This window comes from Oncorhynchus nerka, linkage group LG28 (assembly GCF_034236695.1).
Source record: "Oncorhynchus nerka isolate Pitt River linkage group LG28, Oner_Uvic_2.0, whole genome shotgun sequence".
Taxonomy (NCBI): Eukaryota; Metazoa; Chordata; class Actinopteri; order Salmoniformes; family Salmonidae; genus Oncorhynchus; species Oncorhynchus nerka.
Window position 1 is genome coordinate 67,237,435 of NC_088423.1, and position 72,089 is coordinate 67,309,523.

Below are 72,089 nucleotides of genomic sequence, written 5' to 3' on the forward strand. Positions count from 1 at the left end.
GAGAGGTCTGACATCTGCTGCCCACTCACTACACTACCCTCTCTGACAGACTGCCTACTCCCACCCACACACCCTGTGTTATCTCTGGACACGTACACTTACGCACCAATCTTCATCCAAACACAGCCACCCAGAAACACATACATTGCATGAATTCAAGCAAAACACACAAAATGCCGCCAACTACAACACATAAATAAACACAATGGATGCCGTATGGTAAAACACATGGCCCAACTCTACGTTCACACAGTGACAAACACGCGGGCTTTTACAGTGTAACACCTCTCCTGCTCACTGAGTCCTGTTTGTATTCTATGGGATCACAGCCCCAGGGCCAGGCATTCTGTCTGTCTGTCTGTCTGTCTGTCTGTCTGTCTGTCTGTCTGTCTGTCTGTCTGTCTGTCTGTCTGTCTGTCTGTCTGTCTGTCTGTCTGTCTGTCTGTCTGTCTGTCTGTCTGTCTGTCTGTCTGTCTGTCTGTCTCCTCTGGTTTCTACAGCATCATCCAACACAGAGCCAAGGACAATATGGTTTAATGCTCAAAAGGCTGCGGCTGCGTGATACAATAACGAATTAACATGCGTGGCCTTGGATGTTATGAAGGACACAATGAATATGGACGGCATTGGTTTTAACACTGCAAGATAATTAGAGGGCATTGATTCATTTTGGCTGATCTATCGCATCAATATGCATTCTGGTCTTTAGTTCACTGTTGGCTTGTTTAATTGCATATTCAAGTGAGATATTCAGGAGACACGCTTCATTGATAAAGCCACGATCATGGAGGGAAGTGGTTTTCTATTCCTACTGCAGCAAATTTGGAAACTTATTGCCAATTACTTTCAACATTGATTGGCAACTTGAAATACTTGGACAGATTGTTTTCCCTACATCTGCTCACTCCGTTGCCTTGAATCTGTTTTGGAAGAAAATTGCTCCCTGGTCTCACACATCTTTCTCTTGGAAGTGGAAACAAAGGGATGTGTAAAGGAGGCTTTGCACAACCAAAATAACCTTTGAGAATCATCCATGTTTTACAAACATGCTAGTTGTCAGAGCAATGCTTCATTCTCACATACTGTATGGGTGAAATCACAGTTTCTCATTTTAATATGCAATGGGAAAATACCCCTGTCCAAATTCTGGACATCCAGACAGTGTCCATCTCTCAGATGTGTACAGTACTATGCCAGATCACTGTATAAAACACCATTTTTCAGTTGATGTATTCATTGTGTCATTGACATCCTCTCCTTGCTGTGAGTGACAGTTCTCTGGGTGTGTCCTCATGTAGCAACCCAGGCAGGAGCCAGAGGTTTGGACACACATAAACAGATGATAGTGGCGGGCAGGGCGGGTAGCAGTGGGCGCGTCCTCGTTAGCACCAGAAGTGTAGGGCTAAATTGGGCCCCGTTGTCTCCCCTGATCTGCTCTGCCGTCACACCTGCTCTCCAACCCTGCAGCTGTCAGTCAGCCCTGTCAACACACACACGCTGCCCCCGCCAGGCAAGGGAGAACAATGGAGCCCCGATACAGAGGATCAAATCCATATCTCTCTCTCTCTGCCTCAGTCTTTCTCTCGCCCTCTCTCTTTCTGTCAGTCTTCTCTCCATCTGTTGTTAAGAAGAGTACCGATGACCTGCTTTACAGTTACCAGGGCTGCTTCCTCCTCCAGCACACACACGGTTAATCCTCTCATTACTGGGCTTCACAGGCTGAGTGGGGACTAGGGGGAGGTGAGGAGGAGGTGAGGAGGAGGGGATTGACAGATGGCATATGGAGCATGTTCTGTCAGGGAGACAGGGGTGCTTTTAAATAGACCATACCCCTGGCTGGGCAGGGCCTGGGCAGTCTGACTGGGATTACATTAACCAGATGAATACCTCAGCAGCGATGGTCCACCTCATAGTTCCTATGACTCCCCCCTCCAGCTCCGACTGCCACAGTCCCCCTCACACCATGTCACTCTACTGTTACGGGTCAGAATACGGCACACTAACAGTACATACTGTACTATACAACCACATACTGTACAGACACTGGCTGTTGAAAATGTGCCACACTATCTGATGACGTTTTGTTAGTGTGGCAATGTGTTGATATCTGTCCCTATTCAAATAAACCATAAATAAATACAATTGTGGAGATATTGCCAAATACCATACATTAATATATTACAACTTCTAACATTTGCATTTGATCTTTGTGTGGTGCACATGAAAAGGCAGCAGTAATCTATACTGATCGAAAAACAGATCGCAACCCCTTTCAACTCATTAATCATGGTGTTCAAGTCTCTACATTGGGTTTTTGTATATCTCCCAGTGAGCACTGGTAAGAATGAAAAGACAGACCAGGCATAAAAGAGAGTGAGGTCAAAGGGTCAGTGGGGTCATGACCTTATCTGCCAGTTAGCATGTACCTGCCCTGTCTAGGCACCATCTCTGGTCAACTCCTCTCAGACCATCTGTCTGGTCTGACCACACACAGCTGACCTCCGACCTCTCAGCCCCACCAGGCCATACATTTACATTTGATATTTTCATCATTTAGAAGAGACAGTAGGGTTAAGTACCTTGCTCAAGTACACAGACACATTTTTCACCTAGTTGGCTCAGGAATTTGAACCAGTGACCTTTCGTTTACTGGCCCAACACTCTTAACCACTAGACTACCAGCCGCCCACCCCCATCGCCCAGCACTCCCCATCTCCCCCTGCTTCCATCCCTGACCGTCTGCCTGTCTAGTTCAGTCTCACGTCCTCTCTCTCTATCCCTGCTCTCTATCCCCCTCCTTCTATCTGAAACAGCGTGACCTCCCACCAGCACACTCACACACTGGCTCCCTCAACAATATTGCTTTTGAACAAGCTCCAATAAATAAACAATTACCAGAGAGGATGACTTATAAGGCTGAATTGCTTCACGATGGCGATGCGTTTCATTTCAGATTTCACAGTCCCCCGGAACAGAAGACAGGAGGCCAAACCAAACATGCTCCCTCTTTCCCAGGCTCTGAGCCTGTTGTGTGTGAGAACGAACACACACACACACACACACGCACGCACGCAAGTATGCACGTACAGCCAGCCAGGCAGGCAGGCACGCATGTACACACCCACTCACCAACTTCCGCACCATGGCTGTTTTGGATGGTCTTTAATTGACTCATAGACTAATGTTCCATTTTCATGTTAATGTATGGAAGTAACACATAATGACTAGAAGAGACATTCATCTCTATCTGGGGTTTACATGATCCCATAACTGCCTTGCAAATTAAATTGTTCAATCTACAGCCATATATAATCATTAGGGGCAAGTGACCACAGTTTCAGTACACATCTAAAGTAATGGATTGATAAAGTTGTTATTGCAGTGCCCCTTGTAAGTAAGTAGTCCTTCACAAGCCTGCCTGACCGCAACTCGCCATAACGACTAACATAAAAAATACACCTAGATCAATACATAGCGAGATAAAACAATTTGAGGGGGGTGTAAGTGCTGGCCTCAGGGAGAAGAGTCCTAACAAAGTGCTCATGTTCACCACTCCACCATGGGGATAACACTTCAGAAAGCTAGGGTCGCATTGTCCTATACTGTAGATGGGGTCAAATGAAACCGCAGAAAAAAAAGAGAAAAATTGGGAACTTAACAGGTGCAGGACAGAGGAACGTATCAAAGAAAAAAAGAAATGGCCACAACTCTGGCATGGTGATTTAATCAGACGCACAAAAAAGACCACGATCCGAGTTGGATCTTCGTCATACACCATTGTGAAACACGCCTACTTAAATAACCTCTAGCGGAGACAAGAGTCCTTTGGGATACATTCCCTCAACACTGTTTCCAAGAGGAACTAGATATAAAACCTTTTCTATAAAATGTGTTCTACTCACAGGGTTCATGGCTATATAAGACACAGCTTATGTCAATTTGACGTCTAAGGTAGATTTTGGGGACGTTTTAGCTAACCCTAAACTTAACCCAAATATCCTAGCCTGCTACGTTAATTCTCCTAACCTGCTTCGTAAGTTCTCCTAACCTGCTATGAAAAGTCAAATCTGACATAAGCTGTATCCCTTCTAGTCAAAACCGCTCACAGGGTTTCCATTTTCCCTATATAAACACGGTATACAAAATGATTGACACATTTGTCTCACCTGTTTTTAGTCTATTGCACACCTGTATTACTTGACATGGATATACCAACCAACATGTATTCATGTTTTTCCCGTATATGTCTACTGTGTAAAATGCATTGTTACGTTAATGTACTATATGTATTCAAATGACTGGATGTGCATGCCTCTAGAGGTTATTTAAGTAGGTTTGTTTTACAGTGGCATATGACCTGACGAAGATCCAACTCGGATCAAAACGTTGACTTTTTTGGGCATCTGTTACAGTCACCATGGGAGCATACCAAAGTTGCATTCTTTTTCTTTTTCGTGAAATGAATCAGAACATGTTTCCTCCATAGTCTGTGATTACAGTATAGAACTAGGGCACGACTTTCCCCCTTGAGCCAGACAGGTACATCAACTCAGAATACCAGTATCTCAGATATTGCTGCAGGGAGGTGTCCAGACAAAACTCTCTCTTTTAATTTTGTTAGTCGATTTCCGTTTTCAGGCCATGACTGGAGATAAGCCAGTCGTGAAAAACTAGAAATGCCATTTCATATTTAATTCTTGTATCGTTTCCTCTGCTCCTGTCATCTCTGCTCTCTGCAGTAACCCTCCATTGTTCTCCTGCTGGTATTGTTCTGTGGGCTTTGCATCTACGAGCCATGAGCCATTGTTCAGCGCAATGCCACACAAACAGAGCTCAATTAGGCAGACGTCCTTTCTGTAGCAACGAGATAGTTTTGGGCAGATCTCCATCGAAGCACCTGTCTCACACATGTTCAGCCCACTGATGGGTCCATAACTTCCCTCTCAAATGATTACGATATAAATAGCACACGCTGCACATGTCTAGTTCCTAGAAAAAATGACTCATCTCATGAATACTTAAAATGAATAGTTAGATCGAAAAATGGAAATGGCACCCTCTCTTTTGTTGTGTTTGACATTCTATATCCTAAATGAGGATCTTTAATGAGAGAGGGCACGACTGGAGCATCATGCCTTACACCCCAAGTTTGTATCCCAGAAAAGAGCATTGTTGTTCAGGCTGTGGCCGGTCCATCTCTGGGTCCAACGGGTGTCCTGTGGCTGGAAGTGGAAGTCCCCAACGGCTAGTTAGTCAGTCTGTGGGTTGGATGCAGGAAGTACAGAGCGGTGATTGCATAATGAAAGCCAGGCAGTGGGCTGGATCCAATCTTCTTAAAGAGGAACCATGTGGTAGTACCTTCCTCAAACACAAATCCACTAAGGGAAAAGCACACATGCATTTATACAATAACACACACACACACACACACACACACACACACACACACACACACACAGATTGATTGATTACAAACTCACAGAAACGGTCATATGCACTCACACACAATAGTACATTATACATGCTACACTGTTGAATTGCAATGTCATTATGTACCTCTATATGGGAACCTATGAGCTCTCCTTGCCTGTTAATCACTGCTGGAACCCTTTCCTCACCAGTAGGACTGAATCTATGACCCCTGATCCCTCAGTTGCTGCTACATGTCACGGTGCTGTGACCAGGCCGTTACCATGGGACCCTGTTGCCTGTAGGGTGGTGAGATGAAACCAATGACCTCATTAACCCAGCCCATCAAATATCCATTAATGGCCAATTCATTAGGCCCTTTCAAGCATCTCACCACCACAAATGTCTTAAAAGGGATATTTCAGGATTTTGGCAATGAAGCCCTTTATCTACTTCCCCAGAGTCAGATGAACTTGTGGTCGTGGATACCATTTTTATGTCTGAGTGCCTTTTGAAGGAAGTTGCTAACTAGCGTTAGCGTGATTGCTAACTAGCATTAGCACAGTGACTGGAAGTATATGGTAACTGCTAGCATGCTAGTAGATACTATAGACTTCGTCATTGCGCTAACGCTCGTTAGCAATGGCTCGCTAAACTACCTCTAACTTCCTTCATACTGGATGCAGAGACATAAAAATGGTATCCATGCGTTTATCTGACGTTGAGAAAGTAGATAAAAGGGATACTTTGGAATGTTGGCCCTTTAACAAAACCAGACAGATAGCAAATAGAGGGGAAGACATGCCTAAGAATGTCATGTTAATTCATAGGAGCATATTTCTCTCTGTGTGTGTGTGTTTTTGTTTGTTTGTGAGTGTGCGTGCGTGCGTGCGTGTGTGAGTGCATGCGATGTAACAACGTGTGGCTAACACACAAGCATGTCACATGAAAAGCGAAGGGTTTTCTTGTTGTTTGCCATCACAGTACTTTTAGAGACTATAAATAAATAACTGAACCAGGGTTAGACAGTTTTAAGAGATATCCATATCCATCCAACTGTTGTCACATCATAAGGTTAATTCATATGTAATAAGATCGGCCATCACCAAAGGATTTATTGTACCTACTCTTGGAAAAAAAGGTGCCATTTGGAACCTAAAAGGGTTCTTCAGCTGTCCCCATAGAAGAACCCTTTGAAGAACCCTTTTTGGTTCCAGCTAGAACCCTTTTTTAGTTCCAGCTAGAACCTTTTTTGGTTCCAGCTGGAACCCTTTCCACAGAGGGTTCTACCTGGAACCCAAAAGTGTTCTCCTATGGGGACAGCTGAAGAACCCCTATGGAGCCCTTTTTCCTAAATGTATGTGGGGAGGACGCAACAACAACGGATCATATGGTAAAAGCCTCATTGTTATTATTTACAGTACAGTTTGGGAGCATGCTGCATATCAGCATTAGAGGATCATTCACCTGACAACACAACAGTCTCCACCTCTTTAGAATGACATACCTTTCAGTTAAGTTTGTGATGGCATATCCTAGGGACACATAATAAGGTATGCTTGTCACAGACAGTTACTTAAGCAATGTGTGCTCAGCTTTCTGTTAATACTCAATCTGTGACGACTTCATGCAGTTTTACAGTACATTACAAATGACACAAACAGACAAAAGCAAACATGAGTGTATTAGAAATCTCACTAATGTGTCTGTGTACGCATAATTCTGTTGAAAACAATTTGTTTTTACCTATTATCTGAAGAGACTTTTAAAAAAGACGTGAAATAAGAAAATATATAATTCATACCGTTTATATTATCATCTGTTTTGATCAACACAACTACTGCTATCTAATTCAACAGGGTCGGCTCTGATGCAATATGTTATCTTGTCACTGAAATAGATACTCTTAATCTGTTCACAAACTTCATGGCTTAAGAACTACAGCTAATTAACCAGACGTGAAAACAGGAATACATTTTAATATTGATTTTCACCGCCCCCTTTCTCCCCAGTGCATTGTGTGTGTGTGTGTGTGTGTGTGTGTGTGTGCGCACGAGTATGATTATGAATATTTTAAGAGCACATTTAACACGGTGAAGCCATACTGCCTGAGAGAGGGATTTGCACCCACTCTTCAGCTAATGACCCTGGGCGCTTCCAGCAAGCTTCCTCATATTTTAAAGAAAGTCGATAGCGCACCAGCCCAGTCAGCAGCATTAAGATTCATACAGACGCCACGGGACTTGAAAAAATTAATAACACACGTGCCTAACAATCCTTCCTGCGATTTAGTGGAGCACTGAACCCCTCTGCTTGAAATGCAAAGTGGTAATGAATACACAGACAAGATGAATTCTGAACACGCATCCCCCTCAACACACACACACTCACATCCTCTACCTACACACCCTCCTTCTCCACCACTACCACCACTCAAAGTACACAGAGGGAGAAAAAAAGTTCAGAGCCTCTTTAAGACTTGAGATATGGCGCCTCTGAACAAAAGATTTTCACATTTCACATCACTGCCTGTGATGAATTTTTGAAGACTTCATATTTGCAGCTGTGGGGAGGCATTGACAGGTCCACTCGCTACAAGGTCGACTATTTTCAAGAATCAATCCCAACAGCTCTCTGGTTGTTTACGACAGGCGTGAAGTGTTCACTAGTATGGAGGGCTTTCTGAGGCTCCCTTGTTGAAAAATGGGACAGGTCTGTCAGGAGCTGGCAGCTCACAGAATGAAGACAATAACAGCTGAGGGTGCAGTCACAGTGCACAGCTACACAGAGGAGTCTGTGTGAGGACACAAAACTAGAGGACAATGATGAAGATCCACTGTGGGATTAGAGAGAGGCTCTGTAGATACGGTGTGTGATGTTTCTGGATGGCGGGACAAGTTAAATATGTCTGACTGATTATATCAGATCATTACCAAGAAATCCTGGATATTGATAAGACTATTCCCCTAACAAATATACCCTTGGGTTAACACTACACAGTAAAAAGTTATAATGCTTGATTCCTTGTTAAGCATGCATGAGCCCCAGCCCCAGCCACAGCCACAGCCCCAGCCCCAGCCACAGCCCCAGCCACAGCCCCAGCCCCAGCTCCAGCCCCAGCCCTAGCTCCAGCCCCAGCCACAGCCCCAGCCCCAGCTCCAGCCCCAGCCCTAGCTCCAGCCCCGGCCACAGCCCCAGCTCCAGCTCCAGCTCCAGCCACTTCCCCAGCCCCAGCCCTAGCTCCAGCCCCAGCCACAGCCCCAGCCACAGCCCCAGCCCCAGCTCCAGCCACAGCCCCAGCCCTAGCTCCAGCCCCAGCCACAGCCCCAGCCACAGCCACAGCCCCAGCTCCAGCCCCAGCCCCAGCCCCAGCCCCAGCCCCAGCTCCAGCCACAGCCACAGCCCCAGCCCCAGCCACAGCCCCAGCCCCAGCTCCATCCCCAGCCCCAGCCCCAGCCACAGCCCCAGCTCCAGCCACAGCCACAGCCCCAGTTCCAGCCCCAGCCCCAGCCCCAGCTCCAGCCACAGCCCCAGCCACAGCCCCAGCCACAGCCACAGCCCCAGCCCCAGCCACAGCACTGCAGCAGAGCTGGTACTGTTACATTCTCCCTGGGAGGCTAGACAGCATATGGCACTGTCTCTCTGTGAACACACCACCCAAGCAGAGTGCCAGTCTCAGATAGAGGGGGAGAGAGAGAGGGGAGGAGGTGGGTAATGTAATGAGAGAAGAGTGAAGAGGAAGACAGACGGATGTCAAGCTTTGTGCAGAGAAATAGGATAGGGGAAATAAAAACAGTGCTCCGTGTTAAAAGAGGGAGATGTATGTTTCAGGTGATTTATTTCTCTCATGTCCACATAAACCATAAACGTCATGTATTGCAAACACATGCAATGCCTTAGACATAATAAACACAATCCCTCCATTTGAATTTAGGAAGGAATTTGGCATTTTTCCTTAAATTAGGAACACATTGTGAAAGAGGACGTATATGGATTAGATTAAAGAATCAAAGTTGACATCTGGATGTAATATAACGTTTCCAAGTGCAAACCCCAAACACAGCAGGATATTTTGTGTGGTGGCTTGCGGTGATGCCTCAACTCTAAAAGCATCTGCTAAACGACATATATCTCTGAAAGTTAGAGTTAGTCTGGGAGTACATTTAGGAAAAGTCCTGATTGTCGGTCCTGCTCCATTGTTTCCATTTCCTTGGAAGGATGTTGAAAGGGAAAGAAGGGAATCTATAAGTCATTAGTGGGAAACCATCAGCCGGTCCATTGCTCTATGAAGTTTATAATAAAGCCAGTGGAGCAAGCCCCTCAGTGACTGATTGGTTGAGGATACCTGCTGGAGGAACCTTCACCAGTTATCACACTCCTATTCATCAGACTTCTTACTGTTTCTACCTGGTGAACTAACTGTACAGTCAACATACTGTCACTGTGTGACCTGGAGGAAGCAGCTCCCACCTGCCACAAGGCCATCATCTCAGCCCTGGCCTGTCCAAGCTCATATACAGTAAGTAGGTAGTAGGCTACAGAGCCATTAACCCCCCATGCAGACGGAGAAGCTCTCCAAGGCCATCAGCAGCTCACATCAGCAGCTCATCACCAGCCTGGTGCTCCATATGTGCCTCACACACCAAGGTCCCCAGTGGGCCTCAGCCCTGTGCAATGATACTGTCTGCATGCCTGTCTGCCAACAAAGGGCATTTTTAAAGTCTCTGCCCTGGCTAGTGAGCTGCATGGCTTGTCTGCCAACCCCATGGTTGTTTGTTGGCCAGGTCAGTACTGGAGGGTGGGGAGACGGGGGTGTCAGAGGTCAGGCACTGAGCAGCTGGGCCAATGACAATGCACACATTATAGCCGATCCTAGATTGGCAAAACATCACACACACATAAACATACAAACACATACAGTGCAAACAAAGATAAAGAGAGAGACATATACACCCCCACCACACGCCCCCCATAACCTAATTTTAGCAGTTGCCACACAAAGGAATACCCCTCAGAAGCAGGAGGGTTTTTCCAAATCCATCTCCAGAATGAGTGGGATTCTTGGGGGCCAGCATTGATGACATATGCTGTGGGAAGATGGGCAGACAGGAGATGGGTCCAGTGTCATATCTGCAGTGTGTGTTTCAGAGTCCCGAGTGGTGATGTTTGCTTATCCCCCACCACAGCACACATGTTTGGGATACGGAACAGTTGGACGTGGCCGAGGGCTAAACTGGGTCAGAGCGACACAGATGGAGCCAAACTCCCAGTGGGTCACTATCAGCAGAACACGAAAAATAACGTCCTTTGAATCTTGACAGAAATGATCTATTTGCCTACAAAGTATTATTCGCTGTATAAAAAACCCCATCCAGAACGAAACAAGCACTTGAAATCCAAATTAGGTCACGTAGCTTGCTAGGGGTGAACCCCCAGGCTCCAAAGTCCTCTGGATGTCTGGATCGCTTAAATATAATAGAAGATGTGTTTTTGTCAAAATTCTCTCCCTGATGTCAGGAATCACATATGTGGTTAATGCACAAAAAAAAAAGTTGTTTTACACTTCAATCGAGACTCGAGAGGTTTCTTTTCATGTTACTTTGAAAGAACATGACAGAGTTATCCTGAGAAGAGACACTGTATATCCCTTACAACTGGTGTGAGGACTCTGTAAACACCGAAGGAGATGGAGCTGCTGACGTTTGGAAAAGGGTACAGTAGTAAAGCTCAGGGAATTGCCCCAGAAAGCTAGCATGTGGGCCTTTCATAGTAGATATTTTAATTAACGGTTCAGCATAAACCAAACATGTTTTTGCACAGATGGGGAGCATTAGGCTTCAGTGAGGTCCCATTCTAGTCCCAAAGAGTGTATGGAGCACAGCGATCCAGTCATAGCAAAGCATGTGATACAATTCCTCTCCAGACAGCTCTGTAAGAAGATAAACACTGTGTTAACCAAGGAGAGTGTCTCTTGTTCTGTTATTTATTTCCTCTGAGTTGAAAATATTTCTAAGAGCTTTTCTAACAAATGACCTCGGTGCCGCCGCATCGATTATTTTGAAAAGACTCAAAAGAGAGTGGAAAGGTCATCCATTCAATCGTAATCATTCCTTAGCAAAAGATTGAATGCATTTTTGTCGCTTTGTACAGCAAAATCCTCAGCTGGCTTTTGAAAGCATCAACAACTTTTCCCAACAAGAAAAAAAGCAGTATCTCTGTCTTTCGCCGAGAATAAACCATCGCCCAAGGAGATGTATCCCAGTAAGCTTGGGCACAGCCAAAACGCAGTGGTCCCGGCCAGGGTGGTTAGTATGTGGGTGGTGTGAGATAGTCAGATGTTTACAGTGCTGCATCTCTTGGATGGAAGTCAAGTTTGCAGCTGCAGCTCAGAATAATTCATCGCCCCCTCTACGCCCGGGAGGATCCACAGGTAGTTGATGAAGTGGCAGTGCCAAGCGTCCCAACTGGCGAAGACAAAGCGCAGCTGCTGAGAGTCAACGCGGCCAGATGCCGCTGCCGACGTACCATGTGTTCCAAGTGGGGCAAGAGGGGGAGAGTAGAGGCGCTTGCCAAGATCATTCTCACATGGTGCCAACCTGACACATGTTCTGGCACTCCCGACGGTTTCTTCTCCCAGCTCGCGCCTCTCCTTCCCTCAGATATGAGGGGGTCCTCTCTCACTCTCACACACTCTCTTCTGTCTGAAGTCTTGTGCCAGTCCTGTGCCAACCGAAAGGGGAGTTGGCGCCCGCTGCCGGCCAAGTTGCACGCCCGCTCCGGAGCTCCGTCAAAACGGCAGGCGCTGGCTGGCATCCTGAGAGGAGAGCGGAGTGCCAAGCGTCTGTTCGCCAGGTCACCATGCCCCCCATTGTGTCCATCCCAGTGTGTCTCTCCAGAGCAGCTCCATGTGTAGTGCTGAGTGGCTGGAATTCCAGATCTGCCTTATGGTATGTGTCAGCAACATGGCTGACCTCGACAGTCGCAAATAAGCCGTTTTATTCCAAACAAACATGGTATTTGTGACCAAAGCACAAACGTAGAAAACAAAAATATGTATCCACATTCGACAGGTTATGTTGTATCAGTATAGCGGTGTCAATTACTGAGCCAATATTCTGATAAAGGGATGCTCTATGAAGATGATATAGCTGCTGGTGGCATCTTCTCGACTGGCGTTTCCTCTGTGAATGGAATGGCTCTCCCTTTGACGATACTACTTCTGAAACTGGAGGGGAGTTTTTCTGAGACAAAGCCTCCAGTTTCATAGGAACATGCCATCCTCGTTTGCAATGTAGGGGTTCAGGGAAGTGAAAACTTTTTGAATGAGTGCCATGTCTGAACAATTCTTATCTGAGGCCCGCGACTGCCAGCTGGTGGCTGAATGTGCCCGGCTCTGTGAGATGATGCCAAGCTAGTTGGCACACTGGAGAACTGGCATAGAGTGATCTAATGCCAAAACAACTCTGTGTGGTGCATATCCCACTTTCTCTCCTCTTCCATCTCCCTCATGGCCCATGTCTCAGTTTGAATTGACACGTGTTCACAACAGAAGTCTTAGTGAGATTCTCAACAACAGATGCCACCAGGTTGAGGCAAGAGGAGGTGGAAAGAGATTCAAGTTTGCAAACTCCAAACATTGAGATTTTACATAGTTTACATTAATGAATGGGTTACCAATAGTTATAGAGGTTATTTTAAGAGGTCAGTGAAGTCTTCTACCACTTGATTCCTCACCACTCTTGATCCAGGAAAACAAATCCCCCCCCCCCCCAAAAAAAAATAGAATGACCAAATTGCATAAACATAACTCAATTAAATGTACAACAAGGTTATTGGCTCTTTTGTGTTAAAGTGGAGTAGCATCTCCTCCAACTCCACACCTTTTCCTGGACAGTGTAGCCTAACATCATAATAAAGCACAGATACATCTGTGTTTTAAAGTAGTCAAGCATTGCAGAATGAAAAGGACTTGTTTGTACTATTGTTTATATATCCTGCAAATTGAACAAAACCTGGATTTTCAGTCTCAGATTGCTTTGATTCCGTGTTTCACAACCAGAACCCCAAAATCTAGCTCCAGTTTCCATTCGGAGTTTTATTGTGACGCACCGTCACAAGAATAACCGATGTTTGGGTAAGGTGAATATTTACATTAGCAGTAGGTTTGAATTACCAGGTTAGCCAACATTGCGCTCTTTGAGAAAATGGATATCGTTTAAACACACTAACATCGCATGTTAGAATGTAAAACACAGTCGGGTTTTCTCGCTAAAAATCACAGTCTTCACCAGCATGTTCTAGCTAGCTAAGCTAGCTGCTATTTATGAGCATATTCATTGAGTGGTGTTACGATAGCTAGCCAGTTAGCTGCACCATTAATCCCATGTCCAAAGATCAAGTCAGAGTTACGTCACTGTATCTGTAAAAGCTAAACTGTATACCGAAGTGATTGAAGCAAAAACCAACAGTGTGCTCACACCACAAACGGATTATTATTCTGTGCCACTGCCTGTCCCTGAAGGATTTGTCCTTTCAAAATAAACAGCTTGGCATAGCAAGATATTTGCCAGCAGTCTAGCCTGCACAGTATTCATAGAGGTGTCACTGTGGATAAAGGCTAACTGCAAGCCTGTCAGAAATACAGTCTTATCACTATAGCAGGGATAGCGTCTATTCTTATGAAAACAATTTCACTTAGCCTATGTTAATTATGAATCTCTCTCAAAATGAACAGGTATTCCAATGTGACCATTGTGTGGCTTGACATCATGAGGATGGACTTTTTATGAGGATAACATTGGTAGCTTTGAGCAGCATAGTGTCCCATCATGTTGCCAGGGGCAGTACGTCACTCAGTCCCTCTGTGGCGCTCTGCTTTGGCCTGCTTGCAGTGTGAGGCAGGGCCAGGGAGATGGCTGCTGAGACAGGTCCTGAGGAGAGCCTACACCTCCACAAGAGCAAGGCAGGCTGCAGCAGGGGACAGTGCCCCTGTGTTTTCCAGAGCCCAAGTGTACAGGGACAAGCTGGCCATAGTGGACGACAGTGGGAGCCACAGCTACAGGGACTTGTACGGCAGTAGTAGGGGCCTGGCTGGGCGTATCAAGGCAGCTCTGGACTGTCCCTCTGGGGACCTGCAGGGGAAGCGCATCTCCTTCCTGTGCGCCAACGATGCCTCGTACACTGTAGCCCAGTGGGCATCCTGGATGTGTGGCGGAACGGCCGTGCCTCTCTACAGGGAGCACCCTCCGTCTGAGCTGGAGTACATCATCTCTGACTCCCAGAGCTCCCTGCTGGTGGCTGGGCAGCCGTACGCAGACACCATGGAGCCCCTCGCCCACAGACTGGGACTGCCCTACCTGCAGCTGCCCCCCACCTCCAGCCTCAGCTCCCTGCTGGAAGCCCCAGAGACCCAGCCTGAGCCTGGCATCACAGACTGGGCCCAGCGTCCTGCCATGATCATCTACACCAGCGGCACCACAGGCAGGCCCAAAGGGGTTCTCCACACTCACAGCAACATTCAGGCCATGGTAAATTGATTATTCAGTTGTTATATGCATGAATTGTGAGCATAAGATGAATACTATTGTTATTCTGTACACTGCTTTTTATCATAATGATGTACTGAGGCATGTTGAATATTTGATCAGTCTGAAGGTTGGACTGAATTTTGAAAGTTAAACTTCAGCTTTTTTTCCCCATTACTGATACTAACCAGGTTTCAATCCAACCTTTTCAGGGCTCCTGAGTGGTGCAGCAGTCTAAGTCACTGAATCTCAGTGCTTGAGGCGTCACTACAGACACCCTGGTTCGAATCCAGGCTGTATTACAACCGGCCGTGATTGGGAGTCCCATAGGGCGGCGCACATTTGGCCCAGCGTCGTATGGGTTTGGCCGGTGTAGGCCGTCATTGTAAATAAGAATTTGTTCTTAAATGACTTGCTTAGTTAAATAAAATAACAATTTAGAGTAAAGTACGTATCGGATAAAAGAATGTCATGACAGTCCTGATGGAAACATAATATTTTTCGGGAAACCTTCCAAACATCGACAAAACAAAATACGCTAGACAAGGTTTCGGTAAAATGAATAATGCAACAAATGTAGGTGGAAACGCTGATTAAATATTGATATAATAATCATCATATCAAAGTAAACTTAGAGTCACGTGAGGACATGTTGTGTGGTCATCCCACTACAACTCGTTGGGAAACCATGCAGTTTATAAAGCTTCAGGTGAAATAAGTTATGATTAACTTCACAGGGTGGTGAAAGTGCAAGGTGATGAGCTTGATGCTGCTTTCAATGCTAAATATCTAGGGTCTTATTCTTCTGACATGATCACCGGAGCTTGGCTGCCGTTTGACAAATCAAAATAAATATCGCTATTTTTTCCATAATCTCATCGTGTAGGCTATAACGCAAAATGTTTTGAGACAACTGTCAGTAGAGTTGAAAATGCAATGGTAACCCATTTAACTTTATTTTTATTTGGTACATGGAAATTTAACCGCAAAAAAACATGTTTATATGTACTTCGCACAGCCTGTTATCTGCAACAGGTCAATTAGATGGAAACACAACTCATATTGTTTTTGTATTTTAGTCTTTTTTAATATATTCGCATGAACACCTGTCGCCAATTGGATGGAAACGTAGTTAATGTTAGTATTTTTTAAATGTTTTATTTCCTGGTGTCGGTACTGCGAACTTCAGAGAAGTCTTTTTTTCTCGAAGTATTAATAGGGTTTCTGCTGAGACATTTTTCTGTAGCCCTTTGGTAGTACGTAAGGGTGGGTTGTCGGGGGTTACACATACGATGGACACAGTGTCGTTTTGCTTTTGTTCCACATGAGCTTTCTGAATAATCGGCCAAATTATTTCATTACATGGGGCACTTCAGGCTGTGGAGGATTTATTTTGGTACATTTTCAACCAAAATTGACCTGCATGTCCAATAGAGTGGAAAATTAGATCACCCTCAATTAAGGAGCTTCATTTGGAAATGACAAGCCCAGGGAGGGAGCTCGGTGAGGGAACACGGAAGAGATGGTTCCTGGAAGGTTGAGCGCTTAGGGACACTATCCATTCCCTCTGCTCCTTCCAGCTATCTGGCCCTGCTGACTAAAGACAGGGGTTTACTCTCTTCTTGCACGGTGGTTACATTCATAATTGTATTTGATAAGGAGTGAAAGAAACCTTCAGGCAGGACCACCATGAAAGCTTTTGAGTGAGCTACCCATCATTATATAGAAAGGAAATGTCCAAAGAACTGTAAGGAAAACATTGTATGACCTAATAGCTCAGTAGATCTCTCATGTCTCCCTCTCTCCCAGGTTCAGGGTCTGGTGTCAGAGTGGGGCTGGTCCAGAGATGATGTCATCCTTCACACCTTGCCCCTGCACCACGTCCATGGCATCGTCAACAAGCTGCTCTGCCCTCTCTGGGTGGGTGCCACCACCGTCATGCTGCCTACCTTCCAGCCTCAGAAGGTACATTGCAACTATAGTACACTACTACTGGTACTACTACTTCTAACATGTTGTTTCAGTTGACTCCAACCTCATGTCCTGTCTGTGTGCTGTCAGGTATTCTACTGCAGTCTGCCTTGTGTGTGTTAGTAGTAAGTAGTGCTCTGTAAGGGACTTGCGGGGATCCAATCCACAGACCTGAACAATGGAGACACACCGGGGCGGGAGGCTGGTGGGGAGTAGACAGGGGCTGCTGTTCAACCTTATCGGCTAGTTGTCAGCAATTGGCGCTAATTGTAGCAGGGTTGCTGTGCTGAAAGCACCGGGCCGGTAGTGTCAATAACAGAGCCTGGAGCTGAGCTGACATGGACAGGTCCATGATGCCCCCTCTGCCTCACCCCGCCGGGCCGCTGGGGGTCAGGAGTAGAGGCAGCCAGGCAGGCAGGCAGTGCTCCCCCCCCCAGACTGTCACACTAAGCGTTTGGGGCTGGGTGATGGATTGCCCTGTGTGGCTTTGTATCTGACCACGCCAACTCACAGCACAGGCTTTAGAGCCAGATCAATCGATGAGGTGACATTGAAGGATGATAGTGCTTGTTTGGAGGGGTGGTGGTGGAGTAGGTAAGGGGGGTGGTGTCAGAGGGGTTTTAAGGTCTAGGAGAACTTAATGGGAGTCAAGGGTATGATTGACAGGTAAGGGCTGTAGAGGACAACCAATAAAGAAGAGGTTTACTGTAGTATCAGAGCATTTCACTTTCTTTGTACCTCACCTGACCTTGTGTACAAAATAGACAGCATACGCTTTGCTCTCATCCCTAAGGACGCCTTGTAGATTTTTCTTTCATTTTCTTGAAGTCATGATGAGATACAAATCAATATACTGTAATATATTAATGTAGCTCCAGGCTTTTTCTGAGTGACTGTCTAATAGACCGGTTTGACATTTTACTGAGAGTACACTATATTTACAAACCTTGTCGACACCCCTTCAAATGAGTGGATTTGGCTATTTCACCCGCACCCGTTGCTGAAAAGTGTATAAAATCGGGCACACAGCCATAGACAAACATTGGCAGTGGAATGGCCTTACTAAAGAGCTCAGTGTCTTTCAACCTGGCACCATCGTAGGATGCCACCTTTCCAACAAGTCAGTTCGTCAAATTTCTGCCATGCTAGAGCTGTCCCAGTCAACTGTAAGTGCTGTTATTGTGAAGTGGATACATCTAAGAGCAACAACGGCTCAGCCACAAAGTGGTAGGCCACACAAGCTCACAGAACAGGACCGCTGAAACATGTACTGTAGCGTGTAAAAATTGTCTGTCCTTTGTTGCAACACGCACTACAGAGTTCCACACTGCCTCTGGAAGCAACATCAGCACAAGAAATGTTAGTATGGACTTTCATGAAATGGGTTTCCATGGTCGAGCAGCTGTACGTACACAAGCCTAAGATCACCATGCGCAATGCGAAGAGTCGGCTGGAAAGGTGTAAAGCTCGCCGCCATTGGACTCTTGAGCAGTGGAAGCGCATTCTCTGGAGTGATGAATCACACTTCACAATCTGGCAGTCCGACAGACGAATCTGGGTTTGGCGGATACCAGGAGAACACTTCCTGCCCAATGCATAGTGCCAAATGTAAAGTTTGATGACATTCCAGATGGTTCTGTGCTTCCAACTTTGTGGCAACAGTTTGGGGAAGGCTCTTTCCTGTTTCAGCATGACTATGCGCCCGAGGTCCATACAGAAATGGTTTCTCGAGATCTGTGTGGAAGAACTTGACTGGCCTGCACAGAGCCCTGATCTTAACCCCATCGAACACCTTTGGGATGAATTGGAATGCTGATTGCGAGCCAAGCCTAATCGCCCAATATCAGTGCCTGACCTCGCTAATGGTCTTCCCAGAAGAGTGGAGGCTGTTATAGCAGCAAAGGGGAACCCAACTCCATATTAATGCCCATGATTTTGGAATGAGATGTTCGACGAGCAGGTGTCCACAGACTTTTGGTCATGTAGTGTATGATAATTGTGAAAAATACATGCATTATTGCCTCTAATGGACATACCTGTGGTTGGAACTAGATGAAGAATAACCAGTACAGACCAGGAGACAGAGAAGGGAGGCTAGACATGGACATTGAGTGCTGACTGACTGAGGTAGTGTGTGTTTGTGTGTGCAGGGCTTTTTCTGGATCATAATGGGGCATAGCTGGTGGGTGTGGTCGCTATCCGGAAATTTTAGAGGCCCTCTTGTAGGCCGCAGTGACAAAATGTATCTGTTTGAAGCTCATTTCTGGATATTCTACACATTTTGCCATGAGGCTGAGAATTAAAGCACATTTCCAGCAATTCTACACATCTTACCTTTGGGCTGAGAGAACATTTGAGGTTTTAAAGTTAATTTCCTGCAATTCTACACATTTCACCATGGCTAATGCTATCTGAGTGACTCAAACATTATAACAAAATCAATGGGGGCCCCATGCCATGAAAAAAACACTCCTGAATGCATCATTGCATAACATCTTTGATTCTCCCTGACTGTCTAGCTTTTATTTTGGTGATTGTTAGTTCTCAAAGATGATTTTATTTAAAAATATATAGGTCTGTCTTTTCTACATTCTTTATATCTGGTTTTAGTTGTTTAAGTTTACTCTGAAAACATTTCCCCATCCCGAATATATATATATATATATATATATATATATATATATATTTTTTTTTTATTGGAGCTGGTGGGAGGAGCTATTGAAGGATGCGCTCATTGAAATGGAATGGTGTCAAACATGTGGAAACCACATTTATTCCATTCCAGCCATTACAATAATATATAAATAGTTGAAGTCGGACGTTTACATACACTTAGGTTGGAGTCATTAAAACTAGTTTTTCATCCACTCCACAAATTTCTTGTTAGCAAACTAGTTTTAGCAAGTCGGTTAGGACATCAACTTTGTGCATACAGACAGATTATTTCACTTATAATTCACTGTATCACAATTCCAGTGGGTCAGAAGTTTACATCCAAAATTATGTCATGGCTTTAGAAGCTTCTGATAGGCTAATTGACATAATTTGAGTCAATTGGAGGTGTACCTGTGGATGTATTTCAAGACCTACCTTCAAACTCAGTGCCTCTTTGCTTGACATCATGAGAAAATCAAAGAAATCTCCCAAGACCTCAGAAAAATAATTGTAGACCTCCACAAGTCTGGTTCATCCTTGGTAGCAATTTCCAAATGCCTGAAGGTACCACGTTCATCTGTACAAAAAATAGTACACAAGTATAAATACCATGGGACCACGCAGCCGTCATACCACTCAGGAAGGAGATGCATTCTGTCTCCTAGAGATCAACGTGCTTTGGTGTGAAAAGTGCACATCAATCCCAGAACAACAGCAAAGGACCGTGTGAAGATGCTGGAGGAAAAAGGTACAAAAGTATCTACAGTGGGGCAAAAAAGTATTTAGTCAGCCACCAATTGTGCAAGTTCTCCCACTTAAAAAGATGAGAGGACTGTAATTTTCATCATAGGTACACTTCAACTATGACAGATAAAATGAGGGAAAAAAATCCAGAAAATCACATTGTAGGATTTTTAATGAATTTATTTGCAAATTATGGTGGAAACTAATTATTTGGTCAATAACAATATTCCTTAACAGGCGTGCCTGTTAATTTCTTTCCCTCTTAATGCGTTTGAGTCAATCAGTTGTGTTGTGACAAGGTGGGGGGGTATACAGCCCTATTTGGTAAAAGACCAAGTCCATATTATGGCAAGAACAGCTCAAATAAGCAAAGAGAAACGACAGTCCATCATTACTTTAAGACATGAAGGTCAGTCAATACGGAACATTTGAAGGTACTTTGAAAGTTTCAAGTGCAGTCGCAAAAACCTTCAACCTCCACATGAATGGAAGACCCAGAGTTACCTCTCCTGTTGAGGATAAGTTCATTAGTTTTACCAGCCTCAGAAATCGGCCAAATAAATGCTTCACAGAGTTCAAGTAACAGACATATCTCGACAGCAACTGTTCAGAGGAGACTGTGAATCAAACCTTCATGGTCGAATTGCTGCAAAGAACCCACTACTAAAGGACACCACTAATAATAAGAGAATTGCTTGGGCCAAAAAACACAAGCAATGAACATTAGACCGGTGGAAATGTTTATTTTGGAAACATGTCTTTGAGACGAGGTGTGGGTGAACGGATGATTTCCGCATGTTTCCCACTGTAAAGCATGGAGGAGGAGGTGTTATGATGTGGGGGTGATTTGCTGGTGACACTGTCTGTGATTTATTTAGAATTCAAGGGGAACTTAACCAGCATGGCTACCATAGCATTCTGCAGCGATACACCATCCCATCTGGTTTGGGCTTAGTGGGACTATCATTTGTTTTTCAACAGGACAATGACGCAACACACCTCCAGGCTGTGTAAGGGTTATTTTACCAAGAAGGAGAGGGATGGAGTGCTGTATCAGATGACCTGGCCTCCACAATCCACCTGACCTCAACCAAATTGAGATGGTTAGGGAGGAGCAGAGTGAAGGAAAAGCAGCCAGCATATGTGGGAACTCGTTCAAGACTGTTGGAAGCTGCTTGAGAGAGTGCCAAGAGTGTGAAAAGCTGTCATCAAGGCAAAGGGTGGCTATTTAAAGAATCTCAAATATAATATAAAATCTATTTTGATTTGTTTCACACTTTTTTGGTCACTACATGATTCCATATGTGTTATTTCATAGTTTTGATGTCTTCACTATTATTCTACAATGTAGAAAATAGTAAAAAATTAAGAAAAACCCTTGAATGAGTAGGTGTTCTAAAACGTTTGACCGGAAGTGTGAGTGTTACCCTTCAAAAGGTTTTATTGAAACAATAATTGTGTCCTTCAAACTTTGCTTTCATCAAAGAATCCTCCATTTGCAGCAATTACAGCCTTGCAGACCTTTGGCATTCTAGTTGTCAATTTGTTGAGGTAATCTGAAGAGATTTCACCCCATGCTTCCTGAAGCACCTACCACAAGTTGGATTGGCTTGATGGCCACTTCATACGGTCAAGCTGCTCCCACAACAGCTCAATAGGTTTGAGATCCAGTGACTGTGCTGACCACTCCATTATTTACATTTACATTTAAGTCATTTAGCAGACGCTCTTATCCAGAGCGACTTACAAATTATAGACAGAATACCAGCTGACTGCTTCTTCCCTAAATAGTTATTGCATAGTTTGGAGCTGTGCTTTGGGTCATTGTCCTGTTGTAGGAGGAAAATCCCTTTTACCATGTACAAATCTCCCACTTTACCACCACCAAAGCACCCCCAGACTATCACATTGCCTCCACCATGCTTGACAGATGGCGCCAAGCACTCCTCCAGCATCTTTTCACGAATGTTCTTTGTGATCCAAACACCTCAAACTTACATTAGTCTGTCCATAACATTTTTTTCCAATCTTCCTCTGTCCAGAGGCTGTGTTCTTTTGCCCATCTTAATTTTTTATTTTTATTGGCCAGTCTGAGATATGGCTTTTCTTTGCAACTCTGCCTAGAAGGCCAGCATCCTGGAGTCGCCTCTTCACTGTTGACATTGAGACGGGTGTTTTGCGGGTACTATTTAATGAAGCTGCCAGTTGAGGACTTGTGAGGCTTCTGTTTCTCAAACTAGACACTCTAATGAGCCTGTAATCGAACCCACAAATGCTGATGCTCCAGATACTCAACACGTCTAAAGAAGGCCAGTTGTATTGCTTCTTTAATCAGCACAACAGTTTTCAGCTGGGCTAACATATTGCAAAAGGGTTTTCTAATGATCAATTAGCCTTTTAAAATGATAATCTTGGATGAGTTAACACAATGTGCCATTGAAACACAGGAGTGATGGTACGCCTATGTAGAAATTCCATAAAAAATCTGCCGTTTCCTGCTACAATAGTTATTTACAACATTAACAATGTCTACACTGTATTTCTGATCAATTTGATGTTATTTTAATGGACAGAAAATGTGCTTTTCTTTCAAAAACAAGGACATTATTAAGTGACCCCAAACTTTTAAATGGTAGTGTGTATGTACAGTGCCTTGCGAAAGTATTCGGCCCCCTTGAACTTTGCGACCTTTTGCCACATTTCAGGCTTCAAACATAAATATATAAAACTGTATTTTTTTGTGAAGAATCAACAACAAGTGGGACACAATCATGAAGTGGAACGACATTTATTGGATATTTCAAACTTTTTTAACAAATCAAAAACTGAAAAATTGGGCGTGCAAAATTATTCAGCCCCCTTAAGTTAATACTTTGTAGCGCCACCTTTTGCTGCGATTACAGCTGTAAGTCGCTTGGGGTATGTCTATCAGTTTTGCACATCGAGAGACAACATTTTTTCCCATTCCTCCTTGCAAAACAGCTCGAGCTCAGTGAGGTTGGATGGAGAGCATTTGTGAACAGCAGTTTTCAGTTCTTTCCACAGATTCTCGATTGGATTCAGGTCTAGACTTTGACTTGGCCATTCTAACACCTGGATATGTTTATTTTTGAACCATTCCATTGTAGATTTTGCTTTATGTTTTGGATCATTGTCTTGTTGGAAGACAAATCTCCGTCCCAGTCTCAGGTCTTTTGCAGACTCCATCAGGTTTTCTTCCAGAATGGTCCTGTATTTGGCTCCATCCATCTTCCCATCAATTTTAACCATCTTCCCTGTCCCTGCTGAAGAAGAGCAGGCCCAAACCATGATGCTGCCAACACCATGTTTGACAGTGGGGATGGTGTGTTCAGGGTGATGAGCTGTGTTGCTTTTACGCCAAACATAGCGTTTTGCATTGTTGCCAAAAAGTTCAATTTTGGTTTCATCTGACCAGAGCACCTTCTTCCACATGTTTGGTGTGTCTCCCAGGTGGCTTGTGGAAAACTTTAAACAACACTTTTTATGGATATCTTTAAGAAATGGCTTTCTTCTTGCCACTCTTCCATAAAGGCCAGATTTGTGCAATATACGACTGATTGTTGTCCTATGGACAGAGTCTCCCACCTCAGCTGTAGATCTCTGCAGTTCATCCAGAGTGATCATGGGCCTCTTGGCTGCATCTCTGATCAGTCTTCTCCTTGTATGAGCTGAAAGTTTAGAGGGACGGCCAGGTCTTGGTAGATTTGCAGTGGTCTGATACTCCTTCCATTTCAATATTATCCCTTGCACAGTGCTCCTTGGGATGTTTAAAGCTTGGGAAATCTTTTTGTATCCAAATCCGGCTTTAAACTTCTTCACAACAGTATCTCGGACCTGCCTGGTGTGTTCCTTGTTCTTCATGATGCTCTCTTTTAACGGACCTCTGAGACTATCACAGTGCAGGTGCATTTATACGGAGACTTGATTACACACAGGTGGATTGTATTTATCATCATTAGTCATTTAGTTCAACATTGGATCATTCAGAGATCCTCACTGAACTTCTGGAGAGAGTTTGCTGCACTGAAAGTAAAGGGGCTGAATAATTTTGCACGTCCAATTTTTCAGTGTTTGATTTGTTAAAAAAGTTTGAAATATCCAATAAATGTCGTTCCACTTCATGATTGTGTCCCACTTGTTGTTGATTCTTCACAAAAAAATACAGTTTTATATCTTTGTTTGAAGCCTGAAATGTGGCAAAAGGTCGCAAAGTTCAAGGGGGCCGAATACTTTCGCAAGGCACTGTATGTGTAAAAATGAAAGGGAACACTAAAATAACACATCCTAGATCTGAATGAATGAAATATTCTTATTAAATACTTTTTTTCTTTACATAGTTGAATGTGCTGACAACAAAATCACACACAAATTATCAATGGAAATTTGGATTTGAAGTCACACTCAAAATTAAAGTGGAAAACCACACTACAGGCTGATCCAACTTTGATGTAATGTCCTTAAAACAAGTCAAAATGAGGGTCAGTAGTGTGTGTGGCCTCCACGTGCCTGTATGACCTCCCTACAACGCCTGGGCATGCTCCTGATGAGGTGGAGGATGGTCTTCTGAGGGGTCTCCTCCCAGACTAAAGCATCCGCCAACTCCTGGACAGTCTGTGGTGCAACGTGCCGTTGGTGGATGGAGCGAGACATGATGTCCCAGATGTGCTCAATTGGATTCAGGTCTGGGGAACGGTCGGGCCAGTCCATAGCATCAATGCCTTCCTCTTGCAGGAACTGCTGACACACTCCAGCCACATGAGGTCTAGCATTGTCTTGCATTAGGAGGAACCCAGGGCCAACCGCACCAGCATATGGTCTCACAAGGGGTCTGAGGATCTCATCTCGGTACCTAATGACAGTCAGGCTACCTCTGGCGAGCACATGGAGGGCTGTGCGGCCCCCCAAAGAAATGCCACCCCACACCATGACTGACCCACCGCCAAACCGGTCATGCTGGAGGATGTTTCAGGCAGCAGAATGTTCTCCACGGCGTCTCCAGACTCTGTCACGTCTGTCACATCTGCTCAGTGTGAACCTGCTTTCATCTGTGAAGAGCACAGGGCGCCAGTGGCGAATTTGCCAATCTTGGTGTTCTCTGGCAAATGCCAAACGTCCTGCACAGTGTTGGGTTGTCAGCACAACCCCCACCTGTAGACGTCGGGCCCTCATACCAACCTCATGGAGTCTGTTTCTGACCGTTTCAGCAGACACATGCACATTTGTGGCCTGCTGGAGGTCATTTTGCAGGGCTCTGATAGTGCTCCTCCTGCTTCTCCTTGCACAAAGGCAGCGGTAGCGGTCCTGCTGCTGGGTTGTTGCCCTCCTACGGCCTCCTCCACGTCTCCTGATGGACTGAACTGTCTCCTGGTAGCGTCTCCATGCTCTGGACACTACGCTGACAGAAACAGCAAACCTTGCCACAGCTCGCATTGATGTGCCATCCTGGATGAGCTGCACTACCTGAGCCACTTGTGTGGGTTGTAGACTCCGTCTCATGCTACCACTAGAGTGAAAGCACCGCCAGCATTCAAAAGGGACCAAAACATCAGCCAGGAAGCATAGAAACTGAGAAGTGGTCTGTGGTCACCACCTGCAGAACCACTTCTTTATTGGGGGTGTCTTGCTAATTGCCCATAATTACCACCTGTTGTCTATTCCATTTGCACAACAGCATGTGAAATTTATTGTCAATCAGTGTTGCTTCCTAAGTGGACAGTTTGATTTCACAGAAGTGTGATTGACTTGGAGTTACATTGTGTTGTTTAAGTGTTCCCTTTTATTTTTTTGAGCAGTGTATATATATATATATACTGTACCAGTCAAAAGTTTGGACACACCTACTCATTCAAGGGTTTTTATTTGTACAATTTTCTACATTGTAGAATAATAGTGAAGACATCAAAACTATTAAATAACACCTATGGAATCATGTAGTTAAACAAATCAAAATGGGCAGAGAATGTACTTCCTAAATAGTTATATGATTAGGGTATAGTTTACTACACTGCGTAGATGTAAATATTGATCACATATATTTGTCCGTCTGAAAATCTTCCCTCCCCTAAAAGGTATGCTATGAAAATAGCTCAAGTCTCTCCAACTCTGCTCTCTTCAAACTACATACAGTGGGGCAAAAAAGTATTTAGTCAGACACCAATTGTGCAAGTTGTCCCACTTAAAAATATGAGAGAGGCCTGTCATTTTCATCATAGGTGCACTTCAACTATGACAGACAAAATGAGAAAAAAAAATCCAGAAAATCACATTGTAAGATTTTTAATGGGGGGGGGGGGCAAAAATGCAATTCAGAATGTAGGGGGGACATGACCCGTCTCCAGTGACAGTTGCGTCCCTGGTTTTAATATATTATCATTAGCAATGGGTATATAAAAAAAACGGACTTAATTAACTTACTGTGTGAAGAAAAAATTACTTCGAAGCTCAACTTAATAGTGGTTGACCTGGTGAGTTAAGACAATCAGACTACCCCAAATGGGCACTTTCCTACATTTCCCCGCAGCAGGCCAGGTACTTCTATCACGTTGGGGGCGATGAAACAACGGAAGTCCACTCATTTTCAATTAAGGAAGCGAAGTGGGCATGGGGACCGTTGGGCGATGCGAGCCTGGGATGTGAACAGGGCCAGAACCACAGTTGGGGAAAGTTGAACTTTATACTAATACTCAGAGAAATCGTGTTGCTATTGATCAATCGAAGCTCTCTATAGTTTCCAACCACTATTGGTTTGGCTGTTGATACCTAGCATTACCTAGCCTGCTTGCTAGCACCAACATGAGGGCGAAGCAAGCGTGGCTATCCAAATGTACGTGTTAAAAGGATCTCGCCCATGTCTTCGCCACACACTTCTCCCTTCTTGTCTCAACATTTTAAATCATACATTATTTTCACACATATTTTAGTTGCTTTTCACCGACAGCCACAACTCATTAATCAACTAGGCCTATTGCCATGTGCACTGCCCAAATTGCAGGCTTCCCAAATAGGCAGAGGCCTATAAAAGCTTTTGATTTGAAACAATCCACAGCAAAAAATATTGAGGAAGCTAATGATCCTCGACGCTTCTGTGGCGAAGTCATGCTTTCTGGTGAAGTATTTTGAATTATTTGATTTATTTCTGTATAGACTGTAAATAGGCCTATATAGCCTCATTTTGGCAAATGTATTTGCCATTTCCTTCCTGTTCTACTGGTTTTCATATCATCTTTATTTTCGTGTCCATGCAGAAGCCAAAAGCACAATCCCAGTCATATTAACAACCCATCCTCGTTGTTGCATCTTTAGATTTCCCCCTCTAAGTTTCTAACTGAGATTTTCATTCCTGTCACATATGGAACAGCTCTCATCAGGTGAACTGTTTAGAATGGTGTTTTCCCACTAATTGCATTTTGGCAAATATTTTATTGGCTTCTTCATTACAGGAATTGCATGTTCTGTTCAGATGAATTACCATAATCTAAATGTGATTTATTTATTTCTGAGCACAGTGGGTAGACACCCTAATTGGTTACACAACCAATTCATATGGGTCCGGTAAATTTCTCAAATGGCCAGTAAATTCAAATCTTCCCGGTCACGTTGTTTCGATGCCACATGTTCCTAACGGAAACCCTGGTGTGTCTGTGTGAGTGGATGGAGGAATGGTTGGAAGTCCCTGTGCATGACTGTCTCTGACCCCAGAGGAAGGAAGGAGTGCTCTGCTCGGTTGATCAAGCAGAGGAGTGGGTGTGTGGCTCCAGCAGGCCCCCAGTGTCCTGTCTGGAGCGTGAAATGTCGAGCTCTGCTGGTCGGTACCAAAAGCCCTGGTCTGCCTTAAAAAGCCTATGTAAATTATGATCGCCCCTACGGGGAATTATTTTTCGCAAAATTTGCAACAAATCAAGATATTTTTATATTCTGACTACTACATTTGTCATCACATAGGATCACGTGCTGACAGTGTTGCCATCTTAGCGACTTTGTCGGTATATTTATCGAGTATTCAGACCCCTCTAGCGACACATTTTCAAAAAACCGACTATCGACAAATCTAGCAACTTTTTGTGGTGTTATTGGAGATTTTAGGAGACTCAGGTGAAAGCATGTATCGTTCTTACTCTTCTCAATGAGCAGCGGGTGCTGCCGTGGGCCCCACCCCTGTCCCAAAGCACCCACAGGTGGCCCAGTTCTTGCGCAGCAGTCAGAGCAGGAGATGTTCACCCCTGCTTTCTCAGACTCTACTGCTGCTACCCACTTCAAAGTGCACAGAAATGGTGTTCTAGCACCATACTTTCTGAAAAAGTTGGTCGCGGATGTGGGTGACCATCGTTTCAGCCTCCTCCTCGATGACTCCACGGAAGTAAGTGTTTCTAAGTACCTGGGGGTTGTGATAAGGTACTTTAGTGACACCAAGCAGACAATTGTATCAACATTTCTGGGGCTTGTTGAGTTGGAGGGAGGAGATGCCAAATCTATAGCACGTGCTGTTGTGGCTTTCCTCGAGAAGTGTTGTCTTAAAAAAGAGAAACTCCTGGGGATAGGGGCTGACAATGTCTCTGTTATGATGGGGATTAACAATGCGGTCCATAAAGTGCTAAAGGAGTATGGCCTCAAATATCTGGTTCTTATTCGCTGTGTGTGCCACTCTCTGCAGCTTGCTGTAAGTCATGCTTCCAATGACACCATCCCCGTAGTGTGGGGTACTTGGTACAAGAGACTTATAACTGGTTTTCAGTGTCTCCAAAGCGCAGGGAGGCCTACAAGGCCATATATGAGACCATCAACTGTGGGGGGAAACGTTTACAGATAGCCAAGGTGTGTGCCACATGTTGGCTCTCCATTGAACCCGCGGTTTCACGCATTTTGGACCAGTGGGAGGAGCTTAGGCTGCATTTCGCAGTCACCAAGTTCAGTGAACACTGAAACATGGCTGAGGTTTTATACTCCATGTACAGTGATCCTCAAAACATATTGTATATGACTTTTTTTGATGTCAGTGCTGGGTGAGGTACAGTTGGCCATCAAGGCTTTTGAGGGAGAGCAAGTAGCTCCTCTTAAGCAACTTGACAGCTTGGTTAGCCTGATCAAGTCTGTGAGCAGCAGGGTGCTGAATCCACTGGCAAATGTTGATGTACTCAAATGGCCAATAGATGGATACATCAGTCCCAAACCATACCTTGGTTACCTTTTTGAGTCTGAGGCAGCTGAGCTCCACCTTGCGCCTGAGGATGAAACAATGTCCAAAAGCGGCGAGTAGCCTTCACCATCTCCCTCACTAATGAGTTGAGGGTGAGACTGCCGGACAATATCGAAGTATTGCAGTACATGTCAGTTTTCAATGTGGAGGAAACTCTAAAGCACAATAAGAGCCCTGGAGAAATAGAAAAAAATAACCAAGCTCCTTGGCTACTCCCCTACAGAGATAGACAAGATTGTCCAGCAATGGCGTGCCATCCATCTTAGTAAATGGAATGAGACAAAAACACACTGGGCTTCTGGAGTGGGATTTGGAAGTTCAGGGATGCATCTGATATCAACCCGTTTCAAGAACTTGCCATGGCTGCTGTGTCTGTGTTGTCATTGCCACACTCAAATTCTGAAGTCGAGAGAGTATTCAGCCAGATGAGAGTGGTAGAAAGCAAACTTAGAAATCGGATGTCCTTGCAGACCCTTAACTCCATCCTGTACATTCGATATGGACTGAAGCTGTCTGGTGAGGCTTGCTATGAGCACCAGCTGCCTGATAATGTTTTGCAGCTTTTTGGCACATCAGCTGCTTACTCATTTAAGTCAGCTCCCTCAGTTGCTGAACCTGCCATAGAAAGCCCTGACAAATGACGATGGCCCACTCTTTCTGTGAGCCAGCACAGCCTGTATGTGTATGGAAGGGGGTCAGGAAAAAACAATTAACCTGAATTAGGGCCAGATTAACCAAGTTAACCAAATTTTCTCACATTGCCATTGACAGTTTTTTCTATTGTCTCTTTTTGGTCCATTTAGATTGTTAATGTAGATTTTATACAAAAAATGTAAAAAATGTTATGGTTAAAAATGTTATTGTTTTACTGTGACTTGTTGTAGGCTCCTAAGCGGACCATAAGGTTAAAAACCAAACCAAATTAAGAAAACGAAACAAAAAAACAGAAATTTTAAAAATGTAATTAAATAAAAAATTAAATAAAAAAACTAAGTAACTCCGCCAGAGTGTCTCTTTTGGATCACTTTTGCCGGTCCCAAGCCCGGATAAACGAGGAGGGTTGGAATTGTGACATTTAAAAAAACAAGAATCGACAGAAGAAAACATACATATTTAGGGTGTTTTTTACTCACTTTTTGTCTCTCCCACGACGTTATTCCTCTCTCCTACAGCGTCCATCACAATTACATGCACCTGGCCAATTATGCAAATTAGGTGAAAATATTCATTAGCGACTTTTAGGACAGCCAATAGCTACTTTCCTTATTTAGGAGTTGGCAACACTACGGGCTGACACAGATTATGGTCCGACAGGCTATGAGGAGGCTCGCGGCAGGTAGCCTAGTGGTTAGAGCGTTGGACTAGTAACCAAAAGGTTGCAAGATCAAATCCCTGAGCTGACAAGGTAAAAATCTGTCAAATCTGTTAACTCAATGTTCCTAGGCTGTCATTGAAAATAAGAATTTGTTCTTAACTGACTTGCCTAGTTAAATAAAGGTAAAACATTTTTTTTTTAATGCCATAGACATTAAGGTTGACTCTCTCAGGCAGGATTAAAAGGATTACATCGACCATGATCCTTTGCTAGTTATGGTCACTTTAACCATGATTCTTAGCGATTTTGGGGGGTGCCATTCAGCCTCATTCAGCAATATGGCGCACTTCAAATACTTCCGGCTTCGTGCGCCATCGGGAGATTTCCATAGGAATACATGGATGACGTCAGTGCTAGCACTATCTACTGGTTGTAATGTCAGTGGGCTCCAGCCATGAGTACAGTAGGAGAGATAACAGAACATACCAGGACTGGAATCATGGACCAGAGGCCAGGAGAGCAGAGGACTTGAGGTTAATGGCGGAGAGTTCATGATCCATCCTCACACAACTGAACTGACTGCAACATTATGTGGTGGTGGGGGAGAAAAGGTATTGACTACAGGGCTAGTAGAGAGTAGCTGGGTGCTGCTGGGTTAAGGGCTGTTTGGGATGCAGGCTGCAGCCGAGGGTCTCCAACATACACTCCCCCAGGTGGAGGGCAGCTCTTTGACGGACATAAATTGGCTTTTCCCCCCTCCTGAGTGGCTGCTGGGGGAAGCGCTCCACTGCGCTTGATCGACACGGCCCAGAATGCCCAGAACAGACACAGGAAATAATATTCCCCTCTGAACCCCGCTATCTAGTCTGTCCGTGTGTGCGCGTGGTTGTGGATGTGTGTGGCTGAGCAGATAGATAAAGTTTTGTGAGTTTGTGTGAATAGATGGGTCTCTGTGGGATAGTCCACACTTCTGCCTGTTTATTTAATACATAATTTTTAAACCTTCATCCATTTTGATATTGCAATATTTAGAGCTTGATGAAGGGAAGAGGAGCGACGAAGCAGGTAAGTTGAGAAGGGGGAGAAAGCTTAAGGGAGTAGGAAGTAGAATAGGGTGAGTTAAGAGGACAGGGAGGAGGGGAAGTTGAGAAATTGGTGGCAGATGAGGAGGGAATCTGTGTGGGGGGGTGATGGAGTGAGGGACAGACAGAGGAAGACTGATAAGAGTAGGGGCAGTGAAGCAGGAAATTATGAAATGGAGAGAGTGAGAGTGTGTGAGAGAGGGAGGGAGAATGAGGAAGAATGAGGGAGGAGGTTCTAGGAGGGAGAGACGTGCACATGCCTCCCAAGGGGGACAGAGCCAAGGAGAATCTGTCGTTCACCTTCAATTAATTCACACTGTCCTCCCACTGTGTGTTGGGGGTGCAGCCAGGCGTGCCGGGGGTGTGTATGAGGGACTCATAATATCTGTGTGTATGTGTTTGTATGTGTGCGTACTGTGTAAGTAGCTTTGTCCTTGCGTGAGTGTATGCAAGGTGCTTATGTATAAATGTGTAGCCATGTATCAGTTATTCTCTGTTTATGTGCATCCGTCTCTGTGTACGACTGAGAAAGAGGAGGAGGAGGAGGGCGACTGCCCCTGGGCTCCTTCACAAATGCTCTTGGAACACATTTGTAAAAAAAATTATAATAATAAAAAAATACATGTAAAGGGTATTTTTAAAAGGCAAACGTGACCCAGCGTTGCGACTGACCTCAATAACATTCCTGTTGAATTCCTCTCTAAGAAGCTGTTAGACTGACCTTTGCCGATCCTGTCAACGTTTTTGTAATAAACTCGCCTGTTGACAGTTTTCATCTCTAGCCAGGCCCTCGCCTCGCTCTTCATTCACTGTAAATAATGTACACACAATACCATGGCACCCTATCCATCTGCTTTACATATTGTGATCTGGATGTGATGGTTTTGTTGGCATTAATATGGGATGGCTAATCCATCTACGCACAATGTAAGAGACTGTTTCTGACTCCCTCCCTCCCCCTCAGGTATGGGAGGTCCTGCTCAGCTCCAAGGCTCCTATGGTGACTGTGTTCATGGCTGTTCCAACCATCTACTCCAAGCTGATCCAGCACTATGAGCAGCACTTCACCCAGCCACGCGTCCAGGACTTTGTCAGGGCTGCCTGCAAGGAGAGAATCAGGTAACAAGAACCTTGTAGTCTACTTGTACAGGAAAGGAGTAGATCAGATCAGTAGCAGTATCATAATATTCATATAAATGGACGAATATCTTTAACAAGCTCATTGCTTATCTATTGTGATGAAATTGCATACTTACAAGACATCTTCAGAGCGAATGGGTTCTCATGAATCTGGACAGTGGTTTGTCATTCCGTCAGAGAGTGAAGCGATATTTTGAAGGGGAAGGGATATGTGTCAGAGATCAAAGGGATGAGTTTTAAAAAGAGACGGGGCTTTGTAGTGAGATGTGACAGACGCTTTCTCCAAATGTACCAGGGCTTATGCTCAAGAGAGAGAGTGAAGAAAGCAGTGGTAGATGGAATAGAGTTATAAACTGTATATGAAGCCCAGCACTTATGTTACCTCAACCTAAAGTTGCAAAGCTACCGGTCATTTACCAAAGTGACCTGAATCTTCTGTGATTTTGGTAATTAACAGAACATTTAAGGTAACTTTGATAATGTATAATTGAATAACTTTTTTTATTTATTTAAATGTTCATATAAAGTATACATGTTTTTATGCTTCTAGCGGATAGACCATTTGGTTCAAGAGAAAATGGCCTAATTAAAGAAAAAAGCATCTAATCAACAATGGCATTGTTTTTAATGAACTCTGCAACTCTTGAAACGATTGACTTTTTTCACAATTGCCACCAGTTTGGCGCCAAAACATTTACAACAAAGACATATTGACATAGTAAATAAATAAATATTCCTGCTGAAACCCCCTCTGATTTGGCCTCGATTTTCGATAAAATCATCTTATTTGTTTATTTGACATGTGATAAGGCCACACAGAGGGCCAGAGATCATTAGACACCTGTAATGATCTGAAGTACTCCAAAAGGCCACTAGATGTCATCTTGTAAAATTCACCCAAAAACTTGAAAGTCACCAACATTCTGGTAGTTGACTAGTAAACTTAAAAAGTTTACAGTAATATACCCTCCCTTTGCAACCCTACGCCAACCTGAAGCTACTCCAGTCAATGCTAAGGGCATTGAAAAGAGATGGCTTCATCAGAGCCTGGGGCTTTACTGAGTGTGACCCAGACTGGCCCCTCTGTCCCCAGGCTGATGGTGTCTGGCTCGTCCGCCCTGCCCCAGCCCACCCTGCTACGCTGGGAGGAGATCACAGGACACACCCTGTTGGAGCGCTACGGCATGACAGAGATAGGCATGGCCCTGTCCAACCCCCTGAAGGGTCCTCGCATCCCAGGTACACACACACACACACACCATTGACCACCACCATTTTCCTTTGTACAGTGATGTCATAACCTCACACACATCCAAAAACTGTATGACAGTGAGACTGTCTTTAATTCATATTACAACATGCAGACAGTTGTTAGGCTCTGTTGGAGCGCTGTCTTTTTGTCCTGTCTGACAGTTGTCTCAGTTGTCTGAGGAACATGGTGTGGATCAGACTATTTCTGTCTGGTTTACCTATGTTCTTATTCCAGGTGGTTCAGTATCAAAGCTCTATGCTGCTGTTGTTGTTGTTTCTGGTTCGATCCTCCGGTGACTGGAGGGCTGTGTTCCTTTCTTCAGTCTTTCCGTTCCCCTTCTAGTCTTTTGAGTGGAGGATCTTCAAAGCAGCGGTATGACAAGGCAGGCTAATTTGACTGTCTGTAGCCCAGCTAATGCGGTGTCTGTTGTTGTGAGCGCCTGTTTGAAATAAAGAGGCAGGTTCTATTTAATCCTGGGAGGTGGTTATTAAGACCAGCTCTGAGACGCTGCGGTCGTATCGACGTCTTTCCAGCAGCAGTCTATGAGACGCTTGTGGAAGAGCGCGTGTGATGCCGTCTCCTTTTTAAAGTAGGTTAAACAAATCAATAACAACCACAGAGCTCTCAGAAAAGAACACTCTTCCTCCACGGCACGCCGCCCCTTCAAAACAACTGTCAACTGTTAACCAATCAAATAGTGTTTTATTATGAATTTATTTATGACAATCTATTGAAGACATGTATTGTTATTTTATGAGTGAGTATACACACAGTTGTGTAATAATACACAAATAATGGTCATATTTGTATTGTGTTGGTGGTTGTAATTTGATTAATGTTTGGCTTCACACTGAGGAGCAGGCTATACCCTAAAGCTATCTCTCTCTTAAGCTATTCATCTCCAACTCATTTGTATTTTTTCTTTCATCCTGTTCCCCCCCCCCCCCTTCTTTTGTTTCCCCCCTCTAACACCAGCCCTGGCAGGAGACACATGTCCCCTTTCAGCAGAATGACTTTGAGCATCTCAACCTCCACCCTTTCACTTCACACCCTTTCCCCCCTCCCCCTTCTCTCCTCTCCCCTCTCCATCCCACTTTCTCCCTTCCCTGTGCTTTGTGTTTAGGGGAGGTTGTGGGGAGGTTGTTGGGGGGTTTGAGCAGCAGTGCTCCAGCAGGGCACCAGGGGGCGCAGGGCTGTCAGCTCCCCAGGGCAGTCCAGAGAGAGCACAGTGTGAAGGAAGGCTGCTGAATTATGCATGGGGAAGGCAGGCGTGGAGCTGCACCACACACAGCTCTCTGCTCCTCTCCCTTCCTCCATCCTCTCCTTTTCCTCCTCCTCTCTGCCTGGCTGGTCTCATTTGAAAACTCTAGCTGGCAGGTTGTGTGTGTGGCTGCCTGGCTGGCTGGCTGGCATGGCTGATGCTGCAGTCGTAATTAGAGGTTCAGATGGGCCCACTGATGGAGCCTTGTTAATGGGCCTCTGTGCAGTCAGGGGAGCCATTGTGTTTCTGACAGGGCTGTCGCCACAGGGCCGGCTACATTCCACTACACACACACATATACACATACACACTCACACAATTTACACACACACACACACATATACACACACACAATTTACACACACACACACACACACACACGCACACACACACATACACACTCCTACTGTATATCTGTAAAGCTATATTAATTCAACTCTGCTTTAATAGGCATGAAGAAAAGGGCAGTAATGAGGACGTCAGCATAATAAGATGTTATCTTATTCCTAATACCACTGGAGTGTTGTTGTTGTTATTGTTTCAATTGATTATTTTTGAGGGCTGCTGTTGGGCGTATCATTTCATTAGTCGTTTCCAGCTGTCACTCAACGACCTTATGTCCCTCTCAGTGCTGTCCTCATTCCCCTGCATGGTTAGTAATTGTACCCTGTGTGGAATGTGGGTAGAACACGGCTCTGTAATATTCCTGTCTTCTATTTAGAGTTTCTAGTCACTCGTTTAGCCCTCGCCCCTTTTTGTAATTCCCCTCCAGTCTTTCTGTTCTGCCTGTAGCCTTTGAAGTGGCAGTCAATCTCAATTCTCAGTAAAGTAACGGTGACCTGAATGTTACATGGCTCCAAAATATGTCTGGCCACCCTCCTGAATGGAGAGAAAAAGCGAGGGAGACGGAGAGGGGAAGAGAGAGAGAGATTGCTCGGGCTCAAGTATAAATGGATTTTGGTTAGTTTTGTGATTGAGGAGAGAAAGCTCTTTTTATCACCCCCGTCGTTGGCAGCTTTCTGCTGTGTTTGGAGGGTGAGGAGGAATGAGGACACGCTGACGATTACCCAGCACACTGGGAAACAACCCTGGGAGAAAAACTAAAAGACAGGGACCGAGATGGACGTCATCCTCTCACACAAAAAAAACTCAAATGAAGGGGACAGGAGGGATAGGACAGGAAGTGACTTTAGAGAGAAGACTGAGATAAACTAGGCTGGTCTGGTTTTGAAACAATGGGAGGATAGTTTGTATCTCTGTGTTTCTCGCTCGGCTGATGAAGTGGAAATGGAGTGTGTTTGATTGGCATTGCCAATCAGGGCTAAAGTTGATTAGATAAATTTGAAGCAGGGAGTTATTTTGTAATTATGGCCTGTCTGCCCTGTTCTTTATTGGGAGAGCAGTGGCCTGTGAAATGACATGGCCCACAGTGTCACACAGAGAGCAGGCTGCACAAAGGTTTCCTTCTCTTTTGGCGGTGGCAGTCATTAGAGCTTATCTCTCTATAGGTCACACAGACAGAAGGAGAAAATGCCTCAGGAGAGGGGAATCTGTGTGCATTCATATGTGTTGGTGGTCACATGTAGGAGAAGGATTGTCATTAAATCACTATATTTTTATTTGTTGATGCAAATATTTTGGGGGTGAAAATTGTTTTATTTACAACCATTAGCATTAATTGTGATAGTGTAATTAGTTCCATTTTGTATACATGATGTGAGTATTTACCGTTGTTTGTGTGTGTAGGTGCAGTCGGTGTCCCTCTTCCAGGAGTGGAGGTTCGTATTGTCATGACGAACGCAACCAGCACCACCATCGCCGAGGGCAACAGCAGAGAAACTCAGGTATTCAGCAGTCCGAAACACTCACATCCAGAGATACAGTAGGACTCCCAGATTCTGTGGAAAACTATCTGTCTAAAGAGTGTGTTCATGTTGTTAAAAAACATATACAGTTAGCATGTCCAGGACCCTGTCTGTCTTAGCCACCCACTGTAGTGTGTGTGTCTGTCTTTAGGTGCGTCCAGGGTTGGAGGGGAAGGAGGGGGAGCTGATGGTGCGAGGAGACCAGGTCTTCACAGAGTACTGGAACAAACCAGAGGCCACCAGGGAGTCTTTCACTGAGGACGGCTGGTTCAAAACGGGTACAGTACACTGTCTGTCAGGAACACACTGTCATCTCATGATTTATTGACTGGTATGCAGCTAAACAGGCTCATAACTTGAGACTAGTGAATGTTTCACATGACCACCAGGTCTGTGGTGGCTGGGGTTCACCATGTTCTCTCTACTTCGCCAATTACACCCAGAACACTGGATGAGGCACGTTGTCAGAACTATGTTTGTCATGACCTCTCTTTCTCCAGGAGCTGTTTTTAAACATTTAGGAAGAAGGCGTCTCGCTCCCCTTCAGTGACTGGCTTGTGATAAATGGAGGATGTGTGTTTTTGGTGCTGGGAGGCATTTCTTCTCTCTAAGTGGTTGTGACTCCTCTGTGGGTTGGGGAGAGGAAGAGCAGAGCTGTCAGTGGTGCAGAGGCCGACTAGGCCCTCTCTGGCCCAGTGCATTCCCCCAAGGAGTCCCGCTTTAGTAGAGGGCTACAGGGAGAGAGGAGCTGCTCAGAGAGAGAGAGAGAGAGAGAGATGGGCAGGGATAAAGGATGGAGAGAAGTGGGCAAGAAAGAGTGGAGGAGGTACAGATGGAGAAGGGGCTGCAGGGGGAGAGAGGGAGAGAATCAGGGAGAGCTGGCAGGGAGGAAGGAGAGGGGGCTGCAGGGGCAGAGAGGGAGAGAGTCAGGGAGAGCTGGCAGGAAGGAAGGAGAGGGGGCTGCAGGGGCAGAGAGGGAGAGAGTCAGGGAGAGCTGGCAGGGTGGAGTGGGTTTAATTGGCTTTTAGGGCTGGAAGGACAGAGTTCCAGTGCGCCGCACGCTGCTGTCACACTCCATTAGGCCCACTGGCCGGATAATGAGAGCCAGCACAATCAGCTCCCAGCAGACAAACCAGCCAGCCAGTCAGTCCCATAGCCAGCCACTGCTACTGCCAAGCAGCCTGCCTGCTTGCCCCACCCGCCTGACTGCCTGCTCCATCCTACATACAAATGCACATACACACAGTCACACTCACCATCACCTCAGGCAGCCTGCTTGCCATGGCGACCCTGCATCCACCAGCTCCAAAAGCAGCTATATCCTCACTACCAGCCGAGGTTGGTGGGACAAGCTATAGGAGGACAGGCTCATTGTAATGGCTGGACTGGAATTCATGGAACGGAGTCAAACATATGTTGGATTTGTTTGGTACCGTTTCATTTATTCCATTCCAGCCATTACAATGAGCCTGTCCTCCTATAGCTTGTCCCAGCAGCCTCCTCTGCTCACTACAGCACTACTTTACCTTTACTTTGACATACCTTATATGCCCAGGCCTATATTCTGCTGCCCCCTTGACACTGGAGGTGTTAGGAGTGTCAGATCTGTTGTCACCTCATCTGAAGGATTGTGGCCAGTTTGTATAGTTGAATAGGGAGGCTGGAGAATGTGCGCGGAGGGCCTTACTGTAATGATCAACTCATGACACAGTGTCAGTTTTCACAGTGCTATTTCCTGTCCAGTGCCTGGTTCTTTGTTTGTCACTGTGTGTGATCTTGGCTCTGTTGGTAGGCAGGGTGAAAAGGTGTGAGTTTCAAGACGAGTACTACTTACACTCTCCCTCACTTCCACCGACTTCCTCTCACACTCATACCCTTTTCAACCTCACACCTGCTCCCCCTCTTACACTCTCCCCCTCTCCGCCTGCTCACGTCTACATCTAACACTCCTCCCTCTCTCCCTTTCTTTACCCTCACCTGAACTAGCTGTCTGTCTCTCACCATCTCCATTTTTAACCCTCTCATCTTCCTATTGTATTTTTTTATTTTTTTATTTGACTAGGCAAGTCAGTTAACCTCTTCAACCTATGGGGGTGCTATGTCATTATTGGATAAAAAAACGTGCCCGTTTTAAGTGCAATATTTTGTCACGAAAAGATGCTCGACTATTGGCAGCTTTGGAAAGAAAACACTCTGACGTTTTCAAAACTGCAAAGATATTATCTGTGAGTGCCACGGAACTCATGCTACAGGCGAAACCAAGAGGAAACTCAAACAGGAAATGAGCAGAATTTTTGAAGCTCTGTTTTTCTATCGTCTCCTTATATGGCTGTGAATGTGCCGTGAACGAGCTTATGCTCTCTGCCGTTTGTCCAAGATGTCTGCAGCATCGTGACGTATTTGTAGGCATATCAATTTGTAGGCATATCATTGGAAGATTGACCATAAGAGACTACATTTACCAGGGGTCCGCCCGGTGTCCTGTGTCGAAATTATTGCGTAATCTCTAATGCGTTCCATTTCTTCAGAAGAGAAAGTCAACTGCCACGATGGATTTATCGTCGATAGATATGTGAAAAACACCTTGAGGATTGATTCTAAACATCGGTTTGCCATGTTTCTGTTGATATTATGGAGTTAATTTGGGAAAAAGTTCGCGTTTTAATGATTTAATTTTAGTTTTTTTTTCTTACCCAAACGTGATGGAGAAAACGGAGCGATTTGTCAACACAAATATTTTTGTAAAAACTGAACATTTGCAATCTAACTGAGAGTCTCCTCATTGAAAACATCTGAAGTTCTTCAAAGGTAAATTATTTTATTTGAATGTTTTTCTGGTTTTTGTGAAAATGTTGCTTCCTGAATGTCAGGCATGTCAGGCATAATACTATGCTAGGCTATCAATAGTGTTACACAAATGCTTGTTTTGCAATGGTTGAGAAGCATATTTTTGAAAATCTGAGATGACAGTGTTGTTAACAAAAGGCTAAGCTTGAGAGCAAATAGATTTATTTCATTTCATTTGCGATTTTCATGAATAGTTAACGTTGCGTTATGCTAATGAGCTTGCGGATAGATTTACACAATCCTGGATACAGGTTTCTTTCGTAGCTAAACGTGACGCAGAAAACGGAGCGATTTGTCCTAAACAAATAATATTTTTGTAAAAACTGAACATTTGCTATCTAACTGAGAGTCTCCTCATTGAAAACATCTGTTCTTCAAAGGTAAATAATTTTATTTGAATGATTTTCTGGTTTTTGTGAAAATGTTGCCTGCTGAATGCTAACGCTAAATGCTATGCTAGCTATCAATAGTGTTTACACAAATGCTTGTTTTGCAATGGTTGAGAAGCATATTTTGAACATCTGAGATGACAGTGTTGTTAACAAAAATCTAAGCTTGAGAGCTAGCATATTGATTTAATTTGATTTGCGATTTTCATGAATAGTTAACGTTGCGTTATGGCAATGAGCTTGAGGCTGTATTCACGATCCCGGATCCGGGATGGCTCGTCGCAACAGGTTAACCTCTTCAACCTATGTCATTATTGGATAAAAAAAAACGTGCCCGTTTTAAGCGCAATATTTTGTCACGAAAAGATGCTCGACTATGCATATAATTGCCAGCTTTGGAAAGAAAACACTCTGACGTTTTCAAAACTGCAAAGATATTATCTGTGGGTGCCCCTGAACTGATCTTACAGGCGAAACCAAGATGAAACTTCAAACAGGAAATGAGCAGGATTTTTGACGCTCTGTTTTACTATCGTCTCCTTATAAGGCTGTGAATATGCTGTGAACGAGCTTATGCGCTCTGCCGTTCGTCCAAGATGTCTGCAGCATTGTGACGTGTTTGTAGGCATATCATTGGAAGATTGACCATAAGAGACTACATTTACCTGGTGTCCCGCCCGGTGTCCTGTGTCGAAATTATTGCGTAATCTGTAGATCCATGCGCGTTCCATTTCTTCAGAAGAGAAAGTCAACTGCCACGAAGGATTTATCGTCGATAGATATGTGAAAAACACCTTGAGGATTGATTCTAAACATCGGTTTGCCATGTTTCTGTCGATATTATGGAGTTAAAAAAATATTTAAAAATCTGCAAATCGGCGCCCGATTTCCGATTGTTAAGAAAACTTGAAATCGGCCCTAATTAATCAGCCATTCCGATTAATCGGTCGACCTCTACTACAGACACCCTGGTTCAAATCCAGGCTGTATCACAACTGGCCGTGATTGGGAGTCCCATAGGGCGGCGCACAATTGGTCCAGCATCGTCTGGGTTTGGCCGGTGTAGGCCGTCATTGTAAATAATAATTTGTTCTTAACTTCTTGCGTCGAGCCATCCCGGATCCGGTATCGTGACTACAGCCTCAAGCTCATTACCATAACGCAACGTTAACTATTCATGAAAATCGCAAATGAAATGAAATCAATATGCTAGCTCTCAAGCTTAGCCTTTTGTTAACAACACTGTCATCTCAGATTTACAAAATATGCTTCTCAACCATAGCAAAACAAGCATTTGTGTAACAGTATTGATAGCTAGCGTAGCATTTAGTGTTAGCCTTCAGCAGGCAACATTTTCACAAAAACCAGAAAAGCATTCAAATAAAATAATTTACCTTTGAAGAACTTTGGATGTTTTCAATGAGGAGACTCTCAGTTAGATAGCAAATGTTCAGTTTTTCCTGAAAGATTATTTGTTTAGGAGAAATCGCTCCGTTTTCTGCGTCACGTTTGGCTACCAAAAAAAAACGAAAATTCAGTCATCAAAACGCCAAACTTTTTTCCAAATGAACTCCATAATATCGACTGAAACATGGTAAACGTTGTTTAGAATCAATCCTCAAGGTGTTTTTCACATATCTCTTTACGCAGCAATTTTGACAAAGGACACCGGGCGGACACCTGGTAAATGTAGTCTCTTATGGCCAATCTTCCAATGATATGCCTACAAATACGTCACAATGCTGCAGACACATTGGGCAAACGGCAGAACGTGTAGGCTCGTTCAGGGCGCATTCACAGCCATATAAGGAGACAATGGAAAACAGAGCCTCAAAAATTCTGCTCATTTCCTGTTTGAAGTTTCATCTTGGTTTCGCCTGTAGCATCAGTTCTGTGGCACTCACAGATAATATATTTGCAGTTTTGGAAACGTCAGAGTGTTTTCTTTCCAAAGCTGTGAATTATATGCATAGTCAAGCATCTTTTTGTGACAAAATATTGCGCTTAAAACGGGCACGTTTTTTTATCCAATAATGAAATAGCGCCCCCATAGCTTCAACAGGTTAAGAACACATTCTTATTTTCAATGACGGCCTAGGAACGGTGGGTTAACTGCCTTGTTCAGGGGCAGAACGACAGATTTTCACCTTGTCAGCTCGGGGGATCCAATCTTGCAACCTTACAGTTTACAACCTTACAACTAGTCCAACGCAATAACGACCTGCCTCTCTCTCGTTGCACTCCACAAGGAGACTGCCTGTTACGCAAATGCAGTAAGCCAAGGTAAGTTGCTAGCTAGCATTACACTTATCTTATTAAAAAACAATCAATCATAATCACTAGTTAACTTCACATGGTTGATGATATTACTAGATATTATCTAGCGTGTCCTACGTTGCATATAATGTGACTGAGCATACAAGTATCTAAGTATCTGACTGAGCGGTGGTAGGCAGAAGCAGGCGCGTAAACATTCATTCAAACAGCACTTTCATGCGTTTTGCCAGCAGCTCTTCGTTGTGCGTCAAGCATTGCGCTGTATATGACTTCAAGCCTATCAACTCCCGAGATGAGGCGGGTGTAACCAAAGTGAAATGGCTAGCTAGTTAGCGCATGCTAATAGCGTTTCAAACGTCACTCGCTCTGAGCCTTCTAGTAGTTGTTCCCCTTGCTCTGCATGGGTAACACTGCTTCGAGGGTGGCTGTTGTCGTTGTGTTGCTGGTTCGAGCCCAGGGAGGAGCGAGGAGAGGGACGGAAGCTATACTGTTACACTGGCGATACTAAAGTGCCTATAAGAACATCCAATAGTCAAAGGTTAATGAAATACAAATGGTATAGAGCGAAATAGTCCTATAATTCCTATAATAACTACAACCTAAAACTCATGTTGAAAGGAACCACCAGCTTTCATATGTTCTCATGTTCTGAGCAAGGAACTGAAACGTTCGCTTTCTTACATAGCACATATTGCACTTTTACTTTCTTCTCCAACACTTTGTTTTTGCATTATTTAAACCACGTTTCATTATTTACTTGAGGCTAAATTGATTTTATTGATGTATTATATTAAGTTAAAATAAGTATTGTTGTAATTGTCCTTCTTACAAATAAATATCGTCCGATTAATCGGTATCAGCTTTTTTGGTCCTCCAATAATCGGTATCGGCGTTGAAAAATCAGAATCGGTCGACCTCTAGTCTGTAGTGATGCCTCTAGCACGGAGATGCAGTGCCTTAGACCGCTGCGCCACTCTGGATTTTACCCCGTGTGCTCACCCTTTACCATACACACAGTCTCCCTCAGAGAGAGAGGGGTAAGGAGAGAGGACGAGGGAGATGAAGAGAAAAGAACAGGGAGAGCCAAGAGCTCAACATGGTTTCTGTTTGCCTGGCGGTCTCTTTAATTGGGTAAGTGTGGCCCTGCTGCAGCCTGACTGGCACCTCTATGGATAAGCTGTCACCCTGTTGAGCGCTCACTTTGCGCCCATCTCCACACCACGTTTGTTCCCATTGATTTTCCTCACTTCTCTTTGTGTCAACTCACTCGCTCGGCCTCTCCTCTCTCCAATCTGCCCTGCTTTTAAACATACTCCTCAGTAGCTCCCTTTCAGCTGTCTGTGTCTGCTAGATTACCTACCAGGGAGGGGGACAGAGTGTGTGTCAGTCTCCTTAACTGGCCAGGGGCTCCAGGCCACCTATTGAGCAGATCATTCACACTGGTTTAGAGTTACTGACTATTTGACTGGGTTCTACCATGCCAATGGCCTCCCGAGTATACAGCACTAATGATGAGCCAGTCTCTGGACATAGTAACTGAAACCTGCCTCCACATCCCTCTATCAGGATCTTAACATCATTTCAACCTCGGGACAACCATGGTGACACACAAGCACCCAGACGGTGTGAGGAATGCTGCCAAGGCCTAACGCCATCATGAATTCATAACCAGCGTTGTGGATGGATCGTTATCTTCGACTCCCTCCATAAAATATTGACTGTGGTCAGATTTCTTCTGCCTCTGGTGTTTGTGTGCAGGCTGCCTGCCTGTGTGGTTAGGCTCTAACGAATAAGGTTTTTCCATTGTGCCAGTGCAGACCTTAAGACTGTCCCTCGTAAACAAGACCATTCATTTTATTAGCCGTAGCGCTGCGGAGATAGAAATGGAAAGGGGGAGAGGTAGAGGAAGAAAGAGGGAACGACTGAGAGAAGTGGGGATCAGCTGGTCTCCAGCACTCTAGCAGGACAGCTGACTCTTTTTTCCCCGGGAATGGATTATACGCTGAAAAACAATAAATAATTATACCTATCAATAAATAAAGATGACTGGGAGGGAAAGCATTAGCAATTTTCCAAATGCTGCGTGCACATACCTATGAATAATGGAGGGGTCCTAAAAGTTGCCAGTTCTCAGGTAAGCACTGTTTGGGGACTGCACATTAGCCTTGCTGTGCTCGTAATAACAGGCAGGCTTGGATGTGGGTGTGCAGGCCACTGAAGGGAGTGGGGAGAATGCTAACTAGGGTGAGAGGAGAGGAGTGGAGCTCATCTCAGGGCAGAGAGGAGAGCAGAACCTCTCTGCACAGAGCTTCAGAGTATCTGTAGTGAAGAATAGGAGAAAGTCCCCAATACAGGTGTGCCAAGCTTGTAGCGTCATACCCAAGAAGACCCACGGTTGTAATCGCTGCCAAAGGTGCTTCATCAAAGTACTGAGTGAAGTGACTGAATACTTATGTAAATGGTTTAAAAATATATATATATTTTAAATATCTAAAAAAAAAACAGTTTTTGCTTTGTCATTATGGGGTATTGTGTGTAGATTGATGCAATTTAATCCATTTTTAAATAAGGCTGTAAACGATTTAATCCATTTTTAAATAAGGCTGTAACGTATCAAAATGCACTGTAGATACTGTATATTTGATTTGTTTTATGATACTTATATAATATAATCAAAAATAGTATTGCAATACTCTCGTGTCATTTTCTTTTACCCCCGATCACTAGTCTGTGGGCCGTTGATTTTGTGTGTAGTTTGTACTGTGGCCGGATTTTGCATTCAATCTGCAAATATTTTTTACATTTGTGTGTGTGTGCTCAGTGCGTGTTTTAAAGTTTTGTCAGTCTTAACCTCTCAGCTGAGGTGAAACTAGTGTCTGCAGGACAGTCAGCAGCCTTATTTTCCAGGCAGGCAGCCATCACTAGTGATTTAAGCATTCCTCCATTGCTCCCAGCAGTGTTCTTTACCTCCCTCTCCCTTCCTCCCCTCCCACCCTCCCCAATGTCACATTTCACCTCCGGTCACAACGCGGCGCCCCGCCAATGTCACATTCCCCTCACGGCTCTACCACCCAGCCTCCCCCTGTTCCATTTCCCCTATGGTAAGGCTACACTTCCATTCCAATGAAGTGTTCCAATCAAGGTGTTGACATGTGGAGCAGGATATGTGGTAAACCACCACGTCTACATTGAAATGCTATAAACATTCTGTGTGCCCCAAGAAGAAACAAAGACAGCCCACATTAGATTTATTGACCTACTCTACTTTTGTCTTGGCATTGATTTTCTCTTTTTAGTGGAAAGACTGATAGATAAATAGTGAATATTTTCTGAGCTGGCTGTCAACTGTAGACATGCTGTTGCTGATGGCAGATGGAAGGGGATGGAGGGACCTCTGTGCTGTTCTGCTAGAGTTGGCCATGAGATGAGAGGAGAGGATGGAGGTATAGGTAGGATGGAAGGAACAGGCTGTAAGTATTTTTAGACTCACTGATAAGGCAGGAAAATGCCTACAGTACATTGATTGGCATACCAGCATTACCGCTACAGTGTAGGCAGTGTGCTGCCATGTTGATCTCTGCTATGTCTTGGCATAAATGGCTACTTTTTAGATTCTAGGGAGCTTCTGCACCGGCTCTGTGTGTCAAACATGGTGAACAGTTCCATGCAAACTGTAGTCAAGTAGTTAGTGTAAGTACACGCCAGATCTCCCGGGAGAGGTTATCAATCGTAAAAGTTTGCTCGCTATCTCGCCAAGACGACAATCAACCGCGAGCAACGTAGTCAGGAACATTAACATAAAAAGCAATTCTCTCCCTTTAATTGCATTGTACTATACAAATGAGATCACTCATCCGAGTGCCAAGCCGCTTTCTTGTATGATATTAATTACGCAAAAAAAAGGAGCTGTGACAAAAGTTAAGGATGATAAATAACATCAGAGCTGGTGATTTTTGTCGGCGGTTGTCTGTTATTCATCCTCATTAGCTGTTCCATTTAGCCGCCTGGGTTTTAATGTTGGCATTAATATTAATGTCTCCCTGCTTTGTGTTGACTGTTGTTCTTAAAGAGAGATGGCTGTGAACAGAGTAGCAGACCCCCCATTCATCCAGCTCCGATAAGGCCTTCTCCTCTTGCTGTGATGCTGGATGTTCTCACTGAGAACATGGCTACTGGCTTATCTTCATCACTGCGTTACTTAGTTAGTTGATGGCGTCTTGTGTGAGGTGAAAATGCTGACTGACTGATACAGGACCAACTTGATGTCTTTAAACTTGCAACTGGCACAGAAAATGTACCACGTGTTCCATGTGTCTCTCTCTTTTAACACCTAGAGCAGCGGCGCCTGGAGTTGACAGGAAGTGTGTGTGACGCTGAGCGTGGCCTTTGTCATTTGTCTCACTCTGCCCTTTCTAGAGTCCCCCCCCTCACCAAAACCTCCCACAGTGTAACCTTACCACTGAGTGTGCCCAGAGCACCCAAAGACAAGTGTTAGTGTATGTTTGTGCCTCTGCGTTTTTTGTTTTGGCTTTGGGCGGTGCTGACTGTCACTTCCCTGCCTTTTCCCTGTCTGACTTCCAGCCTGGCTTGAGATCATGGTGGCAGGCAGGGGAGACAGACACTGGCAAGGTGCTGAGAGGAGAAAGGAGAGGAGACACGTCACTGCAGACCAGGAGACTTTCTCTGCGCCACCATCTTCTATTCTATTCCACGTTTTTTATTTCCTCCGTGCCATCCATCGTTTTATTTTCATGCCTACGAAGGAGATGAAAGCCTGGCGCAAGTAGACTTCTTTATCGATTTATCGTTTTAATCGTTCATATCTCCACTCCTCCTCCGCTTGTCCTCCACAACAGTACAGAGACTGAGACTGGGATGTCAAATCACAAGTATTCTTCAGTGTGTCCAAAAGCCGCCCTCTCCATTTTTATCAGTGTCTTCTCCAAGCACTATTCCCACTGGTCCCTCATTCCAAACAGGCACTGTTTCTCTCTCCTTATTTTCCCGTTCCTCAAAGATATAAGGTCACAACAGCCATCGTCAAGTGAGCACCAAGTGTGTCAAAGTCAGCTGAAGAGTGTTTGACTGTACTGAATGTTAGTAATGTGTCTGTCTGCTGTGTTGTGTAGTCCCCTTTCCCCTCAGACATCATGCAGCCGTAAAGAAGGGTGGAGTGAAAAGCTTTGCATATATTCCCCTCCAACCCCATGGCATCCCACTTATCTGTAGTCCTGTAAAACATGTTCTCATTCTACTTTCTATTTACATGAGAACGGGGCTACACGCCTGTGACTAAATTATTCCTGGCTTTTGGGGTTTTCTCCCTTAAAACCGAAGGGAAGGAAGGGGAAACTGTAAATACACTATTACTGATGTTAACACCCATCCAGTTCCTCTGCTCCCCACCTCCTCCCCCAATCCTCCCCTCCTCCCCCGTTGCCCCGGTCTATCAGTGCAGAGCAGTGGTCTGTGAAGAAATTCCCAATATCTAAATTTACACACTGTATCAATCTTGTTTAATAGACTGGAAAGCTTATTGCTCCGGCGCGGAGCCGGGAGAGAGGGCAGCGGTGATAAATTGCGGCGTCCCTGCGACAGCCGCCCGTGATGTATAATGAAATATTTATGATTTATCCCGGCTAATAAACTGAAATGAAGTGCGTGATGTATGGGAACAGATGGGCCCTCTATTGATGCTGTGCTCGGTGGAGGCAGGGAGGAGAGAGAGAGAGAGAGAGGAGGGCAGGCAATGGGAGAGGAAGAGACACTGTATGAAGGAGGGGGGAGGGGAGAGAGAGAGAGAGAGGAGGGCAGGCAATGGGAGAGGAAGAGACACTGTATGAAGGAGGGGGGAGGGAAGAGAGAGAGCAAGAGGAGAGAGAGAGAAAGGGGAGATGGAGAGGAGGGGATGGAGGAGTCGCAGTACTGAAAGAGGAGCGTGCTGAAAGAGGCAGGATGGGATAGAGGGATGTAGAGAAGAGTTGAGAGGATAGATGAATGTATTTTGGGAGGTTGAGATGATTAAGTGCGCGAGTGATAGAGAGGAGATGAGACTGTAACTAAACTGGTTTTGATTTATGCTTAAGTCTTTATCTAGTATTTCCTTACCTTGATACCATATACGATGGCAAGTGTGTACTATGCATATGATAATGTACACTGACATCAGTTATAGAATGTAGAGGTCTGGTAGAAGTGAGACTGAATAGAAGGTAATGTCGTAGTTCTCTTCTCCTGATGCTGTATCTCTAATGAATGAGGGGTGACCTTGAGACAGAGAGAGGCTGGGTGACCTTGTGGATGTGTCAACAGCTGCACCTTCCACTGCACTCCTCTTCCAGTCACCACCCACCAGCCCTGGACCAGGCCCTGTTCTCCAGCACCTGCTTAACCCCCCCCACCAAAACACCTACACCTCTCACATACCCCAATACACCGCTACACCTCTCACATACCCCAATACACCCCCACACCTCTCACATACCCCAATACACCCCGACATCTCTCACATACACCGCTACACCTCTCACATACCCCAATACACTCCCACACCTCTCACATACACCCCACTACACCCCAATACACCCCTACACCTCTCACACACCCCAATATACCCCCACACCTCTCACATACACCCCCACACCTCTCACACACCCCAATACACCCCCACACCTCTCACACACCCACATACCCTAATACACCCACACACCTCACACACCCCAATACACCCCCAATACTCCCCCACACCTCTGACACACCCCAATACACCCCCACACCTCTCACACACCCCAATACACCCACACACCTCACACAACCTAATACACCCCCAATACTCCCCACACCTCTCATACACCCCCAATACTCCCCACACCTCTCATACACCCCAATACACCCCCACACCTCTCATACACCCCATTACACCCCACACCTCTCAGATACACCCCCACACCTCTCACACACCCCAATACACCCGCACACCTAACACACCCCAATACTCCCCACACACCCCAATACACCCCAATACTCCCCCACACCTCTCATACACCCACACCTCTCACACACCCCCAATACACCTCACACACCCCAATACACCCCCACACCTCTCACACACCCCAATACACCCCCACACCTCTCACACACCCCAATACACCCACACACTTCACACACCCCAATACACCCCCAATACCCCCCACACACCTCACACACCCCAATACACCCCCAATACTCCCCACACACTCACACCCCAATACACCCCCACACCTCTCAGATACACCCCCACACCTCTCACACACCCCAATACACCCTCACACCTCTCGCACACCCCAATACACCCCCACACCTCTCACATACACCCCCATACCTCTCACACACCCCAATACACCCCACACCTCTCACACACCCCAATACACACCCACACCTCCCACACACCCCAATACACCCACACACCCCAATACACCCCCACACCTCTCACATACACCCCCACACCTCTCACACACCCAATACACCCACACACCTCACACACAATACACCCCAATACTCCCCACACACCCCAAATACTCCCCACACCTCTTACACACCCCAATACACCCCCACCTCTCACATACACCCCCACACCTCTCACACACCCCAATACACCCCCACACCTCTCACACACCCCAATACACACCCACACCTCCCACACACCCCCACACCTCTCACATACACCCCCACACCTCTCACACACCCCAATACACCCACACCCCAATACACCACCAATACTCCCCCACACCTCTCATACACCCCAATACACCCCCACACCTCTCACACCCCAATACAACCCCACACCTCTCACACACCCCCACACCTCCCACACACTCCAATACACCCCAATACACCCCCACACCTCTCACATACACCTTTTCGCACACCCCAATACACCCACACACCTCACACACCCCAATACACCCCAATAATCCCCACACCTCTCATACACCCCCACACCTCTCACACACCCCAATACACCCACACACACCTCACACACCCTAATACTCCCCACACACCTCACACACCCCCAATACTCCCCACACCTCTCATACACCCCAATACACCCCACACCTCTCATACACCCCAATACACCCCCACACCTCTCATACACCCCAATACACCCCCACACCTCTGATACACCCCACACCTCTCACACACCCCAATACACCCGCACACCTCACACACCCCAATACACCCGCACACACTCACACACCCCAATACTCCCCACACCCCAATACACCCCACACCTCTCACACACCCCAATACTCCCCACACCTCTCACACACCCCAATACTCCCCACACCTCTCATACACCCCAATACACCTCTCAGATACACCCCACACCTCTCACACACCCCAATACACCCACACACCCCAATACACCCTCACACCTCTCACACACCCCAATACACCCCCACACCTCTCACATACACCCCCACACCTCTCACACACCCCAATACACCCCCACACCTCTCACACACCCACACCTCCCACACACCCAATACACCCCAATACACCCCCACACCTCTCACACACCCCAATACACCCACACACCTTACACACCCCAATACACCCCAATACTCCCCACACCTCTCATACACCCCACACCTCTCACACACCCCAATACACCCACACACCTCACACACCCTAATACTCCCCACACACCTCACACACCCCAATACACCCCCAATACTCCCCACACCTCTCATACACCCCAATACACCCACACACCTCTCATACACCCCATTACACCCCCACACCTCTCAGATACACCCCCACACCTCTCACACACCCCAATACTCCCCACACCTCTCATACACCCCAATACACACCCACACCTCTCACACCCTCCCCCAATACACCCACACACCTCACACACCCCAATAGACCTCACACACCCCAATACACCCCTCACCTCTCACACACCCCAATACACCCCACACCTCTCACATACATCCCCACACCTCTCACACACCCCAATACACCTCACACACCCCCAATACTCCCCCACACCTCTCACACACCACAATACACCCCAATAGTCCCCCACACACCTCACACACCCCAATACACCCCCACACCTCTCAGATACACCCCCACACCTCTCACACACCCCAATACACCCTCACACCTCTCACATACACCCCCACACCTCTCACATACACCCCCACACCTCTCACACACCCCAATACACACCCACACCTCCCACACACCCCAATACACTCACACACCCCAATACACCCCCACACACCCCAATACACCTCTCACACACCCCAATACACACCCACACCTCCCACACACCCCAATACACCCCCAATACTCCCCACACCTCTCATACACCCCAATACACCCCCACACCTCTCACACACCTCAATACACCCCCACACCTCTCACACACCCCCACACCTCCCACACACTCCAATACACCCCAATACACCCCCACACCTCTCACATACCCTCTCACACACCCCAATACACCCACACACCTCACACACCCCCAATACTCCCCCACACCTCTCATACACCCCAATACACCCCCCACACCTCTCACATACACCCCCATACCTCTCACACACCCCCATACCTCTCACACACCCAAATACACACCCACACCTCTCACACACCCACACACCTCTCACACACCCTAATACACCCACACACCCTCACACACCCCAATACACCCTCAATACTCCCCACACCTCTCACGCACCCCAATACACCCCCACACCTCTCACACACCCCAATACACCTCTCACATACACCCCCACACCTATCACACACCCCAATACACCCACACACCTCACACACCCCAATACACCCACACACCTCTCACACAGCCCAATACACCACACACCCCAATACACCCTAATACACACCCACACCTCTCACACCCCCAATACAGCCCTACACCTCTCACACACCCACACCTCTCACAACCCTCAATACACCCCTACACCTCACACACACCCAATACAGCCCTACACCTCTCACACACCCCAATACAGCCCTACACCTCTCACACACCCCAATACAGCCCTACACCTCTCACACACCCCAATACACCCCAACACACCCACACACCTCAATACACCCCCACACCTCTCACACACCCCCCACACCTCCCACACACTCCAATACACCCCAATACACCCCCACACCTCTCACATACACCTCTCACACACCCCAATACACCCACACACCTCACACACCCCAATACACCCCAATACTCCCCACACCTCTCATACACCCCCACACCTCTCACATACACCCCCATACCTCTCACACACCCCCATACCTCTCACACACCCCCACACCTCTCACACACCCAAATACACCCCCACACCTCTCACACACCCACACACCTCTCACACACCCAAATACACCCCACACCTCTCACACACCCTAATACACCCACACACCTCACACACCCCAATACACCCTCAATACTCCCCCCACACCTCTCACGCACCCCAATACACCCCCACACCTCTCACACACCCCAATACACCTCTCACATACACCCCCACACCTCTCACACACCCCAATACACCCACACACCTCACACACCCCAATACACCCACACACCTCTCACACAGCCCAATACACCACACACCCCAATACACCCTAATAAACACCCACACCTCTCACACCCCCAATACAGCCCTTACACCTCTCACACACCCACACCTCTCACAACCCTCAATACACCCCTACACCTCGCACACACCCCAATACAGCCCTACACCTCTCACACACCCCAATACAGCCCTACACCTCTCACACACCCCAATACAGCCCTACACCTCTCACACACCCCAATACAGCCCTACACCTCTCACACACCCCAATACACCCCAACACACCCCCACACCTCTCACACACCTCAATACACCCCCACACCTCTCACACACCCCCACACCTCCCACACACTCCAATACACCCCAATACACCCCCACACCTCTCACATACACCTCTCACACACCCCAATACACCTCTCACACACCTCACACACCCCAATACACCCCCAATACTCCCCCACACCTCTCATACACCCCAATACACCCCCACACCTCTCACATACACCCCCATACCTCTCCCACACCCCCATACCTCTCACACACCCCACACCTCTCACACACCCAAATACACCCCCACACCTCTCACACACCCACACACCTCTCACACACCCAAATACACCTCACACCTCTCACACACCCACACATCTCTCACACACCCTAATACACCCACACACCCTAATACACCCACACACCTCACACACCCCAATACACCCTCAATACTCCCCACACCTCTCACGCACCCCAATACACCCCCACACCTCTCACACACCCCAATACACCTCTCACATACACCCCCACACCTCTCATACACCCACACACCTCACACACCCCAATACACCCACACACCTCCCACACAGCCCAATACACCCCACACCTCTCACACACCCCAATACACCCTAACACACACCCACACCTCTCACACACCCCAATACAGCCCTATACCTCTCACACACCCACACCTCTCACAACCCTCAATACACCCCTACACCTCTCACACACCCTAATACAGCCCTACACCTCTCACACGCCCAATACAGCCCTACACCTCTCACACACCCCAATACAGCCCTACACCTCTCACACACCCCAATACAGCCCTACACCTCTCACACACCCCAATACAGCCCTACACCTCTCACACACCCCAATACACCCCCACACCTCTCACACACCCCAATACACCCCCACCTCTCACACACCCCAATACACCTCTCACATACACCCCCACACCTCTCATACACCCACACACCTCACACACCCCAATACACCCACACATCTCCCACACAACCCAATACACCCCACACCTCTCACACACCCCAATACACCCTAACACACACCCACACCTCTCACACCCCCCAATACAGCCCTATACCTCTCACACACCCACACCTCTCACAACCCTCAATACACCCCTACACCTCTCACACACCCCAATACAGCCCTACACCTCTCACACACCCCAATACAGCCCTACACCTCTCACACACCCCAATACAGCCCTACACCTCTCACACACCCCAATACAGCCCTACACCTCTCACACACCCCAATACAGCCCTACACCTCTCACACACCCCAATACAGCCCTACACCTCTCACACACCCCAATACAGCCCTACACCTCTCACACACCCCAATACAGCCCTACACCTCTCACACACCCCAATACAGCCCTACACCTCTCACACACCCCAATACACCCTACACCTCTCACACACCCCTATACACCCCTACACCTCTCACACACCCCAATACACCTCTCACATACCCTAATACACCCCCACACCTCTCACACAGCCTTCATTTCCCTCTCCCTGCCTCAGCTGGGGACTCTGTAATGATCCAACAGAACTCTCGCCTTCTCTCCACACCTCCCCCTCGCCACATCTCAGTCCCACACTCATCCTCCACAATGACCCACTTCCCCTCCTCCTCACCCCCAGCCCCAGCTGAGCCCTCACACTCAATAACCAGCCCCTTATCACACTCAATAACAGCCCCTTATCACACCCAATAACCAGCCCCTTATCATACTCAATAACAGCCCCTTATCACACCCAATAACCAGCCCCTTATCACACTCAATAACAGCCCCTTATCACACCCAATAACCAGCCCCGTATCACACTCAATAACAGCCCCTTATCACACCCAATAACCAGCCCCTTATCACACTCAATAACCAGCCCCGTATCACACTCAATAACCAGCCCCCACACTTCACACACACACATAAACTCCCCCTTCCACACACCACTCCCAAACAGGCACACACACACACCCCTCCAGTACTCCCCCGTGGTCACACCAGTAGGTGTCTATCATGGCTCTTCTGTCTGAGGTCACAGTATGCCAGTCAGTCAGTGTTCCTCTCCTCAGCCTCTCTCTGAGCCCTGGCTGGTAGGTGTGGCGTTTCCACTGAGAGAAAGTGTTACCTAGTGATGAGGTGTCAGGTGGCCTGGATGTCAGCCAGTTCCCAGATATGGTCCACGGATGTTTGTGTTTTCCTATATTATATAGGCTGCTGTTTTTACAGTGCCACAGAGACGGCCCGGCACACCTGAGTCTTGGCGTTGTGCTGCTAATCAGTGGTGGGCATGGGGGAGGTAATTAAGGGGAATTCCAGCTGAGCTCTCTCTCTCTCTCTCCTCTCAGCTATTTGCCCAAGAGATAGAGGCAAAGCAGGTTGAATGCATCAGCAGCCTATGTGTGTAGCATCCAGTATATTGCCATTCACCTGCTGATTGATGGAGCTCTCCGTCTCAGCTGTTCTGCTGTGGTCTGTGGACTGTGGTCTGTTTACTGTGGTTCCTCTGAGTCTCTGACACACTAATGAAGCAGGCCTGTGTTGTGGTACTGTGACTCTCTGAAACACTGAGCAGGCCTGCTTCACTATGCCACCCACCCTCTCTCCCTCCCTCCTCCACACACAAGCCTGTGTTACACACAATATGCCAAGTCATGTGACAACCCGGTGGGAGTAGGGGTTGAATGATGGAGTGTGTGTTTTTCCGTGCGTGGTAGATGTGCATACCTATGATAGACGAGGACTGTTAGGCAATTTTTGTTTTTGTTTTGCTGTGTTTCTCCTACGTTGAAGCCCAGTCTCCCTGTGCTTGTATGGTGTCCTGCAGGGGACACAGCGGTCTATAAGAATGGAGTGTACTGGATCATGGGCCGCACCTCAGTGGACATCATAAAGAGTGGAGGCTATAAGATCAGTGCTCTGGAGGTGGAGCGACACCTGCTAGCCCACCCTGATATCACAGGTAAACACACCCTCTATTGGCTCCTTTATGGTGCTTTTCCACTGCAGGGACTTACACCGGCGCTTGGCCTGAAGACTCAGGCTTTTGTGTTCCCATGGTTGGCACCATTAGACTGGTTGGGTTTAAACAACATTCATAATTTTACTCGTTGAAATATTACACTAGCTTTACTAGCTACACTAGGATGTATCTTATTTCTGGGTGTTATGCTGATGTGTGGTGACCCTTGACCTCTCAGATGTGGCTGTGATTGGTGCTCGGGACGCCACCTGGGGACAGAAGGTGACAGCGGTGGTGCAGCTGAAGAGGGGGCGGAGCATGACCCTGTCAGAGCTGAAGACCTGGGCCAGGTAACAGGCAACACGAAGGACATTAATGTCACACTAGTTTTATAGCACCATAAAGCAGCGTTATTAAAACCATTTATAAACACTATAACTCCCAATAACTGTAGAAGTATTTATTTCAAAACCATTCATTGTACCACGTCCATAAAGGTGCTTATAAATTGTAGATCCACTGTATTACAGACGTGTGCCAGACCAAATTCTAATAGATATTCCATTTATTGGTATGTCTGCTAGCTAGCTGTGCTTTGTCATGCTGCTCCATTCCATCAAACATTTGGTGTTCAGGGTTCTGTGGCTTTACTCTTTGGGAACATTCGACAAACCTTAAATTGTGTGTTTTTGAAAATAGAATTGCGTCCACCGCATTTATTGAATTAGAGGAAGACTTCACTGCTCAGTCCCCCGGGGAGTCATCCAGACCTGTTTATAGTAACTGCTGCTGAAGCCTCAAAATCAATAGCAATCTAACTACTGGAGAGAGAGAGAGAGAGAGAGAGACCACTCTCATTTAACTGAAGGGGCCAAGGGCAGATGTGGACTGATGAAGGGAGCTGAGGAGAGAATAGAGAGAGAGGGAGGATGAGGAAATGAGGGATTTTGATGGAGGACTGTCTGTCTGGCAGGCAAGCCGTTGCTGTTTCGGTCTTGGCTTCTTTTTTCTCTAAATGTCACTGTGGTTTATTTTGCCCCCCAACACTGGCAGAAGACACATGTCCCTTTCTGTGGAGTGGCTCAGGGCATCTCTCTCTCTCTCTCTCTCTCTCTCTCTCTCTGTCTCTCTTGTGCCCCCCCCCTCTTTCACTCGCTGTCTATATTCTTTCTTTTTGTCTCCCTCTGTCTCTCTCCCTCCATCTGTCTTTGTCTTTCTCTCTATCACTCTGCCCACCCCGTGTGTGTGTGCTCGAGTGTGTGTGCTCGAGTGTGTGTGCTCGTGTGTGTGTGCTCGTGTGTGTGTGCTCGTGTGTGTGTGCTGTGGGCTCCATATGGTGTGGGGGTGTGCAGGCCCTACTGCTGTGCCCTGCTGGTCCTGCATGGTGGATTAGCAGCGCTGCCTGTCTGCCAATGACCCTGCCCCCCCCACCCACAGGTGCTGCCTGCGGACGGGCAAGAACAGGGCCAAGGCAGGGCCAGCCAGGGTGAAGGAGATGGAGAGGAGGGGGGGGGCAAAAAAGTGCATGGATGCTCACTCCTCAGTGCCCCGGCTTCAGCTGTCACCCTGTATCTCTGTCAATCGCTGTGTTCCTCACTGGCTAGTGCAGACACACACTAACACACACATACATACACAACAGGCAGAGCTTCCAAGAGATGGGTGTGTGAACAAGCCCCATTAGACAGACACACACACATATATAGTTGTGTGACACAGTCATGAAGTCATATGTATAGCGAGTAATGCAGAGAGAGAGAGACAGACCCATCTGCTGCGAGGGACAGAAGTATGATTTATTGATTGACTATTCTCTGTCTATCGCCACAACACAGCCATTAGATAATAAAAACGCTTCAGGCTTCACGGCTCGACATAACAACCATGCATTCAAAATGGCAGACATTTAATTAGCTCAGCCTTGTGTTTTTGCCTTGACTATTTTGTTTTTATTTCATGCTGATTACATTGTTTTGTATTAACCAAATAGGAAATGTCTTGAAGCAGTCTGGGGGATATTACCGTGGGAGAGAGACGCTCTAGTGCGTATGAAGGACGTTCTCTTATCTCTCAAACTGACTGCAACACCAGAGGCTCAGCCTTTGTTCCACTGTAATTGTTATTGTGTGTACACTCAAGTAGTGTCTCGTGGCTTTGTGCCTGTGTGTGCGTGCCTGTGTGTGCCTGCCTGTGTGTGCCTGCCTGTGTGTGCGTGCCTGTGTGTTAAGCAGTAGAAGAGTTAATATGTGCATGCCTTTATATGTGTTTCAGTCTGTGTGTTAATTGTCATGTGTGGTGTTTCAGTCCTGTGTGTTAATTGTCTTGTGTTGTGTTTCAGTCCTGTGTGTTAATTGTCATGTGTTGTGTTTCAGTCCTGTGTGTTAATTGTCATGTGTTGTGTTTCAGTCCTGTATGTTAATTGTCATGTGTGGTGTTTCAGTCCTGTGTGTTAATTGTCATGTGTGGTGTTTCAGTCCTGTGTGTTAATTGTCATGTGTGGTGTTTCAGTCCTGTGTGTTAATTGTCATGTGTGGTGTTTCAGTCCTGTGTGTTAATTGTCATGTGTTGTGTTTCAGAGAGCACATGGCTCCATACACCATCCCTACAGGCCTGGTCCTTGTGGAGGAGATGCCAAGGAACCAAATGGGGAAGGTCAACAAGAAGGACCTACTCAAGCACTTCTTCCCCAGCTAACTAGTAGAGAAGCCTGCACCTCCTTCACGGCCCACCTCCTCCACGACACCTCCTTCCAGCAGGAGCAGAGACCCTCCTCATACTACAGTAAGCCATCGAGATGAGCTCCAAGTGACTGACTCACCAGACAGTGGTCTGGGGAAGAATGAAGAGACCTCATTGAGGATCCCACTAACTACACCACTGACCCCACTCAGTTCTGAGTTACCGTAGGACTGTTCACTGCTGGGCCTGGAGGCACTGAGCTCAACAGTGCTGTCTTACACGTGATTCAACTGCTGTGGAGATATATTTAGTTTGGCTGCTATGACAGAGAACTGATTTAATACGATAAGGCTGTGGTGCCTTCTTTAAAGACTGAGTGCTGCGATCATTAGCATGACTGGGGATCATGGCATGAATAATTATGCCAACACACAAGTACATTAAGAAACCGTGAAAATGATAAGAGCAGCAAGAGATCCTTGACATTATACACAGAAGAAGAGAGGGGAGTACAGTGCATTCTTAAATTGCTTATAATTACAATCCAGATGGATACCCTTGAATTGGCAATGAAGTTTATTTTAATGTAATAAAATGGATGATGTATGGAAAGGCCGTTTTTGGTGTTTGGTTTATTGATTGCAGCCTTGCTTAATATTCAGCTACTCTGTAAGGGGTGACATATCGAGTGTGTGTGCAGGTAGGTGTGTGCAGCTGTGGTTACACAGGTGTGATGAGAGCCTAGAGGCAGAGAGGAAGGGGTCTAGATAGAGAAGTGTCCCACAGCTGGGAATCCTCCACCCTCCTCCCTCTCTTCTCCATTATCCGCCTCTCCCTTCATCTCTCCTACAGGCTACTGTGAGAGATAGTGGCTACGCCATTCATTGTTTGCCACCGTCATCACACACCGTCAAGAACGGATAACTTGAGCATTCCCTCTTAGCAGAATGGTGACATTTCTATACTGAGTAAAAAATATAAATGCATCACGTAAAGTGTTGGTCCCATGTTTCATGAGCTAAAATATCTCAGAAATGTTCCATATGCACAAAAATGTCTCAAATTTTGTGTGTAAATTTGGTTGCATCCCTGTTAGTGAGCATTTCTCCTTTGCCAAGGTAATCCATCCATGTGACAGGTCTGGCATATCAAGAAGCTGATTAAAGAGCATGATCATTACACAGGTGCACCTTGTGCTGGGGACAATAAAAGGCCAGTCTAAAATGTGCAGTTTTGTCACACAACACAAGTTTTGAGGACGCGTGCATTTGGCATGCTCACTGCAGGAAAGTCCACCAGAGCTGTTGCCAGAGTACTTCATGTTCATTTCTCTACAATAAGCTGCCTCCAAGGTCGTTTTAGAGAATTTGGCAGCACGTCCAATTGGCCTCACACCGCAGACCACATAACCACTCCAGCTCAGGACCTCCACACCCGGCTTCGAAACCTGCGGGATCGTCTGAGACCAGCCACCCATACAGCTGATGAAACTGTGGGTTTGCACAACCAAAGATTTTCTGCAAACTGTCAGAAACCGTCTCAGGGAAGCTCATCTGCGTGCTCTTCGTCCTCACCAGGGTCTTGAACGACTGCAGTTCGGTGTCGTAACCGACTTCAGTGGGCAAATGCTCATCTACGATGGCCACTGGCATGCTGGAGAAGTGTGCTCTTCAGGGATGAATCCTGGTTTCGACTGTACCGGGCAGATGGTAGACAGCGTGTATGGCATTGTGTGGGCGAGCGGTTTACTGATGTCAACGTTGTGAACAGAGTGCCCCATGGTGGCGGTGGGGTTATGGTGTGGGTAGGCATAAGCAACGGACAATGAACACAATTGCATTTTATCTATGTCAATTTCAATGCACAGAGATACCGTGACGAGATCCTGAGGCCCATTGTTGTGCCATTCATCCGCCGCCATCGCCTCATGTTTCAGCATGATAATGCACAGCCCCATGTTACAATGATCTGTACACAATTCCTGGAAGCTGAAAATGTCCCAGTTCATCAATGGCCTGCATACTCACCAGACATCACCCATTGAGCATGTTTGGGATGCTCTGGGTCGACGTGTACGACAGCGTTTTCCAGTTCCCGCCATTATCCAGCAACTTTGCACAGCCATTGAAGAGTGGGACAATGTGATGTGTCGTGCTGTATGGGGCAAATGGTGGTCACACCGGATACTGACTGGTTTTCTGATCTACGCCCCTACCTTTTTTAAGGTATCTGTGAACAACAGATGCATATCTGTATTCCCAGTCATGTGAAATCCATAGATTTGGGCATCATTTATTTATTTCAATTGACTAATTTCCTTATATGAACTGTAACTTAATAACATTGAAATGGTTGCATGTTGCGTTTATATTTTTGTCTATAGTAATACAAGTACACATGATGACTCCATGGATTCTGAGAAAGACAGACTCTATAGTACTCCTACCATTGATGTGTTGGCTTGTTAAGAGCAGCCACAGGCAACATCCTGTTCAATTTGAAAATAGAGTTTGTGTATCATTTAATATACAATTTGTTAGTCTGTACACACCCTTGAAAGTAGCAGAGTAAAATTCAGTTGGAGGTGTCGGAGGCAGGGGGAGATCTGTGTAGTTAGCCGATGTAATAGAGCCCCAAAGTTGCTTCTCTTTGTGTTTGCATCTTTGGGAGTGATCTTGTATAAATGATGTTACGGTATGGCGCAGCTCCATATCAATAAATCAGCACAATTACAGTGTGTGTGTCAAGGCAGGGCTGGAGCCTGGCAGCATCAGGCTGGGAGCCAGTGGTGCTGCTGGGCCAACCTGGGATACTGGCTCCCTGAAACCTGGCAACCTGCTAACATAGACACACACCTACAGTGCAGCATGGAGAGAGAGGTACAGTAGAGAGAGGAAGACAACACACACCTACAGTACAGGATGGAGAGAGAGGTACAGTAGAGAGAGGAAGACAACACACACCTACAGTACAGGATGGAGAGAGAGGTACAGTAGAGAGAGGAAGACAACACACACCTACAGTACAGGATGGAGAGAGAGGTAGGAGAGAGGACAGTAGAGAGAGGTACAGAAGACAACACACACCTACAGTACAGGATGGAGAGAGAGGTACAGTAGAGAGAGGAAGACAACACACACCTACAGTACAGGATGGAGAGAGAGGTACAGTAGAGAGAGGAAGACAACACACACCTACAGTACAGGATGGAGAGAGAGGTACAGTAGAGAGAGGAAGACAACACACACCTACAGTACAGGATGGAGAGAGAGGTACAGTAGAGAGAGGAAGACAACACACACCTACAGTACAGGATGGAGAGAGGGAGGACGAGAAGGAGAGAAATAGGAATAAAACAAGTATGGAGTAAATGGACAGGAAGGGAGGAAAACAAGAGAGTGGTAAAGAGGTGGGGAGAGAGAGTGGAAGGAATGAGCCCCCTCCTCTTCCTCCTCCACCCACAGTCACCAGAGACCTGATTAAAAGAGCAGGTCTATCGATCTGTGGGCTGGCAGGGCAGGATGGATGTGCTGGGAGGATTGCTGGGGCACCAGTGGACAGGCTCTGTGCTCGCAGCGCCCACACCGTGGCTGGGCCTGGCCGGCATGGCAGTCACTCAGGGTGGGCCCAACATTCAGGTGGTGGGAGGTCACTTCCAGGACTCGTGATGGAGTGCTTGTGCCCTTGGACTACTTCCTCCTCTTTTCCCCCCTTCTCTCCAAAACACACACACAGATACACACACCCCCACCCCACTGGCTGTGTAGCCGCTGGAGCGTGGTGGTCGAGGTTGTCTGCAGATGGCTGCTTATTGGGCCCCAGGGCCCAGAGGGGCCACCAGAGAGAGGAGGCAGGGAGAAGGGCAAGCGCTGCCCGCCTCTGCCGCGTTTCACTGGGCTCATCTTGCCTCCTGCACGCCTGCCTGCGCGCAATGAATGATGCTATAGCTGCATGCAGAAAGACAGACAGCCTCTCCCCTAACACACGGCGAGAAGAAAGAGAGGGAGGAGACTAGAGCAAGCCAAATGTCATCGCAATCTAACACTGAATTGAAATGAGCGAGGGGGGTTTAATATTTGAAAGGGTGTGGGCTTTCAAAGAGAATGCCCTGCTGCTTTGTATGGATACCTGGCTAATTGAGAGCTTTTGTATTTCCACTCAGCTCAAGGTGTTTCTTCATTTTTCTCTCCATGTTTCTTTTTTCAAACTTCTCTCTTTTGAGTCTTCTAAGTCACTCGGCACATGAAAGGGATCCATCATAAATGATTCAGAGAGAGAGAGAGGTTCATGCTGGATCCTCTTTGAACACTCCTACTGCAGAGTAAACAGGTCTGACTGTTTGAAGTAATTGCGAGATACAGGGAATGAAATGTATTTAAAAACATGATACATAAATGGTATGTACTGGGAGAGAGGGAGGGAGAGGAGGCGAAAACAACAGCCTGCAAACATATACAGTCAAACGTGCACACGTACACACTTTTGACAATAACAAAAGGCTGTGTTCAAATGAACATTGCAGTGCCCGAGTGCCAAGCCGGTGGCTAATTGATTAATGTGACAGAGCTAATAAAACGTAGTGGAGTGAGGGATGGAAGGATGACAGGCCTCATGTTATCTCTCAGCCGCTTTCCAGCCACGGGACATGGTGGGGGCACACACCCCTCACCTCCCCGCTCACCCCCCAGTGTCTTCTTGGGCTATGTGCTGTGGAAGCCAGCTCACTCAGGCAGTACAGTGCTGCTGTTTGCATGCTAATGTTTATTCTGTTCTACCTCTGTGGCTCTGCCCAAGGCTTGGTTTTCATTCAACTCCTGCTGACTTGGGATCTCTTTTAAAGGGACAGAGAGCGATCGACTCTTCGTCACCACTGACACAATGTTACAACTGGCTCAGCTCTCATGGGGATTGGCTGTGAAGTATACTTTATTACAAGAATAAAGTGTCCTGAAAGGACAAGGAAATACATATACTGTAACAAAATATACATACTGTAAAGGAAATACACATACTGTAACAAAATATACATACTGTAAAGGAAATACACATACTGTAACAAAATATACATACTGTAAAGGAAATACACATACTGTAACAAAATATACATACTGTGAAGGACATACACATACTAACAAAATATACATACTGTAAAGAAAATACATATACTGTAACAAAATATACATACTGTAAAGGAAATACACATACTGTAACAAAATATACATACTGTAACAAAATATACATACTGTAAAGGAAATACACATACTGTAACAAAATATACATACTGCAACAAAATATATACAAATATACATAATACAATTGTATTATCTTGTTTTTTATGTTTTCTTCATCATCCGGCTCTAGAGGTTAATTGTTTCCAGTTCCATACTTCTCCTTTCTGCATATGTGAGCATTCAAGAGGGTGTGTGTATGCAAGTGCCTCTGTGCCCGAATGCGTCTGTGTGGGTTTGCAGTTTTTATCTGTAATGGACAGAGGATCTGGGCTGCAAACTTTTTGAGGAGCAAAACGGATCAATATCGAATTATCATGTTCCAGCACTCATAACTCGGTCTACTCAACAATGGGGAAAGACAAGGTCATGGGAGAATAAATAGCAGGCAGACTAGCTAATGATCTATCATTCTGGACAAGCGCAGGCACCCAGGAGCTGGGCGGCTGACAAGATCATTAATAAAAGCTGCTGGGAGCGTGATCGATCGCTCTGATGGATGATCACAGCCACAAATACTATAAAACACCTGGCTGTCCCGTCATCCCCAGCCCCAAGGTGAGCTAGCCTGGTCAGAGATGCTCCTCTCCTCTCAGTATCCTCTTCAGTCCAATCAAAAAACCTCACAAACAAACAGGCGTCTCTATCAGACCAACCTGCTGGGCAGATGGCTGTGGTGTGGAATCCCTTTAGTGTGTGAAAGAAATGGTCATTTTGTTTCTCTCTCTAGTGGTTAATCTAGACTGCTGTGTGGCTGTGTCTCTGGGTGTGCTGCTGTGTAGAAGAGGCGCCCACTGTGAGGATCATTGTCGGCTGATGAATAGATACAGGACAAATCTGCTGGTAAATCTGGGAGTCAGCAGGTGCTGGAGTATCGCCGCACACACTGACTGGAGAAATGGGAGGGAGCTATTCCTTATTGACCCGTTTGCACTGACACTAAACTCTGGGTTGGTAACATCTATCTCCCACAACTCTCTCTCTCTACTTCTCTCACACCCGTTCCTCCCTTACTCAGCAGTTAATCTAGATTCACAATCTGTATTTGAGGGAGAATGAGTAGAGGAGATGTAGGTAGCAGCTCCTTGCATGGGTGCGTGTATCAATATCTGCACATTGATCTGGCCTCTCGTCCTCATCCATCCAGATATGAATTGATTTTCTGTGCAGCTATCTGTGCGGGGTATCTGACTGATGGGTCCTGCTCTCAGAGCATGATACAGGAGCCCCAGTCCTGTTTAGTCTTGTTCTGTTCCTCAGACATACAGCCAGTAAGGCCAGGGGCAGGACAGTCTCTTCAGTAAGGTGCTCAGGCAGGCCTGGGGTAAGGGATACATGAAGGATTGGTGCATGTGATTGAGTATTATTATCTTCCAGAGAAAACTGCAAGGATATTATGTGGGTCTCACAATGTCAAAGGCCTTAGTGCAGATTGGCTGTGTGACTGTCCATGGTTATGAGCCATGGGCTGTGCCTCTTAATGTGTAATGTCATGCCTGTTCTCTCCACTAAGGCTGAGCTGAGTGTCTGTGCCGAGCCGGGTGGGTTGTCGTTTAGTCCTGATCATAAATCAGAGGGGGCATTGAGATCGCCACACTGGCACTCTATGTGTAATTACAAAGCTGACATTTAAACAGGACCAGCCATATTTCATCCCTCTCCTCTCCAGCACCAGACCCAAAGTGAACCACGGACCAAGTCAACGGTTTTTACTTTTCAATAAGAAGAAAAGGAAAATCAATAAGAGGTAAAAATGCATTCTAATGCCTCGTTAATGGGTCTGGGTATTAATTATTCAGCGGCGCCCATTTTATCTGCTCATTAAAGTGGCAGCTGGGAGGAGAAATATGCAGCATTGTGCTGCAATAGCCAGGATCATTACCACAATCTCCTCTCCACAATGCAGGGACGAGCGCACGCACACACACACAGTACCAGAGCACTGATGGAACACACGTTTTGGTCACTCTCATCTCCTGTGTTTTGATACTGTTTGTGTGCATGTGCATTCCTGTATCTGTATGAGTGTGTGTGTTTGTTGTTTTCTGTACGTAAGCGTTATATATAATAGATCAATCTTTGATATACCGATGCATATCTCTACATAACACTGTCTCCACAACCCCCTCCATCTAGCCCAGGACATCTTTAATGCAGGAATGGCGGTGTTGGAGGGGAAATTAAAATTCCTCTTTGGCCCACTGTCGACCTGCGTAAGCAGCGTGATCTGTCAGTAAGGCTGCGTGACAGGATTTCTAATGACACTGCAGCCGTCCTGGGCGCAAATTGCTTTGACTTGATTTATTTCTCCTTCTTATACCACCACCATCCCCCTTCACCACACTGCCATTCAAGCACAAAGCCAAGCAACACACACATGTACACACATGCTGAAATCTCCTCTCCAGTACCATGCCAGTGGCAGAGAACATCTGTCTTTCGGTCCCCCTGCCACACAGCGTTAGAGTCAGGGTAGGTCGCTCACTCGAGCGGCCTGTCTGGGAAGGCCTCTGGGCAGAGCTGGCTGTGGTGGGGCGTCCAAGCGGAAACTTGTCCTGCGGTTCATCCTGCCTGCCCCTCTCCCTTTATGTGTTTGGGAATGGGGATGGTGGACATGGACAGGCATGGGGATGAACTGGAGTGGACCCGGATCAGGGGTCACTAGGGCCTCAAAAACATCCAAGGTCTCCCAGGCTATTCTGGTGTTGGTTCTGTCAGAGTGTATCTATGTTTGTGTTTCTCTCGGGCAATGCTGCAACTGCCCTGAAAATGATGCTGCCGTGTGCTCAGTCACTGTTTGAACAGTTTTAATCTCTGCATTTAGACTCTTTAAATTGTTTCAGTTCAGTTAAGTTCCTATTTATCTAACCAAAGTGGAATCCTATCAGAGCAAGCAGCCAGGCGCCTGTCAGTCAGGCTGCAGATAGCTCGCTCATGCAAGAACAGCGACAGATAAGGAGGGAGAAAATGCTATTTAATCAGAAGGGGGAGGAAGAGGGAGGCTGAGCGCTGGGGAGGCAGGTGTGCTTTAAGGACATTTTAGTTCCACTTTCAGGGTTTCTCTCTATCTCCATTTCTCTTTCCCTCCCACTCTCCTTCTCTCCCTCCATCTCTCCTTGCCCTTTACCTCTGTACAGGCAGAAGTGGGTGAGGTATTTATCATCTTTATTCCTGGAAGTTTGAGGGCCCTGCGTGGACCTGATAAATGGGGCAGGCAGTGATGTGCAGCCACCTCAGGTGGGGAAACGAGACAGCTATTTAGTGACTGAACAAGACACATCACTTTTCTTTGATTGTTTTCAAACCACATGGAGGAGGATAAAACAGAGCCGAGGCAATCTAAGAGGGGGGGGGAATCAACAGGAGTACTATCGTTTCCCAGAAAGGAAACCACAAATAGGCCCAGGATGGGCCAATATCCATATATACTGGAAAATTGCTTTGGGTATCACCATGTTGACAAATCTTTTTCACTTTGACAATGATTACTCTGTTATAGCACACATAAAGCATTTAGACAGCCTCCCTACCAAAGAGACCACTATCTCTGGGAGCAGAAGGGCTGCAGGAGGTAGCAGGAAGTGTTTTCAGGCCCAGGGCAAGGGCACTCATAGTCAGGGCCCATCCGTGTGTGTGTGCGCGTTTCTGTCTCTGTGTGTTTCTGTCTGTGTGTTAAGGTTGCTATAGTAATCAAAAACAAAAACTGAATGGAAAACGAATCATGACTATTTAGTAAACTGAAATAAAATATTAACAACCTGTTTGAAAAACTGTACTGAAACTATGAACTTTGACTCCAAAACGAACAAAATTCATGAATTATGTTTATGTCATGTTTTTGGGGTGGGACAAAAATCGAATTGGTTATTTGTGGGCAGAACTGAAAAAGCGTGTGCGAGCAAGGAGGTCAACAAACCTGACTGTTACACCAGCTCTGTCAGGACCCGAAATGTTTGACCCAAGTTAAACCATTTAAAGGCAATGCAACCAAATACTCATTGAGTGTATGTAAACTTCTGACCCACTGGGAATGTGTTGAAAGAAATAAAAGCTGAAATAAATCATTCTCTCTACTATTATTCTGACATTTCACATTCTTAAAATAAAAGGTCTCGAAAACTGTAGGCTATTACACCTCGTTTTATCATTACCACATGTCAGATGCATGAAAAATGTGGAAATGGACTTGAAAACAGGTAGAATTTCCTACGCTCCAAATTACGATGTGGTTCCGCGAGAACACTGATATTTTTACATTTAACATTTACATTTAAGTCATTTAGCAGACGCTCTTATCCAGAGCGACTTACAAATTGGTGCGTTCACCTTAAGACATCCAGTGGAACAGCCACTTTACAATAGTGCATCAAAATCTTTTAAGGGGGGGTGAGAAGGATTACTTTATCCTATCCTAGGTATTCCTGAAAGAGGTGGGGTTTCAGGTGTCTCCGGAAGGTGGTGATTGACTCCGCTGTCCTGGCGTCGTGAGGGAGTTTGTTCCACCATTGGGGGGCCAGAGCAGCGAACAGTTTTGACTGGGCTGCGCGGGAACTGTACTTCCTCAGTGGTAGGGAGGCGAGCAGGCCAGAGGTGGATGAACGCAGTGCCCTTGTTTGGGTGTAGGGCCTGATCAGAGCCTGGAGGTACTGAGGTGCCGTTCCCCTCACAGCTCCGTAGGCAAGCACCATGGTCTTGTAGGGTATGCGAGCTTCAACTGGAAGCCAGTAGAGAGCGGAGGAACGGGGTGACGTGAGAGAACTTGGGAAGGTTGAACACCAGACGGGCTGCGGCGTTCTGGATGAGTTGTAGGGGTTTAATGGCACAGGCAGGGAGCCCAGCCAACAGCGAGTTGCAGTAATCCAGACGGGAGATGACAAGTGCCTGGATTAGGACCTGCGCTGCTTCCTGTGTGAGGCAGGGTCGTACTCTGCGGATGTTGTAGAGCATGAACCTACAAGAACGGGCCACCGCCTTGATGTTAGTTGAGAACAACAGGGTGTTGTCCAGGATCACGCCAAGGTTCTTAGCGCTCTGGGAGGAGGACACAATGGAGTTGTCAACCGTGATGGCGAGATCATGGAACGGGCAGTCCTTCCCGGGAGGAAGAGCAGCTCCGTCTTGCCGAGGTTCAGCTTGAGGTGGTGATCCGTCATCCACACTGATATGTCTGCCAGACATGCAGAGATGCGATTCGCCACCTGGTCATCAGAAGGGGGAAAGGAGAAGATTAATTGTGTGTCGTCTGCATAGCAATGATAGGAGAGACCATGTGAGGTTATGACAGAGCCAAGTGACTTGGTGTATAGCGAGAATAGGAGAGGGCCTAGAACAGAGCCCTGGGGACGCCAGTGGTGAGAGCGCGTGGTGAGGAGACAGATTCTCGCCACGCCACCTGGTAGGAGCGACCTGTCAGGTAGGACGCAATCCAAGCGTGGGCCGCGCCGGAGATGCCCAACTCGGAGAGGGTGGAGAGGAGGATCTGATGGTTCACAGTATCGAAGGCAGCCGATAGGTCTAGAAGGATGAGAGCAGAGGAGAGAGAGTTAGCTTTAGCAGTGCGGAGGGCCTCCGTGATACAGAGAAGAGCAGTCTCAGTTGAATGACTAGTCTTGAAACCTGACTGATTTGGATCAAGAAGGTCATTCTGAGAGAGATAGCGGGAGAGCTGGCCAAGGACGGCACGTTCGAGAGTTTTGGAGAGAAAAGAAAGAAGGGATACTGGTCTGTAGTTGTTGACATCGGAGGGATCGAGTGTAGGTTTTTTCCAAGGCAGAGACGAGTGGTGACAGAGAGACAGCAGTTGATGCATAAATTCTGGCCTAATGACAATAACCAAATGTCATTACACTTTTTGGTCTTTTATGTATGTCTCTTTCCATTCACCACTGTTTGGAGGCTGGAAATATGTTGTGAGTGTGTGAACGTTCTATATGTAGTTCTATGATTAGGCCCAGAGAGATGCTATTGAATGAATAGGGGTTCTATATGTAGTTCTATGATTAGGCCCAGAGAGATGCTATTGAATGAATAGGGGTTCTATATGTAGTTCTATGATTAGGCCCAGAGAGATGCTATTGAATGAATAGGGGTTCTATATGTAGTTCTATGATTAGGCCCATGAGGTCTCTTAAATTGCACATAAATCAGACAAGCTGTACACAAACAGTGGTGTAAAGTACTTAAGTAAAAATACTTTAAAGTACTACTTAAGTCGTTTTTGTCCGTATCTGTATTTCACTTAACTATTTATATTTTTGACAACTTTTATTTTTACTTCACTACATTCCTACAGAAAGTTGTGTGCGTTTTACTACATTTTCCCTGACACCCAAAAGTACTCGTTACATTTTGAATGCTTAGCAGGACAGAAAATGGTCCAATTCACACACACAAGATAACATCCCTGGTCATCCCTACTGCCTCTGATCTGGCTCACTAAACAAAAAAATGTGTGCAGTCTGTTTTGCTTAATATAAGGAATTGTAAATGTTTCATTTTTTTTATTTTGATACTTAGTCTATTTTAGCAACTATATTTACTTTTGATACTTCAGTGTATTTAAAACCAAATAATTGAAAACTTTTACTTGCATAGTATTTTACTGGGTGACTTTCACTTTTACTTGAGTCATTTATGAGAATTGAGTGCTTTTTCCACCACTGCACATAAATCACAACAAAGTTCCTGTTTCTGTCATGTCTTAGGCCACCTTCACGTAGGTCAAACACACCCTAATGATTGGTGGATAACAGAACCTCCCACAATGCAGGAAATGGCTGCAGGATGAATGCGGTGTTCAAAATAACTTATGTAGAATATAGTACAGATAACGAAAAACCCTTGAATGAGTAGGTGTGTCCAAACTATTGACTGGTACTGTAGATATCTAAACTAAGTGTTATGATAACTAAATGTATTAACAGGTCCATATAAAATAAACAACCCTTTACATAATACCATAGACGCAGTGTTCTGCTAATATAACAATGTGCACCGTTCATCTTTCATTGTCATTCCCAGCCGATACAGGTACTGTGCTTGTCTGCATTTGTTCTGGTGGTAACGGGGCTACCTTGGCAAACACACTTGGTCTCAAAATATTTTATGTTATTCTGTACGTAAATCTGAGATATCCCATTTCGTATGGTATGTATTAATTTGTGGATGTCCAACATCCATTTCGTATAATATGTTACTAATTACAATTTGTACAATATGTTACGATTTTGCTAAACGTATCACGTGTTACGAATTTGTTGTTCTTAACTCTAGCTTGGTGGCTAACATTAGCTAGGCGGCTAACATTACCTAGGTGAGGGGTTAGGGTTAATGTTAGGAGTTAGGTTAAAGTTAGGGGAAGGGTTAGC

General features: G+C 46.0%; 1 protein-coding gene across 3 annotated transcripts; it reads left to right on the forward strand.

The window, feature by feature from the left end:
- The first annotated feature begins 13,464 nt into the window (after positions 1-13,464).
- On the forward strand, positions 13,465-59,603 carry acsf3 (acyl-CoA synthetase family member 3). Of its 3 annotated transcripts, none has more exons than XM_029641382.2 (10): positions 13,465-13,543; positions 14,144-14,936; positions 16,743-16,898; positions 32,879-33,033; positions 34,148-34,293; positions 37,314-37,411; positions 37,584-37,710; positions 56,681-56,815; positions 57,054-57,165; positions 59,392-59,603. In XM_029641382.2, the coding sequence occupies exons 2-10, from the start codon at positions 14,238-14,240 to the stop codon at positions 59,507-59,509; spliced, it is 1,746 nt and encodes a 581-aa protein (XP_029497242.1). In that variant the 5' UTR covers positions 13,465-13,543; positions 14,144-14,237; the 3' UTR covers positions 59,510-59,603. The 3 variants fall into 3 exon arrangements, with proteins under 3 accessions (XP_029497242.1, XP_029497244.1, XP_029497243.1); XM_029641383.2 differs by having other exon boundaries at positions 13,530-13,548; XM_029641384.2 differs by lacking the exons at positions 56,681-56,815; positions 57,054-57,165.
- Positions 59,604-72,089: the final 12,486 nt, after the last annotated feature.

Bases quoted from the DNA above. Each gene is read 5' to 3' on its own strand.
- acsf3 (XM_029641382.2), top strand. From the start codon at position 14,238: ATGTTGCCAGGGGCAGTACGTCACTCAGTCCCTCTGTGGCGCTCTGCT. The intron at 37,711-56,680 runs GTACAGTACACT...GGTGTCCTGCAG, and splicing joins GGACGGCTGGTTCAAAACGG to GGGACACAGCGGTCTATAAG. The intron at 56,816-57,053 runs GTAAACACACCC...TTGACCTCTCAG, and splicing joins AGCCCACCCTGATATCACAG to ATGTGGCTGTGATTGGTGCT.